Source organism: Salvelinus fontinalis, unplaced genomic scaffold, assembly GCF_029448725.1.
Source record: "Salvelinus fontinalis isolate EN_2023a unplaced genomic scaffold, ASM2944872v1 scaffold_0587, whole genome shotgun sequence".
NCBI lineage: Eukaryota > Metazoa > Chordata > Actinopteri > Salmoniformes > Salmonidae > Salvelinus > Salvelinus fontinalis.
In genome coordinates, this window is record NW_026600796.1 from 1 (window position 1) to 72,089 (window position 72,089).

At 47.6% G+C, this 72,089-nt stretch overlaps 2 protein-coding genes and 1 pseudogene across 2 annotated transcripts; all 3 read left to right on the top strand.

The window, feature by feature from the left end:
• Positions 1 to 5,592: 5,592 nt before the first annotated feature.
• Positions 5,593 to 38,866, top strand: LOC129846563 (rhophilin-2-like; the record flags this gene model as incomplete). Its single annotated transcript, XM_055914508.1, has 12 exons — positions 5,593 to 5,668; positions 15,741 to 15,818; positions 16,136 to 16,260; positions 21,669 to 21,835; positions 23,359 to 23,546; positions 24,358 to 24,514; positions 29,275 to 29,394; positions 30,599 to 30,793; positions 31,401 to 31,477; positions 33,386 to 33,535; positions 35,387 to 35,542; positions 36,900 to 38,866. Coding segments are annotated over 12 exons (1,750 nt in total), but the record flags the coding sequence as incomplete, so codon positions are not given.
• Positions 38,867 to 47,407: 8,541 nt separating this feature from the next.
• Positions 47,408 to 54,963, top strand: LOC129846564 (putative proline-rich protein 21). The gene is made up of 3 exons (XM_055914509.1): positions 47,408 to 47,638; positions 53,072 to 54,331; positions 54,960 to 54,963. Exons 2-3 carry the CDS (start codon positions 53,334 to 53,336, stop codon positions 54,961 to 54,963), a joined length of 1,002 nt encoding a protein of 333 aa, XP_055770484.1. The 5' UTR covers positions 47,408 to 47,638; positions 53,072 to 53,333.
• LOC129846565 (centrosomal protein of 89 kDa-like) overlaps positions 54,305 to 72,089 on the top strand; it is a 59,883-nt pseudogene continuing 42,098 nt past the window's right edge.

Consider the following 72,089-nt stretch of genomic DNA (forward strand, 5'->3'; position numbering starts at 1 on the left):
TACAGGATATATTGATGTTTACTGGTTAACACTACAGGTTATATTGGTGTTTACTGGTTAACACTACAGGTTATATTGATGTTTACTGGTTAACACTACAGGTTATATTGGTGTTTACTGGTTAACACTACAGGTCCATGATGTTTACTGGTTAACACTACAGGATATATTGATGTTTACTGGTTAACACTACAGGTTATATTGATGTTTACTGGTTAACACTACAGGTTATATTGGTGTTTACTGGTTAACACTACAGGTTATATTGGTGTTTACTGGTTAACACTACAGGTTATATTGGTGTTTACTGGTTAACACTACAGGATATATTGATGTTTACTGGTTAACACTACAGGTTATATTGGTGTTTACTGGTTAACACTACAGGTTATATTGATGTTTACTGGTTAACACTACAGGTTATATTGGTGTTTACTGGTTAACACTACAGGATATATTGATGTTTACTGGTTAACACTACAGGTTATATTGGTGTTTACTGGTTAACACTACAGGTTATATTGATGTTTACTGGTTAACACTACAGGATATATTGATGTTTACTGGTTAACACTACAGGTCCACAATGTGAGGATATATTGGTGTTTACTGGTTAAAACTACAGGTTATATTGATGTTTACTGGTTAACACTACAGGTTATATTGATGTTTACTGGTTAACACTACAGGATATATTGGTGTTTACTGGTTAACACTACAGGTCCATGATGTTTACTGGTTAACACTACAGGATATATTGATGTTTACTGGTTAACACTACAGGTTATATTGATGTTTACTGGTTAACACTACAGGTTATATTGATGTTTACTGGTTAACACTACAGGATATATTGGTGTTTACTGGTTAACACTACAGGTCCATGATGTTTACTGGTTAACACTACAGGATATATTGATGTTTACTGGTTAACACTACAGGTTATAGTGATGTTTACTGGTTAACACTACAGGTTATATTGGTGTTTACTGGTTAACACTACAGGATATATTGATGTTTACTGGTTAACACTACAGGATATATTGGTGTTTACTGGTTAACACTACAGGTCCATGATGTTTACTGGTTAACACTACAGGATATATTGATGTTTACTGGTTAACACTACAGGTGATATTGATGTTTACTGGTTAACACTACAGGTTATATTGGTGTTTACTGGTTAACACTACAGGATATATTGATGTTTACTGGTTAACACTACAGGATATATTGATATTTACTGGTTAACACTACAGGTTATATTGGTGTTTACTGGTTAACACTACAGGATATATTGATGTTTACTGGTTAACACTACAGGTTATATTGGTGTTTACTGGTTAACACTACAGGTTATATTGATGTTTACTGGTTAACACTACAGGATATATTGGTGTTTACTGGTTAACACTACAGGTCCATGATGTTTACTGGTTAACACTACAGGATATATTGATGTTTACTGGTTAACACTACAGGTTATATTGATGTTTACTGGTTAACACTACAGGTTATATTGGTGTTTACTGGTTAACACTACAGGATATATTGATGTTTACTGGTTAACACTACAGGTTATATTGATGTTTACTGGTTAACACTACAGGTTATATTGGTGTTTACTGGTTAACACTACAGGTCCACGATGTGAGGATATATTGATGTTTACTGGTTAACACTACAGGATATATTGATGTTTACTGGTTAACACTACAGGTTATATTGATGTTTACTGGTTAACACTACAGGTCCACGATGTGAGGATATATTGATGTTTACTGGTTAACACTACAGGATATATTGATGTTTACTGGTTAACACTACAGGTCCACGATGTGAGGATATATTGATGTTTACTGGTTAACACTACAGTTTATATTGGTGTTTACTGGTTAACACTACAGTTTATATTGGTGTTTACTGGTTAACACTACAGGTCCACGATGTGAGGATATATTGATGTTTACTGGTTAACACTACAGGTCCACGATGTGAGGATATATTGATGTTTACTGGTTAACACTACAGTTTATATTGGTGTTTACTGGTTAACACTACAGTTTATATTGGTGTTTACTGGTTAACACTACAGGTCCACGATGTGAGGATATATTGATGTTTACTGGTTAACACTACAGGTCCACGATGTGAGAATATATTGATGTTTACTGGTTAACACTACAGGTCCATGATGTTTACTGGTTAACACTACAGGATATATTGATGTTTACTGGTTAACACTACAGGTTATATTGATGTTTACTGGTTAACACTACATGTTATATTGGTGTTTACTGGTTAACACTACAGGTCCACGATGTTTACTGGTTAACACTACAGGTCCATGATGTTTACTGGTTAACACTACAGGTTATATTGATGTTTACTGGTTAACACTACAGGTTATATTGATGTTTACTGGTTAACACTACATGTTATATTGGTGTTTACTGGTTAACACTACAGGTCCATGAAGTTCACTGGTTAACACTACAGGTCCATGATGTTTACTGGTTAACACTACAGGATATATTGATGTTTACTGGTTAACACTACAGGTTATATTGATGTTTACTGGTTAACACTACAGGTCCACGATGTGAGGATATATTGATGTTTACTGGTTAACACTACAGGATATATTGATGTTTACTGGTTAACACTACAGGTTATATTGATGTTTACTGGTTAACACTACAGGTTATATTGATGTTTACTGGTTAACACTACAGGTTATATTGATGTTTACTGGTTAACACTACAGGTTATATTGATGTTTACTGGTTAACACTACAAGTTATATTGATGTTTACTGGTTAACACTACAGGATATATTGATGTTTACTGGTTAACACTACAGGTCCAGGATGTGAGGATATATTGATGTTTACTGGTTAACACTACAGGTTATATTGATGTTTACTGGTTAACACTACAGGATATATTGATGTTTACTGGTTAACACTACAGGTTATATTGATGTTTACTGGTTAACACTACAGGTCCACGATGTGAGGATATATTGATGTTTACTGGTGAACACTACAGGTCCACGATGTGAGGATATATTGATGTTTACTGGTTAACACTACAGTTTATATTGATGTTTACTGGTTAACACTACAGTTTATATTGGTGTTTACTGGTTAACACTACAGGTTATATTGATGTTTACTGGTTAACACTACAGGTTATATTGATGTTTACTGGTTAACACTACAGGTTATATTGGTGTTTACTGGTTAACACTACAGGATATATTGGTGTTTACTGGTTAACACTACAGTTTATATTGATGTTTACTGGTTAACACTACAGGTTATATTGATGTTTACTGGTTAACACTACAGTTTATATTGATGTTTACTGGTTAACACTACAGGTTATATTGATGTTTACCGGTTAACACTACAGGTCCACAATGTGAGGATATATTGGTGTTTACTGGTTAAAACTACAGGTTATATTGATGTTTACTGGTTAACACTACAGGTTATATTGATGTTTACTGGTTAACACTACAGGATATATTGATGTTTACTGGTTAACACTACAGTTTATATTGATGTTTACTGGTTAACACTACAGGATATATTGATGTTTACTGGTTAACACTACAGGTTATATTGATGTTTACTGGTTAACACTACAGGTTATATTGGTGTTTACTGGTTAACACTACAGGATATATTGATGTTTACTGGTTAACACTACAGGATATATTGATGTTTACTGGTTAACACTACAGTTTATATTGGTGTTTACTGGTTAACACGACAGGATATATTGATGTTTACTGGTTAACACTACAGGATATATTGATGTTTACTGGTTAACACTGCAGGATATATTGATGTTTACTGGTTAACACTACAGGTTATATTGATGTTTACTGGTTAACACTGCAGGATATATTGATGTTTACTGGTTAACACTACAGGTCCACGATGTGAGAATATATTGATGTTTACTGGTTAACACTACAGTTTATATTGATGTTTACTGGTTAACACTACAGGTTATATTGATGTTTACTGGTTAACACTACAGTTTATATTGATGTTTACTGGTTAACACTACAGGTTATATTGATGTTTACCGGTTAACACTACAGGTCCACAATGTGAGGATATATTGGTGTTTACTGGTTAAAACTACAGGTTATATTGATGTTTACTGGTTAACACTACAGGTTATATTGATGTTTACTGGTTAACACTACAGGATATATTGATGTTTACTGGTTAACACTACAGTTTATATTGATGTTTACTGGTTAACACTACAGGATATATTGATGTTTACTGGTTAACACTACAGGTTATATTGATGTTTACTGGTTAACACTACAGGTTATATTGGTGTTTACTGGTTAACACTACAGGATATATTGATGTTTACTGGTTAACACTACAGGATATATTGATGTTTACTGGTTAACACTACAGTTTATATTGGTGTTTACTGGTTAACACGACAGGATATATTGATGTTTACTGGTTAACACTACAGGATATATTGATGTTTACTGGTTAACACTGCAGGATATATTGGTGTTTACTGGTTAACACTACAGGTTATATTGATGTTTACTGGTTAACACTGCAGGATATATTGATGTTTACTGGTTAACACTACAGGTCCACGATGTGAGAATATATTGATGTTTACTGGTTAACACTACAGGTTATATTGGTGTTTACTGGTTAACACTACAGGTCCATGATGTTTATGATGTTTATGTTTATGTTCATGATGATACTCCTGGGTGTTTGCTCTGGGTTATAATGTATTGTGGTGTTGGTGTGAGTAAGGTGGACCCAGATACTCCTGGGTGGTTGCTCTGGGTTGTAATGTATTGTGGTGCAGTGTTGGTGTGAGTAAGGTGGACCCAGATACTCCTGGGTGGTAATGTATTGTGGTGTAGTGTTGGTGTGAGTAAGGTGGACCCAGATACTCCTGGGTGGTTGCTCTGGGTTATAATGTGGTGTTGGTGTGAGTAAGGTGGACCCAGATACTCCTGGGTTATAATGTTTTGTGGTGTAGTGTTGGTGTGAGTAAGGTGGACCCAGATACTCCTGGGTTATAATGTTTTGTGGTGTAGTGTTGGTGTGAGTAAGGTGGACCCAGATACTCCTGGGTGGTTGCTCTGGGTTATAATGTATTGTGGTGCAGTGTTGGCGTGTCTGTATGTAAAGAGAGACTGTTGTCAAAGGGTGTTCCCTCTGGCCTGCAATCTGAAGAGCAAATGTAAACATTCTCCCAATTTTAAATATTTAATTTAGTTATGTATTGATGTCAACGGGAGACTAAGTGAACATGTGACTTAAATTGAAGTTTCGGATTCACCCCTTAGTTTATGATGTCATCACTGACATCACACAGCCAACCGGTCTGTTAGATCACCTCAACAATATGGCTGTTAATGTGTATAAAACTCACTGTTCACCACTAACATCACACAGCCAACCGGTCTGTTAATGTGTGTAAAACTCACTGTTCACCACTAACATCACTGTGTGTCACAGTGCCGGCGTATCTTTAACAGTTAAATGTCACGAATAACGATCTCTCCTTTCCTGTTTCCAGAGAGACCTCCAGCATCCCTCTCATCCCGCTGGGGCTGAAGGAGACGAAAGAGATGGACTTCTCTGTGTCATTCAAGGTAGTACAGACCTCCGTTTCACTACTTCTTCACTAGCTGGACATTTCAGATAATTTAACAGGTTCTCTCGTCCAGACCGACGTACAGTCAGGTTCTCTATTCCAGGCCGACGTACAGTCAGGTTCTCTCGTCCAGACCCACGTACAGTCAGGTTCTCTCGTCCAGACCGACGTACAGTCTGGTTCTCTCGTCCAGACCCACGTACAGTCTGGTTCTCTCGTCCAGACCCACGTACAGTCAGGTTCTCTCGTCCAGGCCGACGTACAGTCAGGTTCTCTATTCCAGGCCGACGTACAGTCAGGTTCTCTATTCCAGACCGACGTACAGTCAGGTTCTCTCATCCAGACCGACGTACAGTCAGGTTCTCTCGTCCAGATCGACGTACAGTCGGGTTCTATCGTCCAGACCGACGTACAGTCGGGTTCTCTCGTCCAGGCCGACGTACAGTCAGGTTCTCTATTCCAGACCGACGTACAGTCAGGTTCTCTCGTCCAGACCGACGTACAGTCAGGTTCTCTCGTCCAGGCCGACGTACAGTCAGGTTCTCTATTCCAGACTGACGTACAGTCAGGTTCTCTCGTCCAGACCGACGTACAGTCAGGTTCTCTATTCCAGACCGACGTACAGTCAGGTTCTCTCGTCCAGGCCGACGTACAGTCAGGTTCTCTATTCCAGAACGACGTACAGTCGGGTTCTCTATTCCAGACCGACGTACAGTCAGGTTCTCTCGTCCAGACTGACGTACAGTCAGGTTCTCTCGTCCAGACTGACGTACAGTCAGGTTCTCTCGTCCAGACTGACGTACAGTCAGGTTCTCTCATCCAGGCCGACGTACAGTCAGGTTCTCTATTCCAGACCGACGTACAGTCAGGTTCTCTATTCCAGACCGACGTACAGTCAGGTTCTCTATTCCAGACCGACGTACAGTCAGGTTCTCTATTCCAGACCGACGTACAGTCAGGTTCTCTATTCCAGACTGACGTACAGTCAGGTTCTCTATTCCAGACCGACGTACAGTCAGGTTCTCTATTCCAGACCCACGTACAGTCAGGTTCTCTATTCCAGACCGACGTACAGTCAGGTTCTCTATTCCAGACCCACGTACAGTCAGGTTCTCTATTCCAGACCGACGTACAGTCAGGTTCTCTATTCCAGGCCGACGTACAGTCAGGTTCTCTATTCCAGACCCACGTACAGTCAGGTTCTCTATTCGAGACCGACGTACAGTCAGGTTCTCTATTCGAGACCGACGTACAGTCAGGTTCTCTATTCCAGGCCCACGTACAGTCAGGTTCTCTATTCCAGACCGACGTACAGTCAGGTTCTCTATTCGAGACCGACGTACAGTCAGGTTCTCTATTCCAGACCGACGTACAGTCGGGTTCTCTATTCCAGACCGACGTACAGTCGGGTTCTCTATTCCAGACCGACGTACAGTCAGGTTCTCTATTCCAGACCGACGTACAGTCAGGTTCTCTCATCCAGACCGACGTACAGTCAGGTTCTCTATTCCAGACCGACGTACAGTCAGGTTCTCTCGTCCAGGCCCACGTACAGTCAGGTTCTCTCGTCCAGGCCGACGTACAGTCAGGTTCTCTATTCGAGACCGACGTACAGTCAGGTTCTCTATTCCAGACCCACGTACAGTCAGGTCCTCTCGTCCAGATCCACGTACAGTCAGGTCCTCTCGTCCAGACCGACGTACAGTCAGGTCCTCTCGTCCAGGCCCACGTACAGTCGGGTTCTCTCGTCCAGGCCCACGTACAGTTGGGTTCTCTCGTCCAGGCCCACGTACAGTCAGGTTCTCTCGTCCAGGCCCACGTACAGTCAGCGCATACAGCTAAGGTACAGCAGCTGTTTCACAATTCATTGATATCAATTCCTTTGACAGCGATCTCTATTCTCCATTTGTTCACTAGTATGTACTGGATATATAGATATAGGGTGTGTACCAAATGACAACCTATTCCCTATTTTATGCACTACTGTTGGACAAAACCATTTGTTCAGCGTTTCATCAGGTTCAATAGATTAAAGTTTAACCCCGTGATGTTTTGACCCTCAGCAAACAGCTTTATTATTGTCAACTAGGTCACAGCTCTGTCAACCAGGAAATGACAACGGCCCAGTAAGCCTACCGGTGGTGGGGAATACCATGATGTCACCTTTATACCGCTGTGAGGTGCAGATAAGGACTAGATCATCTCGATTATAGACTTAGGCTACATCCCAAATGGGACCCTATTCCCCAGATAGACCACTTCTGTTGACCAGAGCCCTGTGGGCCTGCCTTGTGGTCGGTCCTCCCTTGTGGTCGGGTCTGCCTTGTGGTCCTGCCTTGTGGTCTCCCTTGTGGGCCTCCCTCCCTTGTGGTCCTGCCTTGTGGTGGTCCTGCCTTGTGGGGGGCCTCCCTTGTGGTGCTCCCTTGTGGGCCTGCCTTGTGGGCCTCCCTTGTGGGCCTGCCTTGCACTAGGGAATAGGGTGCCATTTGAGACGTGGACTTCCTGTATCTGTCTGACGAGTTAAGTGTGCCCTACTTCTGGCCTGTAATCAACTAGCTTTAATGACCAGGTGTCAGTGACATACTGTCTGGCTGCTAGTCAGGAGACACAACACTGATCGTCACGCGGCTAGAGACACACTTCCGCTTAGTTCGGCTCAGGTTGGGTCTGGGGAGGGGTCAGGTTTGGTCTGGGGAGGGGTCAGGTTTGGTCTGGGGAGGGGTCAGGTTGGGTCTGGGGAGGGGTCAGGTTTGGTCTGGGGAGGGGTCAGGTTTGGTCTGGGGAGGGGTCAGGTTTGGTCTGGGGAGGGGTCAGGTTTGGTCTGGGGAGGGGTCAGGTTTGGTCTGGGGAGGGGTCAGGTTTGGTCTGGGGAGGGGTCAGGTTTGGTCTGGGGAGGGGTCAGGTTTGGTCTAGGGAGGGGTCAGGTTTGGTTGGGTCTGGGGAGGGGTCAGGTTTGGTCTGGGGAGGGGTCAGGTTTGGTCTGGGGAGGGGTCAGGTTTGGTCTGGGGAGGGGTCAGGTTTGGTCTGGGGAGGGGTCAGGTTGGGTCTGGGGAGGGGTCAGGTTTGGTCTGGGGAGGGGTCAGGTTTGGTCTGGGGAGGGGTCAGGTTTGGTTGGGTCTGGGGAGGGGTCAGGTTTGGTTTGGTCTGGGGAGGGGTCAGGTTTGGTCTGGGGAGGGGTCAGGTTTGGTCTGGGGAGGGGTCAGGTTTGGTCTGGGGAGGGGTCAGGTTTGGTCTGGGGAGGGGTCAGGTTGGGTCTGGGGAGGGGTCAGGTTGGGTCTGGGGAGGGGTCAGGTTTGGTCTGGGGAGGGGTCAGGTTTGGTCTGGGGAGGGGTCAGGTTTGGTCTGGGGAGGGGTCAGGTTTGGTCTGGGGAGGGGTCAGGTTGGGTCTGGGGAGGGGTCAGGTTTGGTTTGGTCTGGGGAGGGGTCAGGTTTGGTCTGGGGAGGGGTCAGGTTTGGTCTGGGGAGGGGTCAGGTTTGGTCTGGGGAGGGGTCAGGTTTGGTCTGGGGAGGGGTCAGGTTTGGTCTGGGGAGGGGTCAGGTTTGGTCTGGGGAGGGGTCAGGTTTGGTCTGGGGAGGGGTCAGGTTGGGTCTGGGGAGGGGTCAGGTTTGGTCTGGGGAGGGGTCAGGTTTGGTCTGGGGAGGGGTCAGGTTGGGTCTGGGGAGGGGTCAGGTTTGGTTGGGTCTGGGGAGGGGTCAGGTTTGGTTTGGTCTGGGGAGGGGTCAGGTTTGGTCTGGGGAGGGGTCAGGTTTGGTCTGGGGAGAGGTCAGGTTTGGTCTGGGGAGGGGTCAGGTTTGGTTTGGGGAGGGGTCAGGTTTGGTCTGGGGAGGGGTCAGGTTTGGTCTGGGGAGGGGTCAGGTTTGGTCTGGGGAGGGGTCAGGTTGGGTCTGGGGAGGGGTCAGGTTTGGTTTGGTCTGGGGAGGGGTCAGGTTTGGTCTGGGGAGGGGTCAGGTTTGGTCTGGGGAGAGGTCAGGTTTGGTCTGGGGAGGGGTCAGGTTTGGTTTGGGGAGGGGTCAGGTTTGGTCTGGGGAGGGGTCAGGTTTGGTCTGGGGAGGGGTCAGGTTTGGTCTGGGGAGGGGTCAGGTTGGGTTTGGGGAGGGGTCAGGTTTGGTCTGGGGAGGGGTCAGGTTTGGTCTGGGGAGGGGTCAGGTTTGGTCTAGGGAGGGGTCAGGTTGGGTCTGGGGAGGGGTCAGGTTTGGTCTGGGGAGGGGTCAGGTTTGGTCTGGGGAGGGGTCAGGTTTGGTCTGGGGAGGGGTCAGGTTTGGTTTGGGGAGGGGTCAGGTTGGGTCTGGGGAGAGGTCAGGTTTGGTCTGGGGAGAGGTCAGGTTTGGTCTGGGGAGGGGTCAGGTTGGGTCTGGGGAGGGGTCAGGTTTGGTCTGGGGAGGGGTCAGGTTTGGTCTGGGGAGGGGTCAGGTTGGGTCTGGGGAGGGGTCAGGTTTGGTCTGGGGAGGGGTCAGGTTTGGTCTGGGGAGGGGTCAGGTTGGGTCTGGGGAGGGGTCAGGTTTGGTCTGGGGAGGGGTCAGGTTTGGTCTGGGGAGGGGTCAGGTTTGGTTTGGTCTGGGGAGGGGTCAGGTTTGGTCTGGGGAGGGGTCAGGTTTGGTCTGGGGAGGGGTCAGGTTTGGTCTGGGGAGGGGTCAGGTTTGGTCTGGGGAGGGGTCAGGTTTGGTCTGGGGAGGGGTCAGGTTGGGTCTGGGGAGGGGTCAGGTTTGGTCTGGGGAGGGGTCAGGTTTGGTCTGGGAAGGGGTCAGGTTTGGTCTGGGGAGGGGTCAGGTTTGGTCTGGGGAGGGGTCAGGTTTGGTCTGGGGAGGGGTCAGGTTTGGTTTGGTCTGGGGAGGGGTCAGGTTTGGTCTGGGGAGGGGTCAGGTTTGGTTTGGTCTGGGGAGGGGTCAGGTTTGGTCTGGGGAGGGGTCAGGTTTGGTCTGGTCTGGGGAGGGGTCAGGTTTGGTCTGGGGAGGGGTCAGGTTTGGTCTGGGGAGGGGTCAGGTTGGGTCTGGGGAGGGGTCAGGTTTGGTCTGGGGAGGGGTCAGGTTTGGTCTGGGGAGGGGTCAGGTTTGGTTGGGTCTGGGGAGAGGTCAGGTTTGGTCTGGGGAGGGGTCAGGTTTGGTCTGGGGAGGGGTCAGGTTTGGTCTGGGGAGGGGTCAGGTTTGGTCTGGGGAGGGGTCAGGTTTGGTTGGGTCTGGGGAGAGGTCAGGTTTGGTCTGGGGAGGGGTCAGGTTTGGTCTGGGGAGAGGTCAGGTTTGGTCTGGGGAGGGGTCAGGTTTGGTCTGGGGAGGGGTCAGGTTTGGTCTGGGGAGGGGTCAGGTTTGGTCTGGGGAGGGGTCAGGTTTGGTCTGGGGAGGGGTCAGGTTTGGTCTGGGGAGGGGTCAGGTTTGGTATGGGGAGGGGTCAGGTTGGGTCTGGGGAGGGGTCAGGTTTGGTCTGGGGAGGGGTCAGGTTTGGTCTGGGGAGGGGTCAGGTTGGGTCTGGGGAGGGGTCAGGTTTGGTCTGGGGAGGGGTCAGGTTTGGTCTGGGGAGGGGTCAGGTTTGGTCTGGGGAGGGGTCAGGTTTGGTCTGGGGAGGGGTCAGGTTTGGTCTGGGGAGGGGTCAGGTTGTGTCTGGGGAGGGGTCAGGTTGGGTCTAGGGAGGGGTCAGGTTTGGTCTGGGGAGGGGTCAGGTTTGGTCTAGGGAGGGGTCAGGTTTGGTTTGGGGAGGGGTCAGGTTTGGTCTGGGGAGGGGTCAGGTTTGGTCTGGGGAGGGGTCAGGTTTGGTTGGGTCTGGGGAGGGGTCAGGTTTGGTTGGGTCTGGGGAGGGGTCAGGTTTGGTCTAGGGAGGGGTCAGGTTTGGTCTGGGGAGGGGTCAGGTTTGGTCTGGGGAGGGGTCAGGTTTGGTCTGGGGAGGGGTCAGGTTTGGTTTGGGGAGGGGTCAGGTTTGGTCTGGGGAGGGGTCAGGTTTGGTTGGGTCTGGGGAGGGGTCAGGTTTGGTCTGGGGAGGGGTCAGGTTTGGTCTGGGGAGGGGTCAGGTTTGGTCTGGGGAGGGGTCAGGTTTGGTCTGGGGAGGGGTCAGGTTTGGTCTGGGGAGGGGTCAGGTTTGGTTTGGTCTGGGGAGGGGTCAGGTTTGGTCTGGGGAGGGGTCAGGTTTGGTCTGGGGAGGGGTCAGGTTTGGTCTGGGGAGGGGTCAGGTTTGGTCTGGGGAGGGGTCAGGTTTGGTTTGGTCTGGGGAGGGGTCAGGTTTGGTCTGGGGAGGGGTCAGGTTTGGTCTGGTCTGGGGAGGGGTCAGGTTTGGTTGTGTCTGGGGAGGGGTCAGGTTTGGTCTGGGGAGGGGTCAGGTTTGGTTTGGTTTGGGGAGGGGTCAGGTTTGGTCTGGGGAGGGGTCAGGTTTGGTCTGGGGAGGGGTCAGGTTTGGTCTGGGGAGGGGTCAGGTTTGGTCTGGGGAGGGGTCAGGTTTGGTCTGGGGAGGGGTCAGGTTTGGTTTGGTCTAGGGAGGGGTCAGGTTTGGTCTGGGGAGGGGTCAGGTTGGGTCTGGGGAGGGGTCAGGTTTGGTCTGGGGAGGGGTCAGGTTTGGTCTGGGGAGGGGTCAGGTTTGGTTGTGTCTGGGGAGGGGTCAGGTTTGGTCTGGGGAGGGGTCAGGTTTGGTTTGGTCTGGGGAGGGGTCAGGTTTGGTCTGGGGAGGGGTCAGGTTTGGTCTAGGGAGGGGTCAGGTTTGGTCTGGGGAGGGGTCAGGTTTGGTCTGGGGAGGGGTCAGGTTGGGTCTGGGGAGAGGTCAGGTTTGGTCTGGGGAGGGGTCAGGTTTGGTTTGGGGAGGGGTCAGGTTTGGTCTGGGGAGGGGTCAGGTTTGGTCTGGGGAGGGGTCAGGTTTGGTCTGGGGAGGGGTCAGGTTTGGTCTGGGGAGAGGTCAGGTTTGGTCTGGGGAGGGGTCAGGTTTGGTTTGGGGAGGGGTCAGGTTTGGTCTGGGGAGGGGTCAGGTTTGGTCTGGGGAGGGGTCAGGTTTGGTTGTGTCTGGGGAGGGGTCAGGTTTGGTCTGGGGAGGGGTCAGGTTGGGTCTGGGGAGGGGTCAGGTTGGGTCTGGGGAGGGGTCAGGTTGTGTCTGGGGAGGGGTCAGGTTTGGTCTGGGGAGGGGTCAGGTTTGGTCTGGGGAGGGGTCAGGTTTGGTCTGGGGAGGGGTCAGGTTTGGTCTGGGGAGGGGTCAGGTTTGGTCTGGGGAGGGGTCAGGTTTGGTCTGGGGAGAGGTCAGGTTTGGTTGGGTCTGGGGAGGGGTCAGGTTTGGTTTGGGGAGGGGTCAGGTTTGGTTGGGTCTGGGGAGGGGTCAGGTTTGGTCTGGGGAGGGGTCAGGTTGGGTCTGGGGAGGGGTCAGGTTTGGTCTGGGGAGGGGTTCTATGGGACAGTTGATGGTGTTTTGATGGGTCGGTGACTCTATAGGACAGTGGATGGTGTTTTGATGGGGCGGTGGCTCTATGGGACAGTGGATGGTGTTTTGATGGGGCGGTGGCTCTATAGGACAGTGGATGGTGTTTTGATGGGTCGGTGGCTCTATAGGACAGTGGATGGTGTTTTGATGGGTCGGTGGCTCTATAGGACAGTGGATGGTGTTTTGATGGGTCGGTGGCTCTATGGGACAGTGGATGGTGTTTTGATGGGGCGGTGGCTCTATGGGACAGTGGATGGTGTTTTGATGGGGCGGTGGCTCTATAGGACAGTGGATGGTGTTTTGATGGGGCGGTGGCTCTATAGGACAGTGGATGGTGTTTTGATGGGGCGGTGGCTCTATAGGACAGTGGATGGTGTTTTGATGGGGCGGTGGCTCTATGGGACAGTGGATGGTGTTTTGATGGGGCGGTGGCTCTATGGGACAGTGGATGGTGTTTTGATGGGTCGGTGGTTCTATAGGACAGTGGATGGTGTTTTGATGGGTCGGTGACTCTATGGGACAGTGGATAGTGTTTTGATGGGGCGGTGGCTCTATGGGACAGTGGATGGTGTTTTGATGGGGCGGTGGCTCTATAGGACAGTGGATGGTGTTTTGATGGGGCGGTGGCTCTATGGGACAGTGGATGGTGTTTTGATGGGTTGGTGACTCTATAGGACAGTGGATGGTGTTTTGATGGGTCGGTGGCTCTATAGGACAGTGGATGGTGTTTTGATGGGGCGGTGGCTCTACAGGACAGTGGATGGTGTTTTGATGGGGCGGTGGCTCTACGGGACAGTGGATGGTGTTTTGATGGGGCGGTGGCTCAATAGGACAGTTGATGGTGTTTTGATGGGGCGGTGGCTCTATAGGACAGTGGATGGTGTTTTGATGGGGCGGTGACTCTATAGGACAGTGGATGGTGTTTTGATGGGGCGGTGGCTCTATGGGACAGTGGATGGTGTTTTGATGGGGCGGTGGCTCTATGGGACAGTGGATGGTGTTTTGATGGGTCGGTGGTTCTATAGGACAGTGGATGGTGTTTTGATGGGTCGGTGACTCTATGGGACAGTGGATGGTGTTTTGATGGGGCGGTGGCTCTATGGGACAGTGGATGGTGTTTTGATGGGGCGGTGGCTCTATAGGACAGTGGATGGTGTTTTGATGGGGCGGTGGCTCTATGGGACAGTGGATGGTGTTTTGATGGGTTGGTGACTCTATAGGACAGTGGATGGTGTTTTGATGGGTCGGTGGCTCTATAGGACAGTGGATGGTGTTTTGATGGGGCGGTGGCTCTACAGGACAGTGGATGGTGTTTTGATGGGGCGGTGGCTCTACGGGACAGTGGATGGTGTTTTGATGGGGCGGTGGCTCAATAGGACAGTTGATGGTGTTTTGATGGGGCGGTGGCTCTATAGGACAGTGGATGGTGTTTTGATGGGGCGGTGACTCTATAGGACAGTGGATGGTGTTTTGATGGGGCGGTGGCTCTATGGGACAGTGGATGGTGTTTTGATGGGTCAGTGACTCTATAGGACAGTGGATGGTGTTTTGATGGGTCGGTGGCTCTATGGGACAGTGGATGGTGTTTTGATGGGGCGGTGGCTCTATAGGACAGTGGATGGTGTTTTAATGGGGCGGTGGCTCTATGGGACAGTGGATGGTGTGTTGATGGGGCGGTGGGTCAGTGGCTCTATGGGACAGTGGATGGTGTTTTGATGGGGCGGTGGCTCTATGGGACAGTGGATGGTGTGTTGATGGGGCGGTGGGTCAGTGGCTCTATGGGACAGTTGATGGTGTTTTGATGGGGCGGTGGCTCTATGGGACAGTGGATGGTGTTTTGATGGGGCGGTGGCTCTATAGGACAGTGGATGGTGTTTTGATGGGGCGGTGGCTCTATAGGACAGTGGATGGTGTTTTGATGGGGCGGTGGCTCTATGGGACAGTGGATGGTGTTTTGATGGGGCGGTGGCTCTATGGGACAGTGGATGGTGTTTTGATGGGGCGGTGGCTCTATGGGACAGTGGATGGTGTTTTGATGGGTCGGTGGTTCTATAGGACAGTGGATGGTGTTTTGATGGGTCGGTGACTCTATGGGACAGTGGATGGTGTTTTGATGGGGCGGTGGCTCTATAGGACAGTGGATGGTGTTTTGATGGGGCGGTGGCTCTATAGGACAGTGGATGGTGTTTTGATGGGGCGGTGGCTCTATGGGACAGTGGATGGTGTTTTGATGGGGCGTTGGCTCTATGGGACAGTGGGTGGTGTTTTGATGGGGCGGTGGCTCTATAGGACAGTGGATGGTGTTTTGATGGGGCGGTGACTCTATAGGACAGTGGATGGTGTTTTGATGGGGCGGTGGCTCTATGGGACAGTGGATGGTGTTTTGATGGGGCGGTGGCTCTATAGGACAGTGGGTGGTGTTTTGATGGGGCGGTGACTCTATAGGACAGTGGGTGGTGTTTTGATGGGGCGGTGGCTCTATGGGACAGTGGATGGTGTTTTGATGGGGCGGTGACTCTATAGGACAGTGGATGGTGTTTTGATGGGGCGGTGGCTCTATGGGACAGTGGATGGTGTTTTGATGGGGCGGTGGCTCTATAGGATGTCTCTACTTTGTTTCAACAGGACTTCACAAGACTTTATAACCGTGTGTTGATGATGGTCTCCTTGTTCTGGTGTGTTTTTCCAGGACTTCATCCTGGAGCACTACAGTGAAGATGGCTCCAGCTTCGAGGAGGAGATCGCTGACCTGATGGACCTCAGACAGGTACTTTCACCATAGGTCTCATAGCGATCTACATCGTCAGAGGGAAACTGGGTTTCTCTATGGAATCACCCACCACACATCTGGATCCCTGTCTTGTTGTACATACAGAATAAGAGTCCCTGACTTGTTGCACATACAGAATAAGAGTCCCTGACTTGTTGCACATACAGAATAAGAGTCCCTGTCTTGTTGCACATACAGAATAAGAGTCCCGGTCTTGTTGCACATACAGAATAAGAGTCCCGGTCTTGTTGCACATACAGAATAAGAGCACGGTCTTGTTGTGTTTTGACCCTCTTTCCCCACCGTACCCACAGGCCTGTCGTACCCCAAGTCGCAACGACGCCGGCATCGAGACCCTGGCCAAGTACTACAGTCACATGCCTCTACTGGAGAGCCGCTTCTTCTCCGCTACCCGCCAGATGGGCATCTTCTTTACTTGGTACGTTCCACCTCACTGTCTCCAATACCCAGTCCATCATGGTCTGACCCGGTCCAGGGGTCCAGGTATCTATAGGTCTGACCCGGTCCAGGGGTCCAGGTATCTATAGTAGTTCCACCTCACTGTCTCCAATACCCAGTCCATCATGGTCTGACCCGGTCCAGGGGTCCAGGTATCTATAGTAGTTCCACCTCTCTGTCTCCAATACCCAGTCCATCATGGTCTGACCCGGTCCAGGGGTCCAGGTATCTATAGGTCTGACCCGGTCCAGGGGTCCAGGTATCTATAGTAGTTCCACCTCACTGTCTCCAATACCCAGTCCATCATGGTCTGACCCGGTCCAGGGGTCCAGGGATCTATAGGTCTGACCCGGTCCAGGTATCTATAGGTCTGACCCGGTCCAGGTATCTATAGTAGTTCCACCTCACTGTCTCCAATACCCAGTCCATCATGGTCTGACCCGGTCCAGGTATCTATAGGTCTGACCCGGTCCAGGTATCTATAGGTCTGACCCGGTCCAGGTATCTATAGGTCTGACCCGGTCCAGGTATCTATAGGTCTGACCCGGTCCAGGTATCTATAGGTCTGACCCGGTCCAGGTATCTATAGGTCTGACCCGGTCCAGGTATCTATAGGTCTGACCCGGTCCAGGTATCTATAGGTCTGACCCGGTCCAGGTATCTATAGGTCTGACCCGGTCCAGGTATCTATAGGTCTGACCCGGTCCAGGTATCTATAGGTCTGACCCGGTCCAGGTATCTATAGGTCTGACCCGGTCCAGGGGTCCAGGTATCATATTCTAGTGCTATAGATGGCTGTTTCCATGTTGAAGAACCAAGCAGCCTGATCTGAATGAGGAGCATATAAACTCTCACTGTCCACTGCGTTTATTTTCAGCAAACTTAACGTGTAAATATTTGTATGAACATAAGATTCAACAACTGAGACATAAACTGAACAAGTTCCACAGACATGTGACTAACAGGAATGGAATAATGTGTCCCTGTACAAAGGGGGGTCAAAATCAAAAGTCACAGTCAGTATCTGGTGTGGCCACCAGCTGCATTAAGTACTGCAGTGCATCTCCTCCTCATGGACTGCACCAGATTTGCCAGTTCTTGCTGCTGTGAGATGTTACCCCACTCTTCCACCAAGGCACCTGCAAGTTTCCGGACATTTCTTGGGGGAATGGCCCTAGCCCTCACCCTCCGATCCAACAGGTCCCAGACGTGCTCAATGGGATTGAGATCCGGGCTCTTAGCGGGCCATGGCAGAAGGTGCACATTCCTGTCCTGCAGGAAATCACGCACAGAACGAGCAGTATGGCTGGTGGCATTGTCATGCTGGAGGGTCATGTCAGGATGAGCCTTCAGGAAGGGTACCACATGAGGGAGGAGGATGTCTTCCTTGTAAGGCACAGCGTTGAGATTGCCTGCAATGACAACAAACTCAGTCCGATGATGCTGTGACACACCGCCACAGACCATGACGGACCCTCCACCTCCAAATCGATCCCGCTCCAGAGTACAGGCCTCGGTGTAACGCTCATTCCTTCGACGATAAACGCGAATCTGACCATCACCCCTGGTGAGATAAAACCACGACTCGTCAGTGAAGAGCACTTTTTGCCAGTCCTGTCTGGTCCAGCGACGGTGGGTTTGTGCCCATAGGCGACGTTGTTGCCGGTGATGTCTGGTGAGGACCTGCCTTACAACAGGCCTACAAGCCCTCAGTCCAGCCTCTCTGTCTGGTGCGGAGAGTCTGAGCACTGATGGAGGGATTGTGCGTTCCTGGTGTAACTCTGGCAGTTGTTGTTGCCATCCTGTACCTGTCCCGCAGGTGTGATGTTCGGATGTACCGATCCTGTGCAGGTGTTGTTACACGTGGTCTGCCACTGTGAGGACGATCAGCTGTACGTCCTGTCTCCTTGTAGCTCTGTCTTAGGCGTCTCACAGTACGGACATTGCAATTTATTGCCCTGGCCACATCTGCAGTCCTCATGCCTCCTTGCAGCATGCCTAAGGTACGTTCACGCAGATGAGCAGGAACCCTGGGCATCTTTATTTTGGTGTTTTTCAGAGTCAGTAGAAAGGCCTCTTTAGTGTCCTAAGTTTTCATAACTGTGACCTTAATTGCCTACCGTCTGTAAGCTGTTGGTGTCTTAACGACCATTCCACCGGTGCATATTCATTAATTGTTTATGGTTCGTTGAACAAGCATGGGAAACGGTGTTTAAACCCTTTACAATGAAGATCTGTGAAGTTATTTGGATTTTTACGAATTATCTTTGAAAGACAGGGTCCTGAAAAAGGTTTATATAAGTTTATATAACTGGTCGAGCTCCATTGGTCTGTTGTGTCTCTGTGGTAACCATCTCTGATCAGATACCCATTGGTCTGTTGTGTCTCTGTGGTAACCATCACTGATCAGATACCCATTGGTCTGTTGTGTCTCTGTGGTAACCATCTCTGATCAGATACCCATTGGTCTGTTGTGTCTCTGTGGTAACCATCTCTGATCAGATACCCATTGGTCTGTTGTGTCTCTGTGGTAACCATCTCTGATCAGATACCCATTGGTCTGTTGTGTCTCTGTGGTAACCATCTCTGATCAGATAGCCATTGGTCTGTTGTGTCTCTGTGGTAACCATCTCTGATCAGATACCCATTGGTCTGTTGTGTCTCTGTGGTAACCATCTCTGATCAGATACCCATTGGTCTGTTGTGTCTCTGTGGTAACCATCTCTGATCAGATAGCCATTGGTCTGTTGTGTCTCTGTGGTAACCATCTCTGATCAGATACCCATTGGTCTGTTGTGTCTCTGTGGTAACCATCTCTGATCAGATACCCATTGGTCTGTTGTGTCTCTGTGGTAACCATCTCTGATCAGATACCCATTGGTCTGTTGTGTCTCTGTGGTAACCATCTCTGATCAGATACCCATTGGTCTGTTGTGTCTCTGTGGTAACCATCTCTGATCAGATACCCATTGGTCTGTTGTGTCTCTGTGGTAACCATCTCTGATCAGATACCCATTGGTCTGTTGTGTCTCTGTGGTAACCATCTCTGATCAGATACCCATTGGTCTGTTGTGTCTCTGTGGTAACCATCTCTGATCAGATACCCATTGGTCTGTTGTGTCTCTGTGGTAACCATCTCTGATCAGATACCCATTGGTCTGTTGTGTCTCTGTGGTAACCATCTCTGATCAGATACCCATTGGTCTGTTGTGTCTCTGTGGTAACCATCTCTGATCAGATACCCATTGGTCTGTTGTGTCTCTGTGGTAACCATCTCTGATCAGATACCCATTGGTCTGTTGTGTCTCTGTGGTAACCATCTCTGATCAGATACCCATTGGTCTGTTGTGTCTCTGTGGTAACCATCTCTGATCAGATACCCATTGGTCTGTTGTGTCTCTGTGGTAACCATCACTGATCAGATACCCATTGGTCTGTTGTGTCTCTGTGGTAACCATCTCTGATCAGATAGCCATTGGTCTGTTGTGTCTCTGTGGTAACCATCTCTGATCAGATACCCATTGGTCTGTTGTGTCTCTGTGGTAACCATCTCTGATCAGATACCCATTGGTCTGTTGTGTCTCTGTGGTAACCATCTCTGATCAGATACCCATTGGTCTGTTGTGTCTCTGTGGTAACCATCTCTGATCAGATACCCATTGGTCTGTTGTGTCTCTGTGGTAACCATCTCTGATCAGATAGCCATTGGTCTGTTGTGTCTCTGTGGTAACCATCTCTGATCAGATACCCATTGGTCTGTTGTGTCTCTGTGGTAACCATCTCTGATCAGATACCCATTGGTCTGTTGTGTCTCTGTGGTAACCATCTCTGATCAGATAGCCATTGGTCTGTTGTGTCTCTGTGGTAACCATCTCTGATCAGATACCCATTGGTCTGTTGTGTCTCTGTGGTAACCATCTCTGATCAGATACCCATTGGTCTGTTGTGTCTCTGTGGTAACCATCTCTGATCAGATAACCAGAGTTCTCAAGTTTAATTCAAGCAGAAATCGCTCCTCCATTTCCTGGTTGCAAACATTCTAATAGGTTGCCTAATTTCAGTTTCATGTGACAAAACAAGTCTAGTGTAGAGAGTCATTGTACCATCTAAACCACTTTGAAATATATTCTCCATAACCAAGAAAGTTGTATTTTCAGCTGTTTGAAGTACAAACCCGAAAAAGGTTGGGGCTGTGTGTCAACAGGACAGGTCTATAACTCAATGGGAAGGACAGGTCTATAAGTCACATTTCACAACACGGTGTTACACGGTGTTACGGTGTCACAACACGGTGTTATGATTCCACTAGTGACCTCTCTGTCTGTCTGTCTCTCCAGAGGTCAACACGGTGTTATGATTCCACTAGTGACCTCTCTGTCTGTCTGTCTCTCCAGAGGTCAACACGGTGTTATGATTCCACTAGTGACCTCTCTGTCTGTCTCTCCAGAGGTCAACACGGTGTTATGATTCCACTAGTGACCTCTCTGTCTGTCTGTCTCTCCAGAGGTCAACACGGTGTAATGATTCCACTAGTGACCTCTCTGTCTGTCTGTCTCTCCAGAGGTCAACACGGTGTTATGATTCCACTAGTGACCTCTCTGTCTGTCTCTCCAGAGGTCAACACAGTGTTATGATTCCACTAGTGACCTCTCTGTCTGTCTGTCTCTCCAGAGGTCAACACGGTGTTATGATTCCACTAGTGACCTCTCTGTCTGTCTCTCCAGAGGTCAACACGGTGTTATGATTCCACTAGTGACCTCTCTGTCTGTCTGTCTGTTCCAGAGGTCAACACGGTGTTATGATTCCACTAGTGACCTCTCTGTCTGTCTGTCTCTCCAGAGGTCAACACGGTGTTATGATTCCACTAGTGACCTCTCTGTCTGTCTGTCTCTCCAGAGGTCAACACGGTGTTATGATTCCACTAGTGACCTCTCTGTCTGTCTCTCCAGAGGTCAACACGGTGTTATGATTCCACTAGTGACCTCTCTGTCTGTCTGTCTGTTCCAGAGGTCAACACGGTGTTATGATTCCACTAGTGACCTCTCTGTCTGTCTGTCTCTCCAGAGGTCAACACGGTGTTATGATTCCACTAGTGACCTCTCTGTCTGTCTCTCCAGAGGTCAACACGGTGTTATGATTCCACTAGTGACCTCTCTGTCTGTCTGTCTGTTCCAGAGGTCAACACGGTGTTATGATTCCACTAGTGACCTCTCTGTCTGTCTCTCCAGAGGTCAACACGGTGTTATGAATCCCCTAGTGACCCCTCTGTCTGTCTCTCCAGAGGTCAACACGGTGTTATGAATCCCCTAGTGACCCCTCTGTCTGTCTCTCCAGAGGTCAACACGGTGTTATGAATCCACTAGTGACCTCTCTGTCTGTCTGTTCCAGGTATGACTCATTCACAGGTGTTCCAGTGTGCCAGCAGAACATCTCTCTGGAGAAGGCCAGTATCCTGTTCAACATCGGCGCCCTCTACACCCAGATCGGGACACGCTGCAACCGCCAGACGGCCTCCGGCCTCCAGGACGCCATCACAGCCTTCCAGAAAGCTGCAGGTGAGGAGACGCTAGAATCACAGTCGGCTGTGGCCCACCTTCCTCCCTCTATAGTGGTTACTATGGGCACTATGTAGGGAATAGGGCCCTAAAGTAGTGTACTATGTAGGAAATAGGGTTCCTGGTTATAAGTAGTGTACTATGTAGGGAATAGGACCCTGGTCTAAAGTAGTGCACTATGTAGGGAATAGGGCTCTAAAGGAGTGCACTATGTAGGAAATAGGGTGCCTTTTTGGACAACACCAGTGGCCATTATTACACTAACACAGCTAGACTCTAGTCATTGCCAATAACACTGGTTGAATATACAGTACAGAGTTGAATTACAAGAGGTTTTAGACGATTTGACATCGTGGTCTAATATTAGAAACTGTGAGTACTCGTGGTCTAACGGTAGAAACTGTGAGTACTCATGGTCTAACGGGAGAAACTGTGAGGACTCGTGGTCTAACGGTAGAAACTGTGAGGACTCGTGGTCTAACGGTAGAAACTGTGAGGACTCGTGGTCTAACGGTAGAAACTGTGAGTACTCGTGGTCTAACGGTAGAAACTGTGAGGACTCGTGGTCTAACGGTAGAAACTGTGAGGACTCGTGGTCTAACGGTAGAAACTGTGAGGACTCGTGGTCTAACGGTAGAAACTGTGAGGACTCGTGGTATAATGTTACTGGGAGTATAAAAGGATTAGCAAATTCCCACATTAAGTTCAGTTTTTATAAATGCAAACTCTTGTGTGAAAACTGGCTCATGTTTGTTTAGGAGCATATATTTTATTTGTATGCAACGATTAGAGTCCTGAACCACCTGAAGGAGACGTTCCCCCACACCCCCAGCTAGGACCTGAGTCCCTCCATACTCACCTCCCCCACTCTCCCTGTCTCCTCCCCCCCCCGTAGGAGTCCTCCACCACCTGAAGGAGACGTTCCCCCACACCCCCAGCTAGGACCTGAGTCCCTCCATACTCACCTCCCCCACTCTCCCTGTCTCCTCCCCCCCCGTAGGAGTCCTCCACCACCTGAAGGAGACGTTCCCCCACACCCCCAGCTAGGACCTGAGTCCCTCCATACTCACCTCCCCCACTCTCCCTGTCTCCTCCCCCCCCGTAGGAGTCCTCCACCACCTGAAGGAGACGTTCCCCCACACCCCCAGCTAGGACCTGAGTCCCTCCATACTCACCTCCCCCACTCTCCCTGTCTACTCCCCCCCCGTAGGAGTCCTCCACCACCTGAAGGAGACGTTCCCCCACACCCCCAGCTAGGACCTGAGTCCCTCCATACTCACCTCCCCCACTCTCCCTGTCTCCTCCCCCCCCGTAGGAGTCCTCCACCACCTGAAGGAGACGTTCCCCCACACCCCCAGCTATGACATGAGTCCCTCCATACTCATCTCCCCCACTCTCTCTGTGTCTCCCCTCCTGTAGGAGTCCTCCATCACCTGAAGGAGACATTCCCCCACACCCCCAGCTATGACATGAGTCCCTCCATACTCATCTCCCCCACTCTCTCTGTGTCTCCCCTCCTGTAGGAGTCCTCCATCACCTGAAGGAGACATTCACCCACACCCCCAGCTATGACATGAGTCCCTCCATGCTCAGTATGCTCATCAAGATGATGCTGGCCCAAGCTCAGGAGTGTCTGTTCGAGAAGATCGCTCTGTCTGGCATCCGCAATGAGTTCTTCTCTCTCCTCAAGATGGCCCACGAGGCTGCCAAGGTACATGTTCAATACGTTGAGTCCTTTCCCACAGTCTACAGGCTGATACAGACGGAGTGATGTTGATTAAATCAGGTATGTAGTACCACTGTTATCGATAGACGGATGGGATTTGTCCGGTGATGTTCATTGGGTAACGTTCAACACATCTGCTTTGCCCAAACGGGGTTCATCTGAGAGAGTTTCATCTCAACACTATGTCATATCCCGTTGAGGTAAAGATCCTCCTGTAACACTATGTCATATCCCGTTGAGGTAAAGATCCTCCTGTAACACTATGTCATATCCCGTTGAGGTAAATATCCTCCTGTAACACTATGTCATATCCCGTTGAGGTAAAGATCCTCCTGTAACACTATGTCATATCCCGTTGAGGTAAAGATCCTCCTGTAACACTATGTCATATCCCGTTGAGGTAAAGATCCTCCTGTAACACTATGTCATATCCCGTTGAGGTAAAGATCCTCCTGTAACACTATGTCATATCCCGTTGAGGTAAAGATCCTCCTGTAACACTATGTCATATCCCGTTGAGGTAAAGATCCTCCTGTAACACGATATCATATCCCGTTGAGGTAAAGATCCTCCTGTAACACTATATCATATCCCGTTGAGGTAAAGATCCTCCTGTAACACTATGTCATATCCCGTTGAGGTAAAGATCCTCCTGTAACACTATGTCATATCCCGTTGAGGTAAAGATCCTCCTGTAACACTATGTCATATCCCGTTGAGGTAAAGATCCTCCTGTAACACTATGTCATATCCCGTTGAGGTGTGTCTGACTAAAGAGCCCTATGTCCCCTCTCAGGTAGGAGACACCTATGACCAGGTACACCAGTCTATGAGCCAGACTCCCATCAAGGACAACGTCCCGTTCTTCTGGTCCACCATGGCTCAGGTCAAGACCAACCACTACCGTTCACTGGCACACTACTTCCTGGCTACTGCGCTATTGGACCACGAGCGTAAGTCAAGAAGACGTTAGCCAATCATATCCCTTCTATAAGTGATCGAGAGGGAGGGAGATGTGTAAATGCCTATTAGTTACTAGATGAGTTCCCTGGACCTTACTGGAACAGACTGGTTCTGTTAGTTACTAGATGAGTTTCCTGGACCTTACAGGAACAGACTGGTTCTGTTAGTTACTAGATTAGTTTCCTGGACCTTACAGGAACAGACTGGTTCTGTTAGTTACTAGATTAGTTTCCTGGACCTTACTGGAACAGACTGGTTCTGTTAGTTACTAGATGAGTTTCCTGGACCTTACAGGAACAGACTGGTTCTGTTAGTTACTAGATGAGTTTCCTGGACCTTACTGGAACAGACTGGTTCTGTTAGTTACTAGATGAGTTTCCTGGACCTTACTGGAACAGACTGGGTCTGTTAGTTACTAGAGGAGTTTCCTGGACCTTACAGGAACAGACTGGTTCTGTTAGTTACTAGATTCGTTTCCTGGACCTTACTGGAACAGACTGGTTATGTTAGTTACTAGATGAGTTTCCTGGACCTTACAGGAACAGACTGGTTCTGTTAGTTACTAGATGAGTTTCCTGGACCTTACTGGAACAGACTGGTTCTGTTAGTTACTAGATGAGTTTCCTGGACCTTACAGGAACAGACTGGTTCTGTTAGTTACTAGATTAGTTTCCTGGACCTTACTGGAACAGACTGGTTCTGTTAGTTACTAGATGAGTTTCCTGGACCTTACAGGAACAGACTGGTTCTGTTAGTTACTAGATTAGTTTCCTGGACCTTACTGGAACAGACTGGTTCTGTTAGTTACTAGATGAGTTTCCTGGACCTTACTGGAAAAGACTGGGTCTTTTAGTTACTAGAGGAGTTTCCTGGACCTTACAGGAACAGACTGGTTCTGTTAGTTACTAGATTAGTTTCCTGGACCTTACTGGAACAGACTGGTTCTGTTAGTTACTAGATGAGTTTCCTGGACCTTACAGGAACAGACTGGTTCTGTTAGTTACTAGATGAGTTTCCTGGACCTTACTGGAACAGACTGGTTCTGTTAGTTACTAGATGAGTTTCCTGGACCTTACAGGAACAGACTGGTTCTGTTAGTTACTAGATTAGTTTCCTGGACCTTACTGGAACAGACTGGTTCTGTTAGTTACTAGATGAGTTTCCTGGACCTTACAGGAACAGACTGGTTCTGTTAGTTACTAGATGAGTTTCCTGGACCTTACTGGAACAGACTGGTTCTGTTAGTTACTAGATGAGTTTCCTGGACCTTACTGGAACAGACTGGTTCTGTTAGTTACTAGATGAGTTTCCTGGACCTTACTGGAACAGACTGGTTCTGTTAGTTACTAGATGAGTTTCCTGGACCTTACTGGAACAGACTGGTTCTGTTAGTTACTAGATGAGTTTCTTGGACCTTACAGGAACAGACTGGTTCTGTTAGTTACTAGATGAGTTTCCTGGACCTTACTGGAACAGACTGGTTCTGTTAGTGACTAGATGAGTTTCCTGGACCTTACAGGAACAGACTGGTTCTGTTAGTTACTAGATGAGTTCCCTGGACCTTACTGGAACAGACTGGTTCTGTTAGTGACTAGATGAGTTTCCTGGACCTTACATGAACAGAGTGGTTCTGTTAGTGACTAGATGAGTTTCCTGGACCTTACTGGAACAGACTGGTTCTGTTAGTTACTAGATGAGTTTCCTGGACCTTACTGGAACAGACTGGTTCTGTTAGTGACTAGATGAGTTTCCTGGACCTTACTGGAACAGACTGGTTCTGTTAGTTACTAGATGAGTTTCCTGGACCTTACTGGAACAGACTGGTTCTGTTAGTTACTAGATGAGTTTCCTGGACCTTACTGGAACAGACTGGTTCTGTTAGTTACTAGATGAGTTTCCTGGACCTTACTGGAACAGACTGGTTCTGTTAGTTACTAGATGAGTTTCCTGGACCTTACTGGAACAGACTGGTTCATTCACCTCTTTCCTCTCACATCCCTAAAACATAATCTCAGGTATCAGTTTAAATGGACTTTATTGGTTTTAGAGGACTCCACTGAGACCTTTAGTTTTATATAGAGGACAGAAAGACAGAGGAGTGAGACCTTTGGTAACACGTCTTTGTGTTGTTCAAACCGAACTCTCTCAGTCCCAGGCTGGATCTGTCCTCTGCCAACAGCCAAGGCTACATCCCTACAATCCTGTCTGTGTTGCCATGTCCTAATCCCTGTCTCTGTGTTTCCATGTCCTAATCCCTGTCTCTGTGTTGCCATGTCCCTAATCCTGTCTCTGTGTTGCCATGTCCTAATCCTGTCTCTGTGTTTCCATGTCCTAATCCCTGTCTCTGTGTTGCCATGTCCTAATCCCTATCTCTGTGTTGCCATGTCCTAATCCCTGCCTCTGTGTCGCCATGTCCTAATCCCTGTCTCTGTGTTGCCATGTCCTAATCATGTCTCTGTGTTGCCATGTCCTAATCCCTGTCTCTGTGTTGCCATGTCCTAATCCCTGTCTCTGTGTTGCCATGTCCTAATCCCTGTCTCTGTGTTGCCATGTCCTAATCCCTGTCTCTGTGTTTCCATGTCCTAATCCCTGTCTCTGTGTTGCCATGTCCTAATCCCTGTCTGTGTTGCCATGTCCTAATCCCTGTCTGTGTTTCCATGTCCTAATCCCTGTCTGTGTTGCCATGTCCTAATCCCTGTCTGTGTTGCCATGTCCTAATCCCTGTCTGTGTCGCCATGTCCTAATCCTGTCTCTGTGTCGCCATGTCCTAATCCTGTCTCTGTGTCGCCATGTCCTAATCCCTGTCTCTGTGTCGCCATGTCCTAATCCCTGTCTCTGTGTTGCCATGTCCTAATCCCTGTCTCTGTGTTGCCATGTCCTAATCCCTGTCTCTGTGTTGCCATGTCCTAATCCCTGTCTCTGTGTTGCCATGTCCTAATCCCTGTCTCTGTGTTGCCATGTCCTAATCCCTGTCTCTGTTTACTTGTCCTCATCCCTGTCTCTGTGTTGCCATGTCCTAATCCCTGTCTGTGTCGCCATGTCCTAATCCCTGTCTCTGTCGACATGTCCTAATCCCTGTCTCTGTGTTGCCATGTCCTAATCCCTGTCTCTGTGTTGCCATGTCCTAATCCCTGTCTCTGTGTTGCCATGTCCTAAACCCTGTCTGTGTTGCATGTCCTAATCCCTGTCTCTGTGTTGCCATGTCCTAATCCCTGTCTCTGTTTACTTGTCCTCATCCCTGTCTGTGTCGCCATGTCCTAATCCCTGTCTCTGTGTCGCCATGTCCTAATCCCTGTCTCTGTGTCGCCATGTCCTAATCCTTGTCTCTGTGTCGCCATGTCCTAATCCCTGTCTCTGTGTCGCCATGTCCTAATCCCTGTCTCTGTGTCGCCATGTCCTAATCCCTGTCTCTGTGTCGCCATGTCCTAATCCCTGTCTCTGTGTCGCCATGTCCTAATCCCTGTCTCTGTGTCGCCATGTCCTAATCCTTGTCTCTGTGTCGCCATGTCCTAATCCCTGTCTCTGTGTTGCCATGTCCTAATCCCTGTCTCTGTGTGGCCATGTCCTAATCCCTGTCTCTGTGTGGCCATGTCCTAATCCTTGTCTCTGTGTCGCCATGTCCTAATCCCTGTCTCTGTGTCGCCATGTCCTAATCCCTGTCTCTGTGTCGCCATGTCCTAATCCCTGTCTCTGTGTCGCCATGTCCTAATCCTTGTCTCTGTGTCGCCATGTCCTAATCCCTGTCTCTGTGTCGCCATGTCCTAATCCCTGTCTCTGTGTCGCCATGTCCTAATCCCTGTCTCTGTGTCGCCATATCCTCTCTCTGTGTCGCCATGTCCTAATCCCTGTCTCTGTGTCGCCATATCCTCTCTCTGTGTCGCCATGTCCTAATCCCTGTCTCTGTGTCGCCATGTCCTAATCCCTGTCTCTGTGTCACCATGTCCTAATCCTTGTCTCTGTGTCGCCATGTCCTAATCCCTGTCTCTGTGTTGCCATGTCCTAATCCCTGTCTCTGTGTGGCCATGTCCTAATCCCTGTCTCTGTGTGGCCATGTCCTAATCCTTGTCTCTGTGTCGCCATGTCCTAATCCCTGTCTCTGTGTCGCCATGTCCTAATCCCTGTCTCTGTGTCGCCATGTCCTAATCCCTGTCTCTGTGTGGCCATGTCCTAATCCCTGTCTCTGTGTGGCCATGTCCTAATCCCTGTCTCTGTGTGGCCATGTCCTAATCCCTGTCTCTGTGTGGCCATGTCCTAATCCCTGTCTCTGTGTTGCCATGTCCTAATCCCTGTCTCTGTGTCGCCATGTTCTAATCCCTGTCTCTGTGTCGCCATGTCCTAATCCCTGTCTCTGTGTCGCCATATCCTCTCTCTGTGTCGCCATGTCCTAATCCCTGTCTCTGTGTCGCCATGTCCTAATCCCTGTCTCTGTGTCGCCATGTCCTAATCCCTGTCTCTGTGTCGCCATGTCCTAATCCCTGTCTCTGTGTCACCATGTCCTAATCCCTGTCTCTGTGTGGCCATGTCCTAATCCTTGTCTCTGTGTCGCCATGTCCTAATCCCTGTCTCTGTGTCACCATGTCCTAATCCCTGTCTCTGTGTCGCCATGTCCCTAATCCCTGTCTCTGTGTCGCCATGTCCCTAATCCCTGTCTCTGTGTCGCCATGTCCCTAATCCCTGTCTCTGTGTCGCCATGTCCCTAATCCCTGTCTCTGTGTTGCCATGTCCTAATCCCTGTCTCTGTGTTTTCCAGTGAGACCCAGTGATGACGAGGACCAACAGGAGAAGGCTCTGTCCCAGGCGTATGATGCCATGCCAGACGGCCGCTCCCCACTCGACATCCTCAGGAAGAGAGAAGAGAGACGACACATCGGTGAGGCTCAAAACCCAGGCAACCCGGGCATATAGTCCCTGACTGTCTGGACTCTACACACTGACTGTCAGGCATATAGTCCCTGACTGTCTGGACTCTACACACTGACAGTCAGGTATATAGTCCCTGGCTGTCTGGACTCTACACACTGACAGTCGGGCATATAGTCCCTGACTGTCTGGACTCTACACGCTGACTGTCAGGCATATAGTCCCTGACTGTCTGGACTCTACACACTGACTGTCAGGCATATAGTCCCTGACTGTCTGGACTCTACACACTGACAGTCAGGTATATAGTCCCTGACTGTCTGGACTCTACACACTGACAGTCAGGTATATAGTCCCTGGCTGTCTGGACTCTACACACTGACAGTCGGGCATATAGTCCCTGACTGTCTGGACTCTACACACTGACAGTCATTTATATAGTCCCTGACTGTCTGGACTCTACACACTGACAGTCAGGCATATAGTCCCTGACTGTCTGGACTCTACGCACTGATAGGCAGGCATATAGTCCCTGACTGTCTGGACTCTACACCATGTTATCACCTGGTACCAGGTGTATGTTACCGTGTTATCACCTGGTACCAGGTGTATGTTACCGTGTTATCACCTGGTACCAGGTGTATGTTATCACCTGGTACCAGGTGTATGTTACCGTGTTATCACCTGGTACCAGGTGTATGTTACCGTGTTATCACCTGGTACCAGGTGTATGTTACCGTGTTATCACCTGGTACCAGGTGTATGTTATCACCTGGTACCAGGTGTATGTTACCGTGTTATCACCTGGTACCAGGTGTATGTTACCGTGTTATCACCTGGTACCAGGTGTATGTTATCACCTGGTACCAGGTGTATGTTACCGTGTTATCACCTGGTACCAGGTGTATGTTACCGTGTTATCACCTGGTACCAGGTGTATGTTACCGTGTTATCACCTGGTACCAGGTGTATGTTATCACCTGGTACCAGGTGTATGTTACCGTGTTATCACCTGGTACCAGGTGTATGTTACCGTGTTATCACCTGGTGCCCGTGTATATTAGCCGTGTTATCACCTGGTACCATATGGTCTGAGTCTTAATAGAATCCATTTAGTTTTTACCAGTATACTTACTCACCTGTCTTAATGACTCTTCCTCTCTCCACCCTCTACCTCTACTCCCCTCTCCTCCACCTCCCCTCTCCTCCCCCAGGTAAGGCCCACCTGCGGAGGGCTGTGATGGGTCATGAGGAGAGTCTGAGGATCCATAGTCTGTGTCGTCACCTCCGGAAGCTAGATGTGCTCCAGGACATCCTGCAGGCCAGTCACAAACGCTCCCTGGCCAAGTTCAAAGACAACGACCGAGAAGACGAGTTCACAGACTACCTGGAGGCTCCAGACATTATCTGTGAGTCAATCAATCAATCAAATGTATTTGTGAAGCACCAGACATCGTCTGTAAGTGAACCTCTTATTGGGAACTCAACCAACCAATCAATCAATCAACCAATCAATAAACCTTATTTAAAAGCATTTTTACATGATCATCAGCTCTGGTTACACATTACTGTTGATTCAATACAACTGACTGTCAAATGTACTTCCTGTCATTGGAGAGAGAGAGAGAGGGTCTGACTGTTGGACCTCATTAGAATTGGTAGGTTCCATTGGTGGTCTGGATTGTAAGACTAGACATAACACGTAACTTCCTGATTGTTCTCATGTGAAATAACATTCAACAACCTAATAACCTTTTAGACAGTTGTTTAGTAGGTCCAGGATGTTGTGATGATGTAATGTTTACAGTGTGGTCATGTGCTCCCTGTAGTGCTGTACTGTATGAACTTTCCAATTTGTAAGTCGCTCTGGATAAGAGCGTCTGCTAAATGACTTAAATGTAAATGTAAATGTACTCCAGAGGAGGTTGCCAGGTTGGGTTGTTGTGCTGTACTCCAGAGGAGGTTGCCAGGTTGGGTTGTTGTGGTAATATAAACAGAACTGTTTTCCCTCCTCAGCTAAAACGGAGCACAAAGCAGAGATGGAAACGCCCATGGCCACTAAGGTGAAAGTCACAGACTTTTTCCGGAGGCTGGTATGTGGGTTACTAATTTTTTTAACGTTCTAACATTTCTGGGCCGCTGTCCCGGACACCGATTTTTAAAACCTAGTCCTGGACTATGAAGCTTGGTGAATGGAGAATCACAAGTGACTCTTAGACTCCTTTAATAGTCTGGGACTAAGATTCATCTGTGTTCGGGAAACCGGCCCGTCATGTAAAGTGTCTATGGTTTATTCAGGAATTGGCATTACAAAGCTCTGGATTTGTGTTTTAAAAACAGTTAAAATCAGTTCAACGTTCTCTGAACACCCAGATGGTGTGGTGCTGTTTCCTGAATCCAACCCAAACAGAACCACTATGGCAGTACTAACATTAACCCTGGAGACAGTGATCCAACAGAACCACTATGGCAGTACTAACATTAACCCTGGAGACAGTGATCCAACAGAACCACTATGGCAGTACTAACATTAACCCTGGAGACAGTGGTCCAACAGAACCACTATGGCAGTACTAACATTAACCCTGGAGACAGTGATCCAACAGAACCACTATGGCAGTACTAACATTAACCCTGGAGACAGTGATCCAACAGAACCACTATGGCAGTACTAACATTAACCCTGGAGACAGTGATCCAACAGAACCACTATGGCAGTACTAACATTAACCCTGGAGACAGTGATCCAACAGAACCACTATGGCAGTACTAGCATTAACCCTGGAGACAGTGATCCAACAGAACCACTATGGCAGTACTAACATTAACCCTGGAGACAGTGGTCCAACAGAACCACTATGGCAGTACTAACATTAACCCTGGAGACAGTGATCCAACAGAACCACTATGGCAGTACTAACATTAACCCTGGAGACAGTGATCCAACAGAACCACTATGGCAGTACTAACATTAACCCTGGAGACAGTGATCCAACAGAACCACTATGGCAGTACTAGCATTAACCCTGGAGACAGTGATCCAACAGAACCACTATGGCAGTACTAACATTAACCCTGGAGACAGTGGTCCAACAGAACCACTATGGCAGTACTAACATTAACCCTGGAGACAGTGATCCAACATAACCACTATGGCAGTACTAACATTAACCCTGGAGACAGTGATCCAACAGAACCACTATGGCAGTACTAACATTAACCCTGGAGACAGTGATCCAACAGAACCACTATGGCAGTACTAACATTAACCCTGGAGACAGTGATCCAACAGAACCACTATGGCAGTACTAACATTAACCCTGGAGACAGTGATCCAACAGAACCACTATGGCAGTACTAACATTAACCCTGGAGACAGTGATCCAACAGAACCACTATGGCAGTACTAACATTAACCCTGGAGACAGTGATCCAACAGAACGGGTCAACTCTAGGTCATTAACAGTGGTGTTGAACTCTGTTAAAACGCCTCTTTACTCAGTCACCTTGTCTTGGTGAATCAATAACATTAACAATGGTGGTGTCCCAAACAACCCCTCATCTATTCACTACATAGTGCCCTACCTTTGACCAGGCCCCATAGTGCCCTTTGACCAGGCCCCATAGTGCCCTACCTTTGACCAGGCCCCATAGTGCCCTTTGACCAGGCCCCATAGTGCCCTACCTTTGACCAGGCCCCATAGTGCCCTTTGACCAGGCCCCATAGTGCCCTTTGACCAGGCCCCATAGTGCCCTACCTTTGACCAGGCCCCATAGTGCCCTACCTTTGACCAGGCCCCATAGTGCCCTTCCTTTGACCAGGCCCCATAGTGCCCTACCTTTGACCAGGCCCCATAGTGCCCTACCTTTGACCAGGCTCCATAGTACCCTTCCTTTGACCAGGCCCCATTGTACCATTTGGGATGCACACTGTCAGTCCTATCCAGGTTGGGGTGTCCATGGTAAGTTTTCATAATAACCTGTCGTCCCCCCCCCTCCAGGGTCCTCTGTCAGTGTTCTCTGCTAAGCTACGCTGGACAGCTCCTCACACCGTCAGGTTGAGGCTGGAGGACAGAGACCTGGGCTTCACCCTGAGAGGAGACCCTGTACCTGTACAGGTCACCTCCCTGGACCCACTCTGCCCTGCCGCTGTGAGTCTGCTATACTACTGGGGGGGAAGGGTTAGGCTGACGCACACTTGGGCTAATAGGGGGGAAGGGTCAGGCTGACGCACACTTAGGCTAAAGGGGGGAAGGGTTAGGCTGACGCACACTTAGGCTAAAGGGGGGAAGGGTTAGGCTGACGCACACTTGGGCTAAAGGGGGGAAGGGTTAGGCTGACGCACACTTGGGCTAAAGGGGGGAAGGGTTAGGCTGACGCACACTTGGGCTAAAGGGGGGGAAGGGTTAGGCTGACGCACACTTGGGCTAAAGGGGGGAAGGGTTAGGCTGACGCACACTTGGGCTAAAGGGGGGGAAGGGTTAGGCTGACGCACACTTGGGCTAAAGGGGGGGAAGGGTTAGGCTGACGCAAACTTGGGCTAAAGGGGGGGAAGGGTTAGGCTGACGCACACTTTGGCTAATGGGGGGGAAGGGTTAGGCTGACGCACACTTGGGCTAAAGGGGGGGAAGGGTTAGGCTGACGCACACTTTGGCTAAAGGGGGGGAAGGGTTAGGCTGACGCACACTTGAGCTAAAGGGGGGGGAAGGGTTAGGCTGACGCACACTTGGGCTAAAGGGGGGAAGGGTTAGGCTGACACACACTTGGGCTAAAGGGGGGAAGGGTTAGGCTGACGCACACTTGGGCTAAAGGGGGGGAAGGGTTAGGCTGACGCACACTTGGGCTAAAGGGGGGGAAGGGTTAGGCTGACGCACACTTGGGCTAAAGGAGAAGGGTTTTGTGCTTAGGGTCGTAGTCCTGTTAGAAGGTGAACCTTCGCCCCAGTCTGAGGTCCTGAATTCTGGAGCAGGTTTTCATCAAGGATCCATATGTACTTTGCTCCGTTCATCTTTCCCTCGATTCTGACTAGTCTCTCAGTCCCTGCCGCTGAAAAACATCCCCACAGCATGATGCTGCCACAACCATGCTTCACCGTAGGGATGGTGCCAGGTTTCCTCCAGACGTGATGCTTGCCATTCAGGCCAAAGAGTTCAATCTTGGTTTCATCAGACCAGAGAATCTTGTTTCTCATGATCTGAATGTCCTTTTGTTGCCTTTTGGCAAACTCCAAGTGGGCTGTCATGTGAATTTTACTGAGGACTGGCTTCCGTCTGGCCACTCTACCATAAAGGCCTGATTGCTGGAGTGCTGCAGAGATGGTTGTCCTTCTGGAAGGTTCTCCCATCTCCACAGAGGAACTCTGAAGCTCTGTCAGAGTGACCATCAGGTGCTTGGTCACCTCCCTGACCAAGGCCCTTGTCCCCCGATTGTTCAGTTTGGCCGAGTCAAGGGGTCTGAATACTTTCTGAATACACTGTACACCCTCCCCCACTAGTACTGTAATGAAGACCGCTTCTCCATCCCAGAGGGGAAATCAATCATTTCCAGGGGTATTTAGTAGTCTGGTCGACCTAAATGCCAGAACTGAACAGGAAACGGTCAACCAGTGAAGAACAAACACCATTGTAAATACAACCCATATTCATGTTTTATTTAGTTTCCCTTTTGTACTTTAACCATTTGCACATCGTTACAACACTGTAAATACACATTTATATGACATTTGAAATGTCTCTCTTCCTATGGAACTTAATGTTACTGGTCAGTTTTTATTGTTTATTTCACTTTTGATTGTTTTATTTCAGTTGCTTTGTAAAATGTTAACACGTTTCCCATGTCAATAAAGCCCATTGAATTGAGGGAGAGACCTATTTAGGGTGCCATTTCAGACAGCCAGTGTTATTTCTGGGACTGACCCCCCCCCCCCCCCCACTCCCCCCCTTGTTACAAACCTCCTTCCACCTGTTGTTCATGACTAAATGTTGTCATCTCTCCGTTACCAGGTCGACGGGCTGAAAGAGGGGGACTACATTGTTGCCGTGGGAGACGCGGACTGTAAGTGGATGGTGGTGAGCGAGGTGATGCGGCTGCTGAAGGATGTGGACGAGGACGGCATCGACATCCGCGTTGTTAGCTTGATGGACAGCGTTCTGCCCATGGTAAGGTCCGCCCTCTGGCTCTGATTGGCTCCTGAGGAAGCCTGGAAGGTCCTTATTGGCTCCTGAGGAAGCCTGGTGGAAGGTCCTTATTGGCTCCTGAGGAAGCATGGTGGAAGGTCCTTATTGGCTCCTGAGGAAGCCTGGTGGAAGGTCCTTATTGGCTCCTGAGGAAGCCTGGTGGAAGGTCCTTATTGGCTCCTGAGGAAGCCTGGTGGAAGGTCCTTATTGGCTCCTGAGGAAGCCTGGTGGAAGGACCTTATTGCCTCCTGATGAAGCCTGGTGGAAGGTCCTTATTGGCTCCTGATGAAGCCTGGTGGAAGGTCCTTATTGGCTCCTGATGAAGCCTGGTGGAAGGTCCTTATTGGCTCCTGATGAAGCCTGGTGGAAGGTCCTTATTGGCTCCTGATGAAACCTGGTGGAAGGTCCTTATTGGCTCCTGATGAAACCTGGTGGAAGGTCCTTATTGGCTCCTGAGGAAACCTGGTGGAAGGTCCTTATTGGCTCCTGAGGAAACCTGGTGGAAGGTCCTTATTGGCTCCTGAGGAAGCCTGGTGGAAGGTCCTTATTGGCTCCTGAGGAAGCCTGGTGGAAGGTCCTTATTGGCTCCTGAGGAAGCCTGGTGGAAGGTCCTTATTGGCTCCTGAGGAAGCCTGGTGGAAGGTCCTTATTGGCTCCTGAGGAAGCCTGGTGGAAGGTCCTTATTGGCTCCTGAGGAAGCCTGGTGGAAGGTCCTTATTGGCTCCTGAGGAAGCCTGGAAGGTCACCCTTTCTGTTTCCTCAGTTGTGACCGACAGGCGATGGCAGATACATTGCGTTATGCATTAAGTTGTTATCAGTGCTGTCGAACTCTCAGCTCTCGATGAGGAGGAGTTCCTCTCGTTGTCAGCTTGGTGATCACATACTGAAGGTGCAGTTTCCCATCTGAAAGGGCTCTTTTTTTCATTTAGTCAAATGGGTAACTACTGCAGGAAGCTTTTATATTGTGTGACAATAACCATATTTTGGGGGATTTAAAAAAACAACTCAGTTTCACTCATTGAAGTAGAAATTAGAAATGTTTAGTCTTTAACTGTCGTAATATCCTTTCTCGCTCTCTCCCTCCCCTTCTCTCTCTCCCTCCCCTTCTCTCCCTCCCTCCCCTTCTCTCCCTCCCTCCCCTTCTCTCTCTCTCTCCCTCCCTCCCCTTCTCTCTCTCTCTCCCTCCCTCCCCTTCTCTCTCTCTCTCTCCCTCCCTCCCCTTCTCTCTCTCTCTCTCCCTCCCTCCCCTTCTCTCTCTCTCTCTCCCTCCCTCCCCTTCTCTCTCTCTCTCTCTCTCTCCCTCCCTCCCTCCCCTTCTCCCTCATCTTCCTCCCCTCAGCCCACTAAGAGTGCCACGTACTGCGGAGGTATCGCTAAGACCTACTCCATGATCTGCCTGGCCTTCGACGACGACAAGAGCCCCAAGGGCCGCAAGGTGGCCAAGAAGGGCTCCTTCCTGTCGTGGGGCGTGAAGAACCATCTGAAAAGCTCCAGCACCCTTAGCCTCCCCACCGCGGACTATTCTGGAACACTACCTTGGAACAAACCCTGCCCCACCTTCCCTTCCTCCAGCTCCTACAACAACCCTGCTCTTTACTAGAGGAGGATACATTACTGGACTGTACACACACACTCTACTGGGTTAGAGAATACTGTGTTAAGGTCTCAATGGGCACTTTATTCCCCATATAGTGCACTACTTTTGGAGGTCTATGGGCTCTGGTCTAAAGTAGTGCACTATATAGGGAATAGGGTGCCCATTGTGGAGCAGCCTGAGAACCCACGATGTGTTGCAGTAAAGTCACAGGTTTGCACGGTCAGTAAAGTCACAGGTTTGCACGGTCAGTAAAGGCACAGGTTTGCACGGTCAGTAAAGTCACAGGTTTGCACGGTCAGTAAAGTCACAGGTTTGCACGGTCAGTAAAGTCACAGGTTTGCACGGTCAGTAAAGTCACAGGTTTACACAGTCATAGCCCGCTGTGCTATTTACACATTAGAGTAGTGCTCTCTGTTGTTGCTGCCCTGTGCGTTGCTTCTCAGAGTTGGGACACGGTTATGGGGAGGGAGGAGGAGGAGAGGCTGTAGTGTTACACAGCAGGACTGACTGGTTTGGTCTGGCTATGTTACAGTGTAATTAGCTCCACTAGTCCGTATGTCACCACTATGTATGTACTGGCTGTATTTTTACCTTCCATACCTTTTTAAACTGAAGGACTTTATAGAATGACATGGATCAGTGATTGGCTGATTTATCTGGATCCGTGATTGGCTGATTTATCTGGATCTGTGATTGGCTGATTTATCTGGATCTGTGATTGGCTGTTATCTGTGTAGGTGGATTATTGACAACACAAAACACATTTTAACTGGAAAACAAATGTATATACAACAGGAACACCTGCTCTTTCCATGACAGACTGACCAGGTGAATCCAGGTGAAATCTATGATCCCTTATTGATGTCGCTTGTTAAATCCACTTCAATCAGTGTAGATGAAGGGGAGGAGACGGGTTAAAGAAGGATTTTTAAGCCTTGAGACAATTGAGACATGGATTGTGTATGTGTCATTCAGAGGGTGAATGGGCAAGACAAAATATTTAAGTGCTTTTGAACTGGGTATGGTAGTAGGTGCCGGGGCGCACCGGTTTGTGTCAAGAACTTCAACGCTGCTGGGTTTTTCACACTCAACAGTTTTCCGTGTGTATCAAGAATGGTCCACCACCCAAAGAACATCCAGCCAACTTGACACAACTGTGGGAAGCATTGGAGTCAACATGGGCCAGCATCCCTGTGGAACGCTTTCGACACCTTGTAGAGTCCATGCCCCGACACGTTGAGGCTATTGAGGCTGTTCTGACCCGTTGAGGCTGTTCTGACCCGTTGAGGCTGTTCTGACCCGTTGAGGCTGTTCTGACACGTTGAGGCTGTTCTGACCCATTGAGGCTGTTCTGAGGGTAAAAGGGGGGGGGGGGGTAACTCTATATTAGGAAGGTGTTCTTAATGTTTTGTCTACTCGGTGTGTACAACGGTGATATTCTAATGTAAAACATGTCAAGTTATACTATGTAGATATCCCACTATGTAGAAGGTGAAGGATGTAACTCTTGAACCAGGAAGTGATACGTCTGTAGTGAGTGTGTGATAGACTAACACAATGCGCTGTAAACTGATGAAAATAGATTTCTTTATTTTTTTGTATTTTTGTGTCATTTCTTGTTAAGACAATTACTGTGGTTGATATGAAGGAATATTGTGTGTGGTGGGCTGTTCTGATGTAGGCCCTGTGAGATTTGATTGGCATGTCAGGGGAGGGAGGGAGAGGAGGGGGAGAGAGGGGAAAGAGGGGGCCTGAGTTAAGGGGGAAAAGAGGGATGGAGAGGGGGCCTGGGTTGAGGGATGGAGAGGGGGCCTGAGTTGAGGGGAAAAGAGGTAGGGATGGAGAGTGGGCCTGAGTTGAGGGGAAAAGAGGTAGGGATGGAGAGTGGGCCTGGGTTGAGGGGGAAAAGAGGGATGAGAGTGGGCCTGGGTTGAGGGGGAAAAGAGGGATGAGAGGGGGCCTGGGTTGAGGGGGGGGAAAGAGGGATGGAGAGGGGGCCTGGGTTGAGGGGAAAAGAGGTAGGGATGGAGAGTGGGCCTGGGTTGAGGGGGGAAAAGAGGGAGGGATGGAGAGGGGGCCTGGGTTGAGGGGGAAAAGAGGGAGGGATGGAGAGGGGGCCTGAGCAGTGTAATAAACCAAAAAACCTCTGGGCCATCAAGACATAACTCTCACCTAAGCTTCTGCCATATTGTAATAGTGAGTTCTAACAAGCCTTTAAATGAAACTGGTCGTAGTGGAACAGTAATATCCATCCCCCTCCTCCTGTACTGCTGACCGGCAGCCATTTTAATGACAACAGTAATATCCATCCCCCTCCTCCTATACTGCTGACCGGCAGCCATTTTAATGACAACAGTAATATCCATCCCCCTCCTCCTGTACTGCTGACCGGCAGCCATTTTAATGACAACAGTAATATCCATCCCCCTCCTCCGGTACTGCTGACCGGCAGCCATCCCCCTCCTCCGGTACTGCTGACCGGCAGCCATCCCCCTCCTCCGGTACTGCTGACCGGCAGCCATCCCCCTCCTCCTGTACTGCTGACCGGCAGCCATCCCCCTCCTCCGGTACTGCTGACCGGCAGCCATCCCCCTCCTCCTGTACTGCTGACCGGCAGCCATCCCCCTCCTCCTGTACTGCTGACCGGCAGCCATCCCCCTCCTCCTGTACTGCTGACCGGCAGCCATCCCCCTCCTCCTGTACTGCTGACCGGCAGCCATCCCCCTCCTCCTGTACTGCTGACCGGCAGCCATCCCCCTCCTCCTGTACTGCTGACCGGCAGCCATCCCCCTCCTCCGGTACTGCTGACCGGCAGCCATCCCCCTCCTCCTGTACTGCTGACTGGCAGCCATCCCCCTCCTCCTGTACTGCTGACCGGCAGCCATCCCCCTCCTCCTGTACTGCTGACCGGCAGCCATCCCCCTCCTCCGGTACTGCTGACCGGCAGCCATCCCCCTCCTCCTGTACTGCTGACCGGCAGCCATCCCCCTCCTCCTGTACTGCTGACCGGCAGCCATCCCCCTCCTCCTGTACTGCTGACCGGCAGCCATCCCCCTCCTCCTGTACTGCTGACCGGCAGCCATCCCCCTCCTCCTGTACTGCTGACCGGCAGCCATCCCCCTCCTCCTGTACTGCTGACCGGCAGCCATCCCCCTCCTCCTGTACTGCTGACCGGCAGCCATCCCCCTCCTCCGGTACTGCTGACCGGCAGCCATCCCCCTCCTCCTGTACTGCTGACCGGCAGCCATCCCCCTCCTCCTGTACTGCTGACCGGCAGCCATCCCCCTCCTCCGGTACTGCTGACCGGCAGCCATCCCCCTCCTCCTGTACTGCTGACCGGCAGCCATTTTAATGACAACCTTTTCCGGTAGAGAAGGAGGAGAAGGAGAACTCTCCCTACCAGCAGACAGCTGTGGTTATATCTCTGTGAATGTTTGTGTGATATTTGCTGTAAACAATGAAGGATATTTTGTAAAAGGGAAAGACTGGTTGTGTTGTCTGTTTTTTTTCAGTGTCAGTGTATTGCAGATGCTAACGTTAATATAATAGTATACGACAGGTTAATGTTAGTATAATAGTGTACAACAGGTTAATGTTAGTATAATAGTATACGACAGGTTAATGTTAGTATCGCTAAGCCTGGGTTCCATCAAAGGGAACAATCCCTGTTTGATTCCACCATTGTGATTCTACTGGTTTCTACTGGTCTCTACTGGTTTCTATTTGTCTCTATTGGTTTCTATTGGTCTCTACTGGTTTCTATTGGTCTCTACTGGTCTCTATTGGTTTCTACTAGTCTCTACTGGTCTCTACTGGATGTACACCTGTACACTGCAGTGTTGCACTCTTTCATTATCTACAAAGTAGATTATTATACGTTTGATAATCAAATTATTTCTGTAATAAAAAAACAAAGAATAAAAACATCTGAATATCTATGTGTGTACATTGTAAAGCGTTTGTAGACGGTAAAAGCTTTGTAGACGGTAAAAGCTTTGTAGACGGTAAAAGCTTTGTAGACGGTAAAGTTGTAAAGTCTGTTGGCTGTTGTAATGTATTTTCTGAGATCATTGTCTTCAAAGGTGTATGTAAAAAATATATATATATTTTCACTGTGTTTAATCTTCTTTCAGGAAATGCCACTCGTGGCTTCCTGAATTCTACCTGCATATGCAGGTCATAGGTACTCGAGGTTTAGTTTGATTGTAACACACCTGTTGTACCTAGGACAGTCACAGTCCTTTTCTATTGCCCGTCGCATCTTTACTGAAGTCAATTGTGGCTAAAATAGTTGTTGTACAGTTTATAATGCTTGTGTAAACCGTACTACAACGACCAACTATTGCCTTGCTAGTACAGTTTATAATGTATCGCTGTCCTGCTCAGTTATGTTTAAATATAAAGTGATATTATTATGAAGGAAAATGAATTGAAGGGCATATTGACTTCATGTGTCTGTGAATTGATATGATTGAGTTGATACATTATTGTGAAGTATTAATCTGTTTTTCTGTTGGGAGGCATACAGTATACTGCATAATTATAAAGTATTAATAATCTGTTGGGAGGTTTACACTGTATATATATCTACAGCGTCCTCATGTTCTTCTACAGTGGCGTGCACCCAAAATGGCACCCTATTCCCTATATAGTGAGCCTATAGAGCGCTGGTTAGAAGTAGTTCACTCTACAGGGGATAGGAGGCCATTTTGGACGTGGCACTTGTTGTTCTCCTGTTGGTTTCCAAGGTTTCACTCTGTACCTACTTTCTTAGTGCACAATACAAATAGCCGTGGTGACAATGTCTTGCTGTTGATCAATGTACTATCGTTATTTTATCATCACGATGTACGTCTCTGTCAACTTAAATCTCAATAAACTATGGGAATAAACTGACTAGGTGAAGCGTCTGCCTTCCTTAGGGGAGATTACACCCGTAGTGGAGTGAGTTGGAGCAAAGTTTTATACGTTACAAAGACAAATCATTATTAAAAAACCTGGTTGTTTTGTATCCTAAATGCTGATCGGATGAACAGCGGTTCAAGCCGTGCTTTATTGGCCGTCACAGACGCACCTATTGCCTGCTAACAGGTCCATCTGAAAAATCACCGTGCCTCCTTTAAAAGGTACTGCGTGGTCAATATGAGGTCTGCATTGGCCCGCGCAGTATTTACGGTGATGTGGCCTCTGCAGAAATCAGGACGTTCGTACTTCTAGTGCTTCGCCTAGCGACGCGGAGCTGTTGTCAAGGAAGCGAGTTTGTGTTTCTACAGGACCTCCCGCCCTCACCTACCGTCAACCAATCATGTCAATGCGAAACTTATATTAAATCGTTCGCGTTGTTCCAAAATTTGCGAGGCGTCCAGCGATGCGGTACCGAGTTCAATTTGACCTCTGCATGGCTCCGGAGGCTCCGTGATTGCGTCACACCATTCGTACAGCGACTGCAGATCAACCATCAATTGACTTTAAGAATATCATGTTCATGTCGCTGTCTGAATCATCTCTTGTATTGATCTCAACTCACACATTATTTCCCCTTGCTTCCAGCCTAGCATTTAGTTTGGTACAGGGGGGGTTAATATAAACCTAGCATTTAGTTTGGTACAGGGGGGGTTAATATAAACCTAGCATTTAGTTTGGTACAGGGGGGTTAATATAAACCTAGCATTTAGTTTGGTAGGGGGGTTAATATAAACCTAGCATTTAGTTTGGTACAGGGGGGGTTAATATAAACCTAGCATTTAGTTTGGTACAGGGGGGGTTAATATAAACCTAGCATTTAGTTTGGTACAGGGGGGGTTAATATAAACCTAGCATTTAGTTTGGTACAGGGGGGGTTAATATAAACCTAGCATTTAGTTTGGTACAGGGGGTTAATATAAACCTAGCATTTAGTTTGGTAGGGGGGTTAATATAAACCTAGCATTTAGTTTGGTACAGGGGGGGTTAATATAAACCTAGCATTTAGTTTGGTACAGGGGGGGTTAATATAAACCTAGCATTTAGTTTGGTACAGGGGGGTTAATATAAACCTAGCATTTAGTTTGGTACAGGGGGGGTTAATATAAACCTAGCATTTAGTTTGGTACAGGGGGGGTTAATATAAACCTAGCATTTAGTTTGGTACAGTGGGGGTTAATATAAACCTAGCATTGTTTGGTACAGGGGGGTTAATATAAACCTAGCATTTAGTTTGGTACAGTGGGGGTTAATATAAACCTAGCATTGTTTGGTACAGGGGGGTTAATATAAACCTAGCATTTAGTTTGGTACAGTGGGGGTTAATATAAACCTAGCATTGTTTGGTACAGGGGGGTTAATATAAACCTAGCATTTAGTTTGGTACAGTGGGGGTTAATATAAACCTAGCATTGTTTGGTACAGGGGGGTTAATATAAACCTAGCATTTAGTTTGGTACAGGGGGGTTAATATAAACCTAGCATTTAGTTTGGTACAGGGGGGTTAATATAAACCTAGCATTTAGTTTGGTACAGGGGGGTTAATATAAACCTAGCATTTAGTTTGGTACAGGGGGGTTAATATAAACCTAGCATTTAGTTTGGTACAGTGGGGGTTAATATAAACCTAGCATTGTTTGGTACAGGGGGGGTTAATATAAACCTAGCATTTAGTTTGGTACAGGGGGGTTAATATAAACCTAGCATTTAGTTTGGTACAGGGGGGTTAATATAAACCTCGCTGTCTGCCTGTCCAACCACGGAAGAATGTTTGACTTTGAAATGTCGTAGTTTGTACCACAGTGAACAATGTCCAGACGAGAGGAGACAACTTGTTTTTTGAGCAAGTTGACATCGCATATCAATGTCATTATCATGAACATATCCAAGTAAATGCCAATAGTAAAAAAGCTGAAAGGAAAATGCAGTTAGTGTCCTGTGATTCCAGGTCCAATGTGTGACGGGGCAGTTAGCCCAAGTTGGCTAGCTAGCAGGTTATTCAGCCTGCATAGCAACCATTTGGTTAAGAACGGACCTTCCTTTTGCATAGCAACAACTATGCAAAAATAGTTAGAGACTGAGGCAGTGTTGTATCGTGAATACAGTCACAGGTAAAATAGCTTTGTCAACTCATTTACCTGGTGAATGTATTCATGATCAGTGCCTAAAACCAACACCTGACACCTGACAAATGGGGGGTAGATTTCGGCATAGGCCTCTTCGGAGGGTGCGAGCATTTCACTCGCATTTGTGAATAAAAGTCGTCAAAAACATGATCACATTTATAGTCAAATGCTGCAGTAGCTGTTTTCAAAGTATTTCCCCGTTTGTTTCATAGATGGTAAATTAATCGCACAAAGTCAAAGGACTACAACTCTTATAATATAGCCTATTGCTGCAAAAGAACAACGTGAAAGATTAAGTTTTAGAAGCGATGCGCACAGGCATCAAAGTCGGTCTAATTTACTTGAAACGAAAGTCTACTGAAGTGAGAATTTGTCCTTGTGTTTCTTGTCTATTTCGATTGTTTAGTTCACAAGCTAGGTTGATTTTCTATGTTTGAGGTTCAACCACAAGGGAAGAGAACAACTCTCCTGCTCGTCAGACTCGATCTCAAAGCCACAGACATGACTCTAGTCGCACTACCACGTACCCTACCGCCCTTAAAGGGGCAGCTGAACATTTTGGTCTCATCTGTGATACACTATTTTGGTTATAAGACTCACAAAAATATGAATTAAACAATATACCACATTAGTTACTTCTTACTGGTAATACATGTATTGCTTTAGAAACATTACAAAGCATGTTCATTCGTTTTTTTTGGTGTTTTGTTGGTGTAATTTTAGCAGCTAAAAATATTTTTTCGATTTTTAAATCTACCTGCCACAGTGGCTGCTGGATCCAAAAAGTTAATTGTATGCCCTGTTAATTGTATGCCCTCATGATACCGCACTGCTTCTTGTGCCTTATTGCTTAATTAACATACCTCCCATGTTTATTGCAGTGGTGGGAAAAGTACCTGATTGTCATACTTGAATAAAAGTAAAGATACCTTAATAGAAAATGACTCCAGTGAAAGTGAAAGCCTAAGTAAAACATACTACTTGGGTAAAAGTATTTGGTTTAAAATGTACTTATGGCTCAAAAGTAAATGTAATTGCTAAAATATACTGTACTTAAGTATCAAAAGTAAAAGTATAAATAATTTCAAATTCCTTTTCTTAAGCAAACCAGATGGCACATTTGTCTTTGTTTTTTTTAAATATACAGATAGCCAGGGGCACACTCCAACACTAGGACATCATTTACAAAGGAAGCATGTGTGTTTAGTGAGTCCGTCAGATCAGAGGCAGTAGGGATGACCTTGATAAGTGAGTGAATTTGACAATTTTCCAGTTTTGCTAAGCATTCCAAATGCAATTGTACCCTATTATTTATTTTTTTGACAACTTTATTTTACTTCACTTCACTTCACATTCATAAACAAATATACTTTTTAATCCGTACATTTTCCCTGACATCCAATTTGTTTAGGAATGTAGTGAAGTAAAGTTCTGATAAATCAAGTACAGATAACCCCAAAGAACTACTTAAGTAGTACTTTAAAGTATGTTCCCTTAAGTACTTTATTCCACTGGTTTATTGGATATTGATATTTCATGCATAATGGGAAACGTTCTACTCTAGCTGAACACACTGTCTATCACTCTGGACATGAGCATCTGCTAAAGAACCAAAATATATTTTATTAGAAACATGGTTACTTAAAAATCAGATTTATTTGTCATTGATCACCCCCCCCCCCCACCCCCCGCCAGTCTGGCCCTATTCCTCATGGAAAGTGTTGTTGAAACTGCAGCACAAATCCCTCTCTGTCTGTGTTGGTCTGGGAACGCCATGTGATTCTGATGTAGCCCATTGTGACTTTCCTCTCTCAATACTGAGACTGGTCTCCTGTACTTCCTGTTTCTTTCTTTCTGTCTGTCTGCCTGCCTGCCTGCCTGCCTGCCTGGCAGGCCTTCTCATGCCGTCCGTCCGTCCGTCCGTCCGTCCGTCTTCTCATATGATCAACAACTACAGTGCATTTGCCACCCCAACCTGAGAGAGAGTAGCCGATGTTGTTCACATGGGGACAGACAGCTGAAAGACAGGTGACAACAACACTGTGAGCAGAAGCCAGAAACTCCAACTGAAATCCTGTGTAGGCTACTCTATAAAACACTATGAAAGAAGCTCTGTTTTGTCTTTATCTTATACTTCCAATAGCTTTGAGAAGAGAGGAGAAAACCAAGCTGTTTCCTCCATATGTATTTACAGGATACCCGTATAGTATTACACTACTGTCATTCACTGCCCATTTACCTTCCGCAAACCCAGACTATATACGTTTTAAGCACTATAACATGTCCATGCCTTCTCACCTCTGTAGAATACTAGAAGCATGGGAACGGTAGGCACTGCATAGCCTGTGGGAGACCTAATGGGTTTTAAAGTGCTCACAGATTCCACTTTCTGATGTTGTGGGTTGGATGGTTTGGCTGAGTTATTAAAGAGAGAAGGCTTCTGCAGGCCAGCACTGATGTCAGAGTGGTTTGTGTGTGTGTGTGTGTGTGTGTGTGTGTGTGTGTGTGTGTGTGTGTGTGTGTGTGTGTGTGTGTGTGTGTGTGTGTGTGTGTGTGTGTGTGTGTGTGTGTGTGTGTGTGTGTGTGTGTGTGTGTGTGTGAGAGAGAGAGAGAGGAATGAGGGGAAATTAGTAGTTTGAGTCCAACGTTACAGTAACTATAAGACCTTTCCAGTCTGCAGAAGGAAAATCACAGGAAATAAGCATGAAATGAAAAAGTAGGCTAGACATTCTGTATATAATTCAAATCTGGTTGGACCAGTTAAATAGTTTTTGTGTGTGTGTGTGTGTGTGTGTGTGTGTGTGTGTGTGTGTGTGTGTGTGTGTGTGTGAGAGAGAGAGAGACACAGAGACAGAGAGAGAGAGAGAATCTACATTTCAGGTCCTAGTATGGTCAAACCAACGTGGTATGATAGCGCCATCTGCTGTTGTGAGACGTGCAGTGTGTGTGTGTGTGTGTGTGTGTGTGTGTGTGTGTGTGTGTGTGTGTGTGTGTGTGTGTGTGTGTGTGTGTGTGTGTGTGTGTGTGTGTGTGTGTGTGTGTGTGTGTGTAAAATGAGAAATGGTGGCGTTGCTAAGCGGATTAAAGCTAAACGGTGAGTGGCTACTAATTTTACTATAAGCCAATGAAATTAGCCGTTGTATTGAGGTGCAAAGCGTCTGGATACGAGGCTTGTAGTTGGCTTCTGTAAAACTATCTTGACCGTTAATGAATATGAAAAACAGATGAAAGCAGAAGACTGTGAATACAATTTTTTTTGTATTTTATATACTTAGTTAGCTACTAAAAACAACAAACATCAAGAACGTCTTCCTCCAACCAAATCAACCATCAATTCGACATCAGGACAGGATGTCAAAATTTAGCTTCAGGAGAAGTGAAAAGAAAGCCTTTGTAAGTCTAGTTTTCCCCACTCGGACTCTCAGACAGCTATGCTTCCTACTAGACCGGTCAGCTAGCCAACCAACTTGCCTCTCTGCTTCGTGGAAACGGCATTAGTTAGCGCTTTTGCTAGCTAACGTCACTAGCTACTTCAGCTAGCTAAGTTAGCTACTTTGGTGAGGATCTGATTTGAACTAGCTGCTAATGATTGATGAGAGCTGACGTCTCAAACATGTGAACTTCAAGCTGATATAGTTCGAGACTAATCCTTGAGATTTTGTAAAAAAAAACATTTTAGACATTTTAAACCTTTTTGATATAATATGTATATACCAAATGTATTTAATACCTATAGGGAGAGTGGGGTAAGTTGAGCCACCATTGTTTCTAGGAAAACCAACCACAAAATTGTGTAGGTGTAAAACAGAACAGTGAAATTATTACCTTGAGAGCTCTTTCCCAACAGTGTAGTGATCATAATAATGATGATGATGATGATAATAATAACATAAAATACAAGTAAGAATAAAGACCACAAAATAACTGTGATGAGCATTAAAGAACACAATAATGCAAGTATATACAGGTCAATACCTTATTCAGTGTCCAGGGGTACTGGAGTGGTTGTATATACAGGTCAGTACCTTATTCAATGTCCAGGGGTACTGGAGTGGTTGGATATACAGGTCAGTACCTTATTCAATGTCCAGGGGTACTGGAGTGGTTGTATATACAGGTCAGTACCTTATTCAGTGTCCAGGGGTACTGGAGTGGTTGTATATACAGGTCAGTACCTTATTCAAAGTCCAGGGGTTCTGGAGTGGTTGTATATACAGGTCAGTACCTTATTCAATGTCCAGGGGTACTGGAGTGGTTGTATATACAGGTCAGTACCTTATTCAATGTCCAGGGGTTCTGGAGTGGTTGTATATACAGGTCAGTACCTTATTCAATGTCCAGGGGTACTGGAGTGGTTGTATATACAGGTCAGTACCTTATTCAATGTCCAGGGGTTCTGGAGTGGTTGTATATACAGGTCAGTACCTTATTCAATGTCCAGGGGTTCTGGAGTGGTTGTATATACAGGTCAGTACCTTATTCAATGTCCAGGGGTACTAGAGTGGTTGTATGTACAGGTCAGTACCATATTCAATGTCCAGGGGTTCTGGAGTGGTTGTATATACAGGTCAGAACCTTATTCAATGTCCAGGGGTACTGGAGTGGTTGTATATACAGGTCAGTACCTTATTCAATGTCCAGAGGTACTGGAGTGGTTGTATATACAGGTCAGTACCTTATTCAATGTCCAGGGGTACTGGAGTGGTTGTATATACAGGTCAGTACCTTATTCAATGTCCAGGGGTACTGGAGTGGTTGTATATACAGGTCAGTACCTTATTCAATGTCCAGGGGTTCTGGAGTGGTTGTATATACAGGTCAGTACCTTATTCAATGTCCAGGGGTACTAGAGTGGTTGTATATACAGGTCAGTACCTTATTCAGTGTCCAGGGGTTCTGGAGTGGTTGTATATACAGGTCAGTACCTTATTCAATGTCCAGGGGTTCTGGAGTGGTTGTATATACAGGTCAGTACCTTATTCAATGTCCAGGGGTTCTGGAGTGGTTGTATATACAGGTCAGTACCTTATTCAATGTCCAGGGGTTCTGGAGTGGTTGTATATACAGGTCAGTACCAGAACCTTATTCAATGTCCAGGGGTTCTGGAGTGGTTGTATATACAGGTCAGTACCTTATTCAATGTCCAGGGGTACTGGAGTGGTTGTATATACAGGTCAGTACCTTATTCAGTGTCCAGGGGTTCTGGAGTGGTTGTATATACAGGTCAGTACCTTATTCAATGTCCAGGGGTTCTGGAGTGGTTGTATATACAGGTCAGTACCTTATTCAATGTCCAGGGGTTCTGGAGTGGTTGTATATACAGGTCAGTACCAGTACCTTATTCAATGTCCAGGGGTTCTGGAGTGGTTGTATATACAGGTCAGTACCAGTACCTTATTCAATGTCCAGGGGTACTGGAGTGGTTGTATATACAGGTCAGTACCTTATTCAATGTCCAGGGGTTCTGGAGTGGTTGTATATACAGGTCAGTACCAGTACCTTATTCAATGTCCAGGGGTACTGGAGTGGTTGTATATACAGGTCAGTACCTTATTCAATGTCCAGGGGTACTGGAGTGGTTGTATATACAGGTCAGTACCTTATTCAATGTCCAGGGGTTCTGGAGTGGTTGTATATACAGGTCAGTACCTTATTCAATGTCCAGGGGTTCTGGAGTGGTTGTATATACAGGTCAGTACCTTATTCAATGTCCAGGGGTACTGGAGTGGTTGTATATACAGGTCAGTACCTTATTCAATGTCCAGGGGTACTGGAGTGGTTGTATATACAGGTCAGTACCTTATTCAGTGTCCAGGGGTTCTGGAGTGGTTGTATATACAGGTCAGTACCGTATTCAATGTCCAGGGGTTCTGGAGTGGTTGTATATACAGGTCAGTACCTTATTCAATGTCCAGGGGTACTGGAGTGGTTGTATATACAGGTCAGTACCTTATTCAGTGTCCAGGGGTTCTGGAGTGGTTGTATATACAGGTCAGTACCTTATTCAGTGTCCAGGGGTTCTGGAGTGGTTGTATATACAGGTCAGTACCTTATTCAATGTCCAGGGGTACTGGAGTGGTTGTATATACAGGTCAGTACCTTATTCCATGTCCAGGGGTACTGGAGTGGTTGTATATACAGGTCAGTACCAGTACCTTATTCAATGTCCAGGGGTTCTGGAGTGGTTGTATATACAGGTCAGTACCTTATTCAATGTCCAGGGGTTCTGGAGTGGTTGTATATACAGGTCAGTACCAGTACCTTATTCAGTGTCCAGGGGTTCTGGAGTGGTTGTATATACAGGTCAGTACCTTATTCAATGTCCAGGGGTACTGGAGTGGTTGTATATACAGGTCAGTACCTTATTCAATGTCCAGGGGTTCTGGAGTGGTTGTATATACAGGTCAGTACCTTATTCAATGTCCAGGGGTTCTGGAGTGGTTGTATATACAGGTCAGTACCAGAACCTTATTCAATGTCCAGGGGTTCTGGAGTGGTTGTATATACAGGTCAGTACCTTATTCAATGTCCAGGGGTTCTGGAGTGGTTGTATATACAGGTCAGTACCTTATTCAATGTCCAGGGGTTCTGGAGTGGTTGTATATACAGGTCAGTACCAGTACCTTATTCAATGTCCAGGGGTACTGGAGTGGTTGTATATACAGGTCAGTACCTTATTCAATGTCCAGGGGTTCTGGAGTGGTTGTATATACAGGTCAGTACCTTATTCAATGTCCAGAGGTACTGGAGTGGTTGTATATACAGGTCAGTACCTTATTCAATGTCCAGGGGTTCTGGAGTGGTTGTATATACAGGTCAGTACCTTATTCAGTGTCCAGGGGTTCTGGAGTGGTTGTATATACAGGTCAGTACCAGAACCTTATTCAATGTCCAGGGGTACTGGAGTGGTTGTATATACAGGTCAGTACCTTATTCAATGTCCAGGGGTTCTGGAGTGGTTGTATATACAGGTCAGTACCTTATTCAATGTCCAGAGGTACTGGAGTGGTTGTATATACAGGTCAGTACCTTATTCAATGTCCAGGGGTTCTGGAGTGGTTGTATATACAGGTCAGTACCTTATTCAGTGTCCAGGGGTTCTGGAGTGGTTGTATATACAGGTCAGTACCAGAACCTTATTCAATGTCCAGGGGTACTGGAGTGGTTGTATATACAGGTCAGTACCTTATTCAATGTCCAGGGGTACTGGAGTGGTTGTATATACAGGTCAGTACCTTATTCAGTGTCCAGGGGTACTGGAGTGGTTGTATATACAGGTCAGTACCTTATTCAATGTCCAGGGGTTCTGGAGTGGTTGTATATACAGGTCAGTACCAGTACCTTATTCAGTGTCCAGGGGTACTGGAGTGGTTGTATATACAGGTCAGTACCTTATTCAATGTCCAGGGGTTCTGGAGTGGTTGTATATACAGGTCAGTACCAGTACCTTATTCAGTGTCCAGGGGTTCTGGAGTGGTTGTATATACAGGTCAGTACCAGTACCTTATTCAGTGTCCAGGGGTACTGGAGTGGTTGTATATACAGGTCAGTACCAGTACCTTATTCAGTACCAGGGGTTCTGGAGTGGTTGTGTGTATATAGAGGTCAGTACCAGAACCTTATTCAGTACCAGGGGTTCTGGAGTGGTTGTATATACAGGTCTGTACCTTATTCAATGTCCAGGGGTTCTGGAGTGGTTCTATATACAGGTCTGTACCTTATTCAATGTCCAGGGGTTCTGGAGTGGTTCTATATACATTGCCTTTCGGAAAGTATTCCGATCCCTTGACTTTTTCCTAATTTTCTTAGGTTACAGCCTTATTCTAAAATTGATTAAATAGTTTTTTTCCCCCTAATCAATCGACACAGAATACCCCATAAGGACAACTCAAAAACAGGTTTTCATTTATAAAAAATTTAAAAATGATATCATATTTACATAAGTATTCAGAACCTTTACTCAGTACTTTTGTTGAATCACCTTTGGCAGTGATTACAGCCTTGTCTTCTTGGGTATGACGCTACAATCTTGGCACACCTGTATTTGGGGAGTTTCTCCCATTCTTCTCTGCAGATCCTCTCAAGCTCCGTCAGGTTGGATGGGGAGCGTTTCTCCAGAGTGATTCTGTATGTAAAAGATGGCTCCACTTACCCTGCTCTCCCCTATATTGAACACTATATGACAAACAGAAAAGCAATTGTCTAGAATGAAGCGGTTTAGAAGTGCCTTTTTTAGGTGTGTGTGTGTAATAATTTACACACGCCGTTTGTAGTCCCGGTGTTACACTGAAAGTGATGCTGTGGTCCGTGTGAGTGTCTTCACCATATTTGGAAACATTTGATCAGTCTAATTGTCTCAAAGATACTCCTCGTCAACTCCATAATCATTAACTTCCATATGTAACATCAATGTCTCTCCTCACACCTCATCTCCTCGTCAACTCCATAATCATTAACTTCCATATGTAACATCAATGTCTCTCCTCACACCTCATCTCCTCGTCAACTCCATAATCATTAACTTCCATGTGTAACATCAATGTCTCTCCTCACACCTCATGTCCTCGTCAACTCCATAATCATTAACTTCCATGTGTAACATCAATGTCTCTCCTCACACCTCATGTCCTCGTCAACTCCATAATCATTAACTTCCATGTGTAACATCAATGTCTCTCCTCACACCTCATCTCCTCGTCAACTCCGTAATCATTAACTTCCATGTGTAACATCAATGTCTCTCCTCACACCTCATCAACTCACCTTCACTGTGTCGTCGTGAACCTTTTCCTCTAACAAGGTTTCCCATTGGTTGTTTTAACATAGAAGCACATAGCTCATGGCTTGATCCCTGCAGCCACCATCGCCCCCCGGCCTGCTGTACCCCGTACCCCTCCCCCTCGCAGCCCATACCCCTCTCCAGAGAGACCCAGGTACCTATATGGAACATACACCTAACAAACGGACCTGCATCCCAAATGGCGCCCTATACCCTATATAATGCACAGATTTTCACCAGGGCCCATAGGATAGTGTGTTATATAGGGAATAGGGTTCCATTTGGGATTGCAATCGTCAACTCTGTCTGATGTCTTTCTCTCCTCTTCCCTTCTCTTTCCTTGTCTCCTCGTTCCTTGTCTCCTCATTCCTTGTCTCCTCGTTCCTTGTCTCCACTTCCCTTCTCTCCTCTTCCCTTCTCGTTCCTTGTCTCCTCTTCCCTCCTCGTTCCTTGTCTCCTCGTTCCTTGTCTCCTCTTCCCTTGTCTCCTCTTCCCTCCTCGTTCCTTGTCTCCACTTCCCTTGTCTCCTCTTCCCTCCTCGTTCCTTGTCTCCTCTTCCCTTGTCTCCTCTTCCCTCCTCGTTCCTTGTCTCCTCGTCCCTTCTCTCCACTTCCCTTCTCTGTCCTTGTCTCCTCTTCCCTCCTCGTTCCTTGTCTCCTCTTCCCTTGTCTCCTCTTCCCTCCTCTTCCCTTGTCTCCTCTTCCCTCCTCGTTCCTTGTCTCCTCTTCCCTTGTCTCCTCTTCCCTCCTCGTTCCTTGTCTCCACTTCCCTTGTCTCTTCTTCCCTCCTCGTTCCTTGTCTCCACTTCCCTTCTCTCCTCTTCCTTTCTCTTTCCTTGTCTCCTCGTTCCTTGTCTTCTCGTTCCTTGTCTCCTCTTCCCTCCTCGTTCCTTGTCTCCTCGTTCCTTGTCTCCACTTCCGTTCTCTCCTCTTCCCTTCTCGTTCCTTGTCTCCTCGTTCCTTGTCTCCTCGTTCCTTGTCTCCACTTCCCTTCTCTCCTCTTCCCTTCTCGTTCCTTGTCTCCTCTTCCCTCCTCGTTCCTTGTCTCCTCGTTCCTTGTCTCCTCTTCCCTTGTCTCCTCTTCCCTCCTCGTTCCTTGTCTCCTCGTTCCTTGTCTCCACTTCCCTTGTCTCCTCTTCCCTCCTCGTTCCTTGTCTCCTCGTTCCTTGTCTCCACTTCCGTTCTCTCCTCTTCCCTCCTCGTTCCTTGTCTCCTCGTTCCTTGTCTCCTCGTTCCTTCTCTCCTCTTCCCTTCTCGTTCCTTGTCTCCTCATTCCTTCCCTCCTCGTTCCTTCCCTCCTCGTTCCTTGTCTCCTCGTTCCTTGTCTCCTCGTTCCTTGTCTCCTCTTCCCTTCTCGTTCCTTGTCTCCTCGTTCCTTGTCTCCTCGTTCCTTGTCTCCACTTCCCTTCTCTCCTCTTCCCTTCTCGTTCCTTGTCTCCTCGTTGCTTGTCTCCACTTCCGTTCTCTCCTCTTCCCTCCTCGTTCCTTGTCTCCTCGTTCCTTGTCTCCTCGTTCCTTCTCTCCTCTTCCCTTCTCGTTCCTTGTCTCCACTTCTCTTCCCTCCTCGTTCCTTGTCTCCTTGTTCCTTGTCTCCACTTCCGTTCTCTCCTCTTCCCTCCTCGTTCCTTGTCTCCTCGTTCCTTGTCTCCACTTCCCTTCTCTCCTCTTCCCTTCTCGTTCCTTGTCTCCTCATTCCTTGTCTTCTCGTTCCTTGTCTCCTCGTTCCTTGTCTCCACTTCCCTTCTCTCCTCTTCCCTTCTCGTTCCTTGTCTCCTCGTTCCTTGTCTCCTCTTCCCTCCTCGTTCCTTGTCTCCTCATTCCTTGTCTTCTCGTTCCTTGTCTCCTCGTTCCTTGTCTCCACTTCCCTTCTCTCCTCTACCGTTCCACCCTCTTCTGTCATCCCTTTTCCTTCTAACCTTATTGCCATGACTCTCAGATGACTTATTGTACATGTAAGTATCAATGACTATCTGCATTCTGACTTATCTATCTTAAAACCTGTTATTACAGGTAACATCATCCCATCTGGGCTAAAACCTGTTATTACAGGTAACCTCATCCCATCTGGGCTAAAACCTGTTATTACAGGTAACCTCATCCCATCTGGGCTAAAACCTGTTATTACAGGTAACCTCATCCCATCTGGGCTAAAACCTGTTATTACAGGTAACCTCATCCCATCTGGGCTAAAACCTGCTATTACAGGTAACCTCAACCCATCTGGGCTAAAACCTGCTATTACAGGTAACCTCATCCCATCTGGGCTAAAACCTGCTATTACAGGTAACCTCATCCCATCTGGGCTAAAACCTGCTATTACAGGTAACCTCATCCCATCTGGGCTAAAACCTGTTATTACAGGTAACCTCATCCCATCTGGGCTAAAACCTGTTATTACAGGTAACCTCATCCCATCTGGGCTAAAACCTGTTATTACAGGTAACCTCATCCCATCTGGGCTAAAACCTGCTATTACAGGTAACCTCATCCCATCTGGGCTAAAACCTGTTATTACAGGTAACCTCATCCCATCTGGGCTAAAACCTGCTATTACAGGTAACCTCATCCCATCTGGGCTAAAACCTGCTATTACAGGTAACCTCATCCCATCTGGGCTAAAACCTGCTATTACAGGTAACCTCATCCCATCTGGGCTAAAACCTGCTATTACAGGTAACCTCATCCCATCTGGGCTAAAACCTGCTATTACAGGTAACCTCATCCCATCTGGGCTAAAACCTGTTATTACAGGTAACCTCATCCCATCTGGGCTAAAACCTGCTATTACAGGTAACCTCAACCCATCTGGGCTAAAACCTGTTATTACAGGTAACCTCATCCCATCTGGGCTAAAACCTGCTATTACAGGTAACCTCATCCCATCTGGGCTAAAACCTGCTATTACAGGTAACCTCATCCCATCTGGGCTAAAACCTGTTATTACAGGTAACCTCATCCCATCTGGGCTAAAACCTGTTATTACAGGTAACCTCATCCCATCTGGGCTAAAACCTGTTATTACAGGTAACCTCAACCTGTTATTACAGGTAACCTCATCCCATCTGGGCTAAAACCTGCTATTACAGGTAACCTCATCCCATCTGGGCTAAAACCTGCTATTACAGGTAACCTCATCCCATCTGGGCTAAAACCTGCTATTACAGGTAACCTCATCCCATCTGGGCTAAAACCTGCTATTACAGGTAACCTCATCCCATCTGGGCTAAAACCTGTTATTACAGGTAACCTCATCCCATCTGGGCTAAAACCTGCTATTACAGGTAACATCATCCCATCTGGGCTAAAACCTGTTATTACAGGTAACCTCATCCCATCTGGGCTAAAACCTGTTATTACAGGTAACCTCATCCCATCTGGGCTAAAACCTGTTATTACAGGTAACCTCATCCCATCTGGGCTAAAACCTGCTATTACAGGTAACCTCATCCCATCTGGGCTAAAACCTGCTATTACAGGTAACCTCATCCCATCTGGGCTAAAACCTGCTATTACAGGTAACCTCATCCCATCTGGGCTAAAACCTGCTATTACAGGTAACCTCATCCCATCTGGGCTAAAACCTGCTATTACAGGTAACCTCATCCCATCTGGGCTAAAACCTGTTATTACAGGTAACCTCATCCCATCTGGGCTAAAACCTGCTATTACAGGTAACCTCATCCCATCTGGGCTAAAACCTGTTATTACAGGTAACCTCATCCCATCTGGGCTAAAACCTGTTATTACAGGTAACCTCATCCCATCTGGGCTAAAACCTGTTATTACAGGTAACCTCATCCCATCTGGGCTAAAACCTGTTATTACAGGTAACCTCATCCCATCTGGGCTAAAACCTGTTATTACAGGTAACCTCATCCCATCTGGGCTAAAACCTGCTATTACAGGTAACCTCATCCCATCTGGGCTAAAACCTGCTATTACAGGTAACCTCATACCATCTGGGCTAAAACCTGTTATTACAGGTAACCTCATCCCATCTGGGCTAAAACCTGTTATTACAGGTAACCTCATCCCATCTGGGCTAAAACCTGCTATTACAGGTAACCTCATCCCATCTGGGTTAAAACCTGTGATTACAGGTAACCTCATCCCATCTGGGCTAAAACCTGTTATTACAGGTAACCTCATCCCATCTGGGCTAAAACCTGTTATTACAGGTAACCTCATCCCATCTATCCTAAAACCTGTTATTACAGATAACCTCATCCCATCTATCCTAAAACCTGTTATTACAGGTAACCTCATCCCATCTGGGCTAAAACCTGTTATTACAGGTAACCTCATCCCATCTGGGCTAAAACCTGCTATTACAGGTAACCTCATCCCATCTGGGCTAAAACCTGCTATTACAGGTAACCTCATCCCATCTATCCTAAAACCTGTTATTACAGGTAACCTCATCCCATCTGGGCTAAAACCTGTTATTACAGGTAACCTCATCCCATCTGGGCTAAAACCTGTTATTACAGGTAACCTCATCCCATCTATCCTAAAACCTGTTATTACAGGTAACCTCATCCCATCTGGGCTAAAACCTGTTATTACAGGTAACCTCAACCTGTTATTACAGGTAACCTCATCCCATCTGGGCTAAAACCTGCTATTACAGGTAACCTCATCCCATCTGGGCTAAAACCTGCTATTACAGGTAACCTCATCCCATCTGGGCTAAAACCTGCTATTACAGGTAACCTCATCCCATCTGGGCTAAAACCTGCTATTACAGGTAACCTCATCCCATCTGGGCTAAAACCTGTTATTACAGGTAACCTCATCCCATCTGGGCTAAAACCTGCTATTACAGGTAACATCATCCCATCTGGGCTAAAACCTGTTATTACAGGTAACCTCATCCCATCTGGGCTAAAACCTGTTATTACAGGTAACCTCATCCCATCTGGGCTAAAACCTGTTATTACAGGTAACCTCATCCCATCTGGGCTAAAACCTGTTATTACAGGTAACCTCAAACCCATCTGGGCTAAAACCTGCTATTACAGGTAACCTCATCCCATCTGGGCTAAAACCTGCTATTACAGGTAACCTCATCCCATCTGGGCTAAAACCTGTTATTACAGGTAACCTCATCCCATCTGGGCTAAAACCTGTTATTACAGGTAACCTCAACCTGTTATTACAGGTAACCTCATCCCATCTGGGCTAAAACCTGCTATTACAGGTAACCTCATCCCATCTGGGCTAAAACCTGCTATTACAGGTAACCTCATCCCATCTGGGCTAAAACCTGCTATTACAGGTAACCTCATCCCATCTGGGCTAAAACCTGCTATTACAGGTAACCTCATCCCATCTGGGCTAAAACCTGTTATTACAGGTAACCTCATCCCATCTGGGCTAAAACCTGCTATTACAGGTAACATCATCCCATCTGGGCTAAAACCTGTTATTACAGGTAACCTCATCCCATCTGGGCTAAAACCTGTTATTACAGGTAACCTCATCCCATCTGGGCTAAAACCTGTTATTACAGGTAACCTCATCCCATCTGGGCTAAAACCTGCTATTACAGGTAACCTCATCCCATCTGGGCTAAAACCTGCTATTACAGGTAACCTCATCCCATCTGGGCTAAAACCTGCTATTACAGGTAACCTCATCCCATCTGGGCTAAAACCTGCTATTACAGGTAACCTCATCCCATCTGGGCTAAAACCTGCTATTACAGGTAACCTCATCCCATCTGGGCTAAAACCTGTTATTACAGGTAACCTCATCCCATCTGGGCTAAAACCTGCTATTACAGGTAACATCATCCCATCTGGGCTAAAACCTGTTATTACAGGTAACCTCATCCCATCTGGGCTAAAACCTGTTATTACAGGTAACCTCATCCCATCTGGGCTAAAACCTGTTATTACAGGTAACCTCATCCCATCTGGGCTAAAACCTGTTATTACAGGTAACCTCATCCCATCTGGGCTAAAACCTGTTATTACAGGTAACCTCATCCCATCTGGGCTAAAACCTGCTATTACAGGTAACCTCATCCCATCTGGGCTAAAACCTGCTATTACAGGTAACCTCATACCATCTGGGCTAAAACCTGTTATTACAGGTAACCTCATCCCATCTGGGCTAAAACCTGTTATTACAGGTAACCTCATCCCATCTGGGCTAAAACCTGCTATTACAGGTAACCTCATCCCATCTGGGTTAAAACCTGTGATTACAGGTAACCTCATCCCATCTGGGCTAAAACCTGTTATTACAGGTAACCTCATCCCATCTGGGCTAAAACCTGTTATTACAGGTAACCTCATCCCATCTATCCTAAAACCTGTTATTACAGATAACCTCATCCCATCTATCCTAAAACCTGTTATTACAGGTAACCTCATCCCATCTGGGCTAAAACCTGTTATTACAGGTAACCTCATCCCATCTGGGCTAAAACCTGTTATTACAGGTAACCTCATCCCATCTGGGCTAAAACCTGCTATTACAGGTAACCTCATCCCATCTATCCTAAAACCTGTTATTACAGGTAACCTCATCCCATCTGGGCTAAAACCTGTTATTACAGGTAACCTCATCCCATCTGGGCTAAAACCTGTTATTACAGGTAACCTCATCCCATCTGGGCTAAAACCTGTTATTACAGGTAACCTCATCCCATCTGGGCTAAAACCTGTTATTACAGGTAACCTAATCCCATCTGGGCTAAAACCTGTTATTACAGGTAACCTCATCCCATCTGGGCTAAAACCTGTTATTACAGGTAACCTCATCCCATCTGGGCTAAAACCTGCTATTACAGGTAACCTCATCCCATCTATCCTAAAACCTGCTATTACAGGTAACCTCATCCCATCTATCCTAAAACCTGTTATTACAGGTAACCTCATCCCATCTGGGCTAAAACCTGCTATTACAGGTAACCTCATCCCATCTGGGTTAAAACCTGTGATTACAGGTAACCTCATCCCATCTGGGCTAAAACCTGTTATTACAGGTAACCTCATCCCATCTGGGCTAAAACCTGTTATTACAGGTAACCTCATCCCATCTGGGCTAAAACCTGTTATTACAGGTAACCTCATCCCATCTATCCTAAAACCTGTTATTACAGATAACCTCATCCCATCTATCCTAAAACCTGTTATTACAGGTAACCTCATCCCATCTGGGCTAAAACCTGTTATTACAGGTAACCTCATCCCATCTGGGCTAAAACCTGCTATTACAGGTAACCTCATCCCATCTGGGCTAAAACCTGCTATTACAGGTAACCTCATCCCATCTATCCTAAAACCTGTTATTACAGGTAACCTCATCCCATCTGGGCTAAAACCTGTTATTACAGGTAACCTCATCCCATCTGGGCTAAAACCTGTTATTACAGGTAACCTCATCCCATCTGGGCTAAAACCTGTTATTACAGGTAACCTCATCCCATCTGGGCTAAAACCTGTTATTACAGGTAACCTAATCCCATCTGGGCTAAAACCTGTTATTACAGGTAACCTCATCCCATCTGGGCTAAAACCTGTTATTACAGGTAACCTCATCCCATCTGGGCTAAAACCTGCTATTACAGGTAACCTCATCCCATCTATCCTAAAACCTGCTATTACAGGTAACCTCATCCCATCTATCCTAAAACCTGCTATTACAGGTAACCTCATCCCATCTATCCTAAAACCTGTTATTACAGGTAACCTCATCCCATCTGGGCTAAAACCTGTTATTACAGGTAACCTCATCCCATCTGGGCTAAAACCTGTTATTACAGGTAACCTCATCCCATCTGGGCTAAAACCTGTTATTACAGGTAACCTCATCCCACCTGGGCTAAAACCTGCTATTACAGGTAACCTCATCCCATCTGGGCTAAAACCTGCTATTACAGGTAACCTCATCCCATCTGGGCTAAAACCTGTTATTACAGGTAACCTCATCCCATCTGGGCTAAAACCTGCTATTACAGGTAACCTCATCCCATCTGGGCTAAAACATTAGTGTCATGGACTTATAAGTATCACTTGTTTTTGTTGTTGACTCCCATCTGTGTTTAATGAACCCTCATCCATCTGTGTTTAATGAACCCTCATCCATCTGTCTTTAATGAACCCTCATCCATCGTAAAAATGTGTTTTCTACTTTAATCTGTATCCTCCTCTTTAACTTGTCTTTCTGTCCGTACTACAGGTCTGCCTTGGCGGCCGCCATCTTGTCGTCGTCGTTGACCGGCCGGACCATCGCCCTCCCGCCTGCACGCCCCAGATCCTTCTCCGAGAGCGACTGCTCACGCTCAGAGACACACACCACATTCGAGCCTTACGCCAGCACAGCGCTCTACACCAAGTAGGCCTTGCTTGTTGGTGTCGCTCAGAATCCGTCAACATCACTGCGTCTGACAATCAATTCTCAAAGCAATTCCTTGCATCCTATCTCCTAGCGTCTTGTTTAAACGTATTGGAGGAGAAGGTTCTAGGGTCCCGCCCCTCAGACCTTCTTCTCCAATACGTTTTGAGGAGGAGTCGAGGACAGATGAATTGAGAAAGAGCCTGCAGTGCCACATACAGATGCCGTATCTTAATTTGACCCAGTTTCTCACAGCAGGAAAATAATCCTGCAGCAACAGGACATGTGAATTATTATGTGGATTATAATTAAATACATGTTTTGTAGTGGTTGATATATTTCTCATTAGGGAAAGTAACATCTGACATTTTTAAAGTGAAAATTATAAACATTAGAACAATTCCTGCAACAACATGATGATCAAATGAAGATCCTACATCTGTAGTAGGTCACTTACAGTCGTCGACCCTCAGTGACCAACGCTGAAATGTGAATGAGTGATACCAGAGGATTAGATCTCTGATCTCTCTCTCTCTCTCTTGTCTTTATTTAGAGACAGATGGCCAGAGTCTTTGGCTGGACGGCCTCGCTTGCCCTCTCCTGGGCTCTCTGAAGACCATGATGATGAAGATGATGAAGAGGAGGACGTAGAGAGATCGGTTCTGTCAGATGAAGATGGTCATGTCTATCAATCTCTCGATCGCCGGGGGAGAAGTCCGACCAGAGACAGTTATGACATCTACGCCCAGCCTGTAAAACAGGTAGGAAGGGTTTGGGTCAGGACATCTACACCCAGCCTGTAAAACAGGTAGGAAGGGTTATGACATCTACACCCAGCCTGTAAAACAGGTAGGAAGGGTTATGCCATCTACACCCAGCCTGTAAAACAGGTAGGAAGGGTTTGGGTCAGGACATATACACCCAGCCTGTAAAACAGGTAGGAAGGGTTTGGGTCAGGACATCTACACCCAGCCTGTAAAACAGGTAGGAAGGGTTTGGGTCAGGACATCTACACCCAGCCTGTAAAACAGGTAGGAAGGGTTATGACATCTACACCCAGCCTGTAAAACAGGTAGGAAGGGTTTGGGTCAGGACATCTACACCCAGCCTGTAAAACAGGTAGGAAGGGTTTGGGTCAGGACATCTACACCCAGCCTGTAAAACAGGTAGGAAGGGTTTGGGTCAGGACATCTACACCCAGCCTGTAAAACAGGTAGGAAGGGTTTGGGTCAGGACATCTACACCCAGCCTGTAAAACAGGTAGGAAGGGTTATGACATCTACACCCAGCCTGTAAAACAGGTAGGAAGGGTTTGGGTCAGGACATCTACACCCAGCCTGTAAAACAGGTAGGAAGGGTTATGACATCTACACCCAGCCTGTAAAACAGGTAGGAAGGGTTATGACATCTACACTCAGCCTGTAAAACAGGTAGGAAGGGTTATGACATCTACACCCAGCCTGTAAAACAGGTAGGAAGGGTCAGGACATCTACACCCGGCCTGTAAAACAGGTAGGAAGGGTTTGGGTCAGGACATCTACACCCAGCCTGTAAAACAGGTAGGAAGGGTTTGGGTCAGGACATCTACACCCAGCCTGTAAAACAGGTAGGAAGGGTTAGGACATCTACACCCAGCCTGTAAAACAGGTAGGAAGGGTTTGGGTCAGGACATCTACACCCAGCCTGTAAAACAGGTAGGAAGGGTTTGGGTCAGGACATCTACACCCAGCCTGTAAAACAGGTAGGAAGGGTTTGGGTCAGGACATCTACACCCAGCCTGTAAAACAGGTAGGAAGGGTTTGGGTCAGGACATCTACACCCAGCCTGTAAAACAGGTAGGAAGGGTTTGGGTCAGGACATCTACACCCAGCCTGTAAAACAGGTAGGAAGGGTTATGACATCTACACCCAGCCTGTAAAACAGGTAGGAAGGGTTATGACATCTACACCCAGCCTGTAAAACAGGTAGGAAGGGTTATGACATCTACACTCAGCCTGTAAAACAGGTAGGAAGGGTTTGGGTCAGGACATCTACACCCAGCCTGTAAAACAGGTAGGAAGGGTTTGGGTCATGACATCTACACCCAGCCTGTAAAACAGGTAGGAAGGGTTAGGACATCTACACCCAGCCTGTAAAACAGGTAGGAAGGGTTATGGTCAGGACATCTACACCCAGCCTGTAAAACAGGTAGGAAGGGTTAGGACATCTACACCCAGCCTGTAAAACAGGTAGGAAGGGTTTGGGTCAGGACATCTACACCCAGCCTGTAAAACAGGTAGGAAGGGTTAGGACATCTACACTCAGCCTGTAAAACAGGTAGGAAGGGTTTGGGTCAGGACATCTACACCCAGCCTGTAAAACAGGTAGGAAGGGTTTGGGTCAGGACATCTACACCCAGCCTTTAAAACAGGTAGGAAGGGTTCTGGATTCGAACCAGGGACTGTAGTGACGCCTCTAGCACTGATCACAGTGCCTTAGACCGCTGTGACACAGCCTGGATTCGAACCAGGGACTGTAGTGACGCCTCTAGCACTGATCACAGTGCCTTAGACCGCTGTGACACAGCCTGGATTCGAACCAGGGACTGTAGTGATGCCTCTAGCACTGATCACGGTGCCTTAGACCGCTGTGATACAGCCTGTATTCGAACCAGGGACTGTAGTCAATAAGTATTCAACCCTTTTTTATGGTAAAACAAGCACACGAAGAAGACGTGAACAGTTTTGCACCCTCAAGTTTTCAGTTTTTTTTGTCTTATTTCTTGTTTGTTTCACAATAAAACATATTTAGCATCTTTTATTTAGCATGTTGTGTAAATCAAATGATACAAACCCCCTCCCATAAAATCTATTTTAATTCCAGGTTGTAAGGCAACAAAACAGTTCAAATGCCAAGGAGGGGGGGGGAATACTTCCGTAAGCCGCTGCTCATTGGGGCTTTGCCAGAGTTCCTGTAACTGTTAAAGGCCAAACCAACCCCCATAACAGGCTCTGAATTAAAGATAGTCTTTAAAAAGAGATGACTCTGTCTGAGAGGAACAAGCCAAGGGTTGTGTTAGAAGGTTTCACACTGGGGTGGAGGTGACGGCATCATGACAGGACAGAGAGAGTGTGTGTGTGTGTGTGTGTGTGTGTGTGTGTGTGTGTTAAATCCTTGTCTCTGTTTTCCAGAGTGATGTTCTGTCAGAGGGCAGAGAGGAGACTGATGACTCCGCCTTCGACATAGTGTCCCCTCTACCTCCAGGTTGGTCCACACACACACACACACACACACACACTATTCAGACTTTATGCCCTCAGACACTGGAGGTCACCAAGCCCCAATCACGCCCTGTCACCGAGCCCCAATCACGCCCTGTCACCGAGCCCTGTCACCGAGCCCCAATCACGCCCTGTCACCGAGCCCCAATCACGCCCTGTCACCGAGCCCCAATCACGCCCTGTCACCGAGCCCTGTCACCGAGCCCCAATCACCCCCTGTCAACGAGCCCCAATCACGCCCTGTCACCGAGCCCCAATCACACCCTGTCACCGAGCCCCAATCACACCCTGTCACCGAGCCCCAATCACACCCTGTCACCGAGCCCCAATCACGCCCTGTCACCGAGCCCCAATCACGCCCTGTCACCGAGCCCCAATCACGCCCTGTCACCGAGCCCCAATCACGCCCTGTCACCGAGCCCCAATCACGCCCTGTCACCGAGCCCTGTCACCGAGCCCCAATCATGCCCTGTCACCGAGCCCCAATCACACCATGTCACCGAGCCCCAATCACGCCCTGTCACCGAGCCCCAATCACACCATGTCACCGAGCCCCAATCACACCCTGTCACCGAGACCTGTCACCGAGCCCCAATCATGCCCTGTCACCGAGCCCTGTCACCGAGCCCCAATCACACCCTGTCACCGAGCCCCAATCACGCCCTGTCACCGAGCCCCAATCACGCCCTGTCACCGAGCCCTGTCACCGAGCCCCAATCACGCCCTGTCACCGAGCCTCAATCACACCCTGTCACCGAGCCCCAATCACGCCCTGTCACCGAGCCCCAATCACACCCTGTCACCGAGCCCCAATCACACCCTATCACCGAGCCCCAATCACGCCCTGTCACCGAGCCCCAATCACACCATGTCACCGAGCCCCAATCACGCCCTGTCACCGAGCCCTGTCACCGAGCCCCAATCATGCCCTGTCACCGAGCCCTGTCACCGAGCCCCAATCACACCCTGTCACCGAGCCCCAATCACGCCCTGTCACCGAGCCCCAATCACGCCCTGTCACCGAGCCCCAATCACGCCCTGTCACCGAGCCCCAATCACACCCTGTCACCGAGCCCCAATCACGCCCTGTCACCGAGCCCCAATCACGCCCTGTCACCGAGCCCCAATCACGCCCTGTCACCGAGCCCCAATCACGCCCTGTCACCGAGCCCCAATCACGCCCTGTCACCGAGCCTCATGTGTTGCTGCCATGCTGTGTTGTCATGTGTTGCTACCATGCTGTGTTGTCATGTGTTGCTGCCATGCTGTGTTGCCATGCTGTGTTGCCATGTGTTGCTGCCATGCTGTGTTGTCATGTGTTGCTGCCATGCTGTGTTGTCTGTCATGTGTTGCTGCCATGCTGTGTTTTCATGTGTTGCTACCATGCTGTGTTGATGCCATGCTGTGTTTTCATGTGTTGCTGCCATGCTGTGTTGCTACCATGCTGTGTTGATGCCATGCTGTGTTTTCATGTGTTGCTACCATGCTGTGTTGATGCCATGCTGTGTTTTCATGTGTTGCTGCCATGCTGTGTTTTCATGTGTTGATACCATGATGTGTTGTCATGTGTTGCTACCATGCTGTGTTGTCATGTGTTGCTACCATGCTGTGTTGTCATGTGTTGCTGCCATGCTGTGTTGTCATGTGTTGCTACCATGTTGTGTTGTCATGTGTTGCTGCCATGCTGTGTTGTCATGTGTTGCTATCATGCTGTGTTGATACCATGCTGTGTTGTCATGTGTTGCTACCATGTTGTGTTGTCATGTGTTGCTACCATGCTGTGTTGCCATGTGTTGCTGCCATGCTGTGTTGTCATGTGTTGCTACCATGCTGTGTTGCTGCCATGCTGTGTTGTCATGTGTTGCTACCATGCTGTGTTGATACCATGCTGTGTTGTCATGTGTTGCTGCCATGCTGTGTTGTCATGTGTTGCTACCATGCTGTGTTGCTGCCATGCTGTGTTGTCATGTGTTGCTACCATGCTGTGTTGATACCATGATGTGTTGTCATGTGATGCTGCCATGCTGTGTTGTCATGTGTTGCTGCCATGCTGTGTTGTCATGTGTTGCTGCCATGCTGTGTTGTCATGTGTTGCTGCCATGCTGTGTTGTCATGTGTTGCTGCCATGCTGTGTTGTCATGTGTTGCTGCCATGCTGTGTTGTCATGTGTTGCTGCCATGCTGTGTTGTCATGTGTTGCTACCATGCTGTGTTGTCATGTGTTGCTGCCATGCTGTGTTGTCATGTGTTGCTGCCATGCTGTGTTGTCATGTGTTGCTGCCATGCTGTGTTGTCATGTGTTGCTACCATGCTGTGTTGTCATGTGTTGCTACCATGCTGTGTTGTCATGTGTTGCTGCCATGCTGTGTTGTCATGTGTTGCTACCATGCTGTGTTGTCATGTGTTGCTACCATGCTGTGTTGTCATGTGTTGCTGCCATGCTGTGTTGTCATGTGTTGCTGCCATGCTGTGTTGTCATGTGTTGCTACCATGCTGTGTTGTCATGTGTTGCTACCATGCTGTGTTGTCATGTGTTGCTGCCATGCTGTGTTGTCATGTGTTGCTACCATGCTGTGTTGTCATGTGTTGCTGCCATGCTGTGTTGTCATGTGTTGCTACCATGCTGTGTTGTCATGTGTTGCTACCATGCTGTGTTGTCATGTGTTGCTGCCATGCTGTGTTGTCATGTGTTGCTGCCATGCTGTGTTGTCATGTGTTGCTACCATGCTGTGTTGTCATGTGTTGCTGCCATGCTTCTGAACTGACTTGCCTAGTTAAATAAAGGTTAATTAATAAATCTCTGTATTTCAGAGGAAGCTGAGGTTCAACAGCCACCAGTTCAGAAGGTAACACACTCTTTATCTTTCTGCTGTAATTTTCTCCCTTGAGATTGGATGCATCCCAAATTATTCCCTATATAGGGCACTACTTTAGACCAGAGCCCTATGGCACCCTATTCCCTATATAGTGCACGACTTTAGACCAGAGCTAGGGTTGAACAATTTGGCTACTGCTCTCTGTACCCTATCTCTCATTCTATCTCTGCCCTACACACACACACACACCAGGGTTTCCATTAGCAAGACATTTCCGACTTCTGCCTCTCCTTCCAAAAAAAGAGTCAATGTGGAGACTATATACAGGGTGTTACGGTACAGAGTCAATGTGGAGGCTATATACAGGGTGTTACGGTACAGAGTCAATGTGGAGGCTATATACAGGGTGTTACGGTACAGAGTCAATGTGGAGGCTATATACAGGGTGTTACGGTACAGAGTCAATGTGGAGGCTATATACAGGGTGTTACGGTACAGAGTCAATGTGGAGGCTATATACAGGGTGTTACGGTACAGAGTCAATGTGGAGGCTATATACAGGGTGTTACGGTACAGAGTCAATGTGGAGGCTATATACAGGGTGTTACGGTACAGAGTCAATGTGGAGGCTATATACAGGGGGTACCGGTACAGAGTCAATGTGGAGGCTATATACAGGGTGTTACGGTACAGAGTCAAAGGGGAGGCTATATACAGGGGGTACCGGTACAGAGTCAACGTGGAGGCTATATACAGGGTGTTACGGTACAGAGTCAATGTGGAGACTATATACAGGGTGTTACGGTACAGAGTCAATGTGGAGACTATATACAGGGTGTTACGGTACAGAGTCAATGTGGAGGCTATATACAGGGGGTACCGGTACAGAGTCAATGTGGAGGCTATATACAGGGGGTACCGGTACAGAGTCAATGTGGAGGCTATATACAGGGGGTACCGGTACAGAGTCAATGTGGAGGCTATATACAGGGTATTACGGTACTGAGTCAATGTGGAGGCTATATACAGGGGGTACCGGTACAGAGTCTATGTGGAGGCTATATACAGGGGTACCGTTACAGAGTCAAGCCAGCCGTGGAAGCCAGCCGCACCAATGTGTCGTAGGAAGCAACCACAGTCAGCTTGCATGCGCCTGATGGGACAAGGACATCCCGGCCGACCAAACCCTCCCCTAACCCGGACGACGCTGGGCTAATTTTGCGCCGCCTCATGGGTCTCCCGGTCGCGGCAGGCTGCGACACAGCCCGGGATCAAACCCGAATCTGTAGTGACGCCACAGTGCCTTAGACCGCTGCGCCACTCTGGAGGCCGTAGGTGTTCCTCTTGTCCAGGTGGGAAAGGGGAGTGGTGAGTCCAATAGAGATTGCGTCGTCTGTGGATCTGTTGGGGCGGTATGCAAATTGGAGTGGGTCTAGGGTTTCTGGGATGACGGTATTGACGTGAGCCATGACCAACCTTTCAAAGCATTTCATGGCTACAGACGTGAGTGCTATGGGCCGGTAGTCATTTAGGCAGGTTACCTTGGTGTTCTTGGGCACAGGGACTATGGTGGTCTGCTTAAAACATGTTGGTATTACAGACTCGGACAGTGACAGGTTGAAAATGTCAGTGAAGACACTTGCCAGTTGGTCAGTGCATACTCGGAGTACACGTCCTGGTAATCCATCTGACCCTGCGGCGAGCGTGATCACACAGTCATCAGGAACAGCTGGTGCTCTCATCCATGCTTCAGTGTTGCTTGCCTCGAAGCATACATAGAAGTTATTTAGCTCGTCTGATAGGCTTGTGTCACTGGGCAGCTTGCGGCTGGGCTTCCGTTTGTAGTCCGTAATAGTTTGCAAGCCCTGCAACATCCTGACGAGCGTCGGAGCCGGGGTAGTAGGATTCAATCTTTGTCCTGTATTTACGCTTTGCCTGTTTGATGGTTCGTTTGACGGCATAGCGGGATTTCTTAAGTGTCCGGGTCAGTGTCCCGCTCCTTGAAAGCGGCAGCTCTAACCTTTAGCTCAGTGTGGATGTTGCCTGTAATCCATGGCTTCTGGTTGGGGTATGTACGGTCACTGTTGGGACAACATCATCAATGCACTTATTGATGAAGCCAGTGACTGATGTAGTGTACTCCTCAATGCCATCGGATGAGTTCCTGGAACATATTCCAGTCTGTGCTGCCAAACAGTCCTGTAGCGTAGCATCTGCGTCATCTGAACACTTCCGTATTAAGAGTCACTGCTACTTCCTGCTTTAGTTTTTGCTTGTAAGCAGGAATCAAGAGGATAGAATTATGGTCAGATTTGCTAAATGGAGGGTGAGGGAGAGCTTTGTACGTGTCTCTGTGTGTGGAGTAAAGGTGGTCTAGGGTTTTGTATGTGTCCCGGCCACTAGGGGCACCGCCCTGATGAGCATTTGGTGGTTTGCTTATGTCCTTATACAGCTCGTTGAGTGCGGTCTTAGAGCCATTATTGGTTTGTGGTGATAAATAAACCGCTACGAAAAAGATAGATTTAAACTCTGTTGGTAAATAGTATCGTCTACAGCTTAGTAGGCTTCTACATCTGCATTGCTTGCTTTTTGGGGTTTTAGGCTGAGTTTCTGTACAGTACTTTGTGACATCTGCTGATGTAGAAAGGGCTTTATAAATACATTTTATTGATTGATTGATGAGATACTCTACCTCAGGCGAGCAAAACCTCGAGACTTCCTTAATATTAGATTTTACGCACCAGCAGTTATTGACAAATAGAGACAGACCTCCAACTCTGGTCTTACCGGAGACAGCTGTTCTGTCTTGCAGATGCACAGAAATACAGCATAAAGAGCCTGTGTAGCAGGTTGTGAACTCTGCAAACAACGTTTCCACTCCGAGAACGACAACGGTAAATGACTGTAATAATACACACAGTAACAGAAATGAATGTTACCAAATGACAGGGTACATTTACTACTGGTGACATATGTAATGGGGAATATATATATCAAAGGGAGGCCGTTGAGGAGAGACACACCACTCCCCTTTTTCTCAACATTATAAATGATACTCCAGGCACATTATCTTCTCAATATCTGAGATGCTTTTCATTTGACAGCCTCAACTTGGTAATCAGCTAGGCTTATTGCCACCTGCCCTGCCCAAATTGCGGGCTTCCCAATAGGCATATGCCCACGAGCTTGTGATCTGAAACAATCTACATCGCTGCTCCTCAGACGATCGGTCGCCACTCCTTAGCCGGTCGCTACTGGAGTAAAACATTAACTGTAATAAGACCATTTCATTACGCAACAATTATATTGTTTAAATGTTTTATTTGACCCCATTTTTCTCTCCAATTTCGATCTTGTCTCATCGCTGCAACTCCCCAACGTTCTCGGGAGAAGCGAAGGTGGAGTCATGCGTCCTCCGAAACGTGACCCACCAAACCGCGCTTCTTAACACCCGCCCGTTTAACCAGGACGCCAGCTGCACCAATGTGTTGGAGGAAACACCGTTCAAGTGACGACCGGGGTCAGCCTGCAGCCGCCCGGACCGCCACAAGGAGTCGCTAGCGCGCGATGAGCCAAGTAAAGCCCCCCCCCCCGAAGTGCGCCTCCCATTCACCATTCAAATGCAGGTAACAGGCTATCAGCGAGCCACTCACAGCTTACTGTGAGGAACTACAGTTTTAATATTTTATCATTCACAATGGATTTTAGAAAAACACTTTAGTGCATTTCTGAGCTTCCAGTTACCTCTATGCTCAGGCGCTCGCTCAACATGATCAGGACAGAGAAACCAGACACACGTTCCCTCAACATTATCAGGCCAGAGAAACCAGACACACGCTCCACCAACATTATCAGGACAGAGAAACCAGACACATGTTCCCCACGACATTATCAGGACAGAGAAACCAGACACATGTTCCCTCAACATGATCAGGACAGAGAAACCAGACACATGCTCATTGCTCACATGGAGCACTCCAGACAGAAGACACTGAAAACATTTACAGATCTCGTAAATGATGTTTATGAAATTAACCAAAACTCACAAGTGTAGCAGGTTGTGAACTCTGCAAACAACGTTTCCTCTCCGAGAACGACAACGGTAAATGACTGTAATAATACACACAGTAACAGAAATGAATGGAACCAAATGACAGGGCACATTTACTACTGGTGATATATGTAATGGGGAATATATATATCAAAGGGAGGCCGTTGAGGAGAGACACACCCCTCCCCTTTTTCTCAACATTATAAATGATACTCCAGACACATTATCTTCTCAATATCTGAGATGCTTTTCATTCACAGCCTCAACTCGGTAATCAGCTAGGCTTATTGCCACCTGCCCTGCCCACATTGCGGGCTTCCCAATAGGCATATGCCTACGAGCTGGTGATCTGAAACAATCTACATGTATTGTTTTAAAGAAGCTATTGATCCCTGATTCCACTGTGGCTTAAGTCATGCTTTCTAGTGAAGTATTTTTGAATTATTTTATTTATTTCTGTGTAGACCCACCCCAATGCCATTTCTCTCCTGTTCTATTGGTTTTCATATCAACTTTATTTTGTTGTCCAGAAGCCAAAGGCACAATCCTAGTCATATTATCAACCCGTCCTGGTCGTATTATCAACCCATCCTG

Coding starts and splice junctions, on each gene's coding strand:
- LOC129846564 (XM_055914509.1), top strand. CDS start 53,334: ATGTCTTTCTCTCCTCTTCCCTTCTCTTTCCTTGTCTCCTCGTTCCTT.